At 31.0% G+C, this 60,948-nt stretch overlaps 4 protein-coding genes across 9 annotated transcripts in view; 1 reads left to right on the top strand and 3 right to left on the bottom strand.

The window, feature by feature from the left end:
* Window positions 1–6,392: 6,392 nt before the first annotated feature.
* LOC142638511 (uncharacterized) lies at window positions 6,393–10,563 on the top strand. Of its 2 annotated transcripts, XM_075812540.1 has the most exons (4): window positions 6,398–6,896; window positions 9,315–9,443; window positions 9,644–9,828; window positions 9,906–10,563. In XM_075812540.1, exons 1-4 carry the CDS (start codon window positions 6,582–6,584, stop codon window positions 10,300–10,302), a joined length of 1,026 nt encoding a protein of 341 aa, XP_075668655.1. In that variant the 5' UTR covers window positions 6,398–6,581; the 3' UTR covers window positions 10,303–10,563. The 2 variants fall into 2 exon arrangements, with proteins under 2 accessions (XP_075668656.1, XP_075668655.1); XM_075812541.1 differs by lacking the exon at window positions 9,315–9,443 and having other exon boundaries at window positions 6,393–6,896.
* A 4,581-nt stretch (window positions 10,564–15,144) lies between these two features.
* On the bottom strand, window positions 15,145–18,633 carry LOC142640886 (mitochondrial import inner membrane translocase subunit TIM22-3-like). The gene is made up of 5 exons (XM_075815200.1): window positions 18,392–18,633; window positions 16,421–16,485; window positions 16,223–16,295; window positions 16,091–16,144; window positions 15,145–15,611 (listed from the first exon to the last, which is right to left on the bottom strand). Exons 1-5 carry the CDS (start codon window positions 18,567–18,569, stop codon window positions 15,352–15,354), a joined length of 630 nt encoding a protein of 209 aa, XP_075671315.1. The 5' UTR covers window positions 18,570–18,633; the 3' UTR covers window positions 15,145–15,351.
* Window positions 18,634–26,689: 8,056 nt separating this feature from the next.
* Window positions 26,690–38,693, bottom strand: LOC142640583 (TMV resistance protein N-like). 5 transcript variants are annotated; one of them, XM_075814747.1, is made up of 13 exons: window positions 38,131–38,693; window positions 35,137–36,247; window positions 34,703–34,975; window positions 33,815–34,615; window positions 32,880–33,724; window positions 32,616–32,780; window positions 31,764–32,528; window positions 31,586–31,680; window positions 29,074–29,473; window positions 28,854–28,912; window positions 27,841–27,911; window positions 27,637–27,703; window positions 26,690–27,294 (listed from the first exon to the last, which is right to left on the bottom strand). In XM_075814747.1, exons 1-6 carry the CDS (start codon window positions 38,619–38,621, stop codon window positions 32,648–32,650), a joined length of 3,654 nt encoding a protein of 1,217 aa, XP_075670862.1. In that variant the 5' UTR covers window positions 38,622–38,693; the 3' UTR covers window positions 26,690–27,294; window positions 27,637–27,703; window positions 27,841–27,911; window positions 28,854–28,912; window positions 29,074–29,473; window positions 31,586–31,680; window positions 31,764–32,528; window positions 32,616–32,647. The 5 variants fall into 5 exon arrangements, with proteins under 5 accessions (XP_075670862.1, XP_075670864.1, XP_075670863.1 ...); XM_075814749.1 differs by having other exon boundaries at window positions 29,382–29,473; XM_075814748.1 differs by having other exon boundaries at window positions 27,637–27,726; window positions 28,854–29,473.
* A 20,446-nt stretch (window positions 38,694–59,139) lies between these two features.
* Window positions 59,140–60,948, bottom strand: part of LOC142640584 (TMV resistance protein N-like) — an 18,296-nt gene continuing 16,487 nt past the window's right edge. Inside the window, exon 10 of the mRNA XM_075814750.1 lies at window positions 59,140–59,544. The gene's annotated coding sequence lies outside the window, so the exon portion shown is untranslated. The remainder of the gene's footprint in view (window positions 59,545–60,948) is intronic.

Below are 60,948 nucleotides of genomic sequence, written 5' to 3'. Positions count from 1 at the left end.
ACTGATCCACATGCGGCAATGGTGATGGCAACGGTGATGAAATTGTCTCTCCCTCACCCCCTCCTGGTTGAAACCGGCTCTCTGATCACCAATCCACGATCATCGATCCATGATCCACAAGCATCATTCCAGTCGACCCACAGCCACAAGTTCAAAAAAAATGCTCTCTTTGTCTTTGTTGGTGTGTTTGTGTGTGTGTGTGTATTTGATTTTTGGTTGATTTTGTGGTGTGACTGTGTGTGGGTTTGTTTTATTTTTGGTTGATTTTGTGGTGTGTCTGTGTTGTGGTGGTGCTGGGTTGCAATGGTGGTGGTTGGCAGTGCTGAGTTGCAGTGATGTGGGTGGTGGTGCTGGGTTTGTGTGGTTGGCAGTGGGGGTTATCAATTGCAGAGATTATGGATTGAAGAAAGAGAGAGAGTCAAGGGAAGAGAGAATGTGAGGGAAGAGAAAAGTATTAAAATAATGTATAGAAAAGCTACAGTAATAGTGCATATATGCATGACTACTATAGCAATTTTGTATATTTGCACACTTTTGCAAGCACTGATGTGGGTGTGTTTTTGGTTAAAATATGAAAAATTAAGCATTTTTTGTATTTTGTAAACTTTTGCAATCACTGATGCGGTTGCTCTTATCATCTTTAACCAGAGTCTATATCTTACAGCCTAGATAAGATAGAAGCTTCCTTGGATAGCTTGCTCTTTTCTCTCTTTGACCTTTATTTATTGTCTTTATCTAGGGTCTATATCTTACCATCTAGAACAATAGGCTTCCTTAATAAGACATAAGCTTCTTTGAGAAGCTTTCTTTTTTCTCTTTTTCACCATGTTTGTTTGGTGGAATTTTAAGGAGGATGGAAAACTGAAAAGAGAAAAATGGAGAAATAGCATTTTTAGTATCCGTTTGGTAAAGATTATTTTTGTCAACTTATTTTACTATTCAGCTTATTTTTGTTACTATTCATGAGTTCCACTGCACTTTTGGTACTATTCATGAGTTTCATTGAACTATTTCAGCTAACTTTTACCTTTATCTATAGTACTTTTAACAAAAAAAATTTTAGTTTCAACAAAATAAGCAGATCCTAAATAGACACTTAGTGGTTATTTGGTTGGGAGAGGGAGAAAAAGTGACCCGAGCCCACCAAAATGTTCTCTCCAAAATAGGGAGAAAACTTGGGTGGAGAAAGCTCAAGTTTAAGCTAATCAAAATGCCTATGTGCAGTTGCTTTTTTTTTTCTTTTTTTTTTGTTCCTTTATTCTTGTTTACTTGGGTCTCTTTAGTATGTTATTCTTCTTTACTTAATTTTCCAAGATTCAAGCATTTACAATTTAATCATGTTGGATTTCAAGCTCAAAAGCTTGATAATGAGCTCAAGCGACTAACTAATCAAACCAAGCTTGAACACTTGACATTTACTAATGAGTCGAGCTCAAACATGCACTACTAAGAAAAGTTCGACTCGTTTACAACCTTATGTAAAATGGCATAATGCATAAAATATACCTAATGAAGTCCAAATATCATAAAATATAGTTTAAAAAATGATATTTTAATAATAGAATAGGTCTTTCAAAAAGCGGTTGGGTAAAAAAAATTTATTATAAAAAAGAGTAAGTTTTTATACTAAGATAAACAAGTTAATGTGAATGTGAGGATGGGGTTCTCAATGGTCTATAAAACTGTAAAGTTTTATATCTAAATGTATGAGTTGCCATTTCCCAATAATAAAATAAATAAATGAATTTTCAGATTATCATATTCTTGGGAAAATTATAGTTTACTAGCTTAAATTATAAACCAAATTACACTATATATCAAACTACCCTAAACTTTTCGAATGCGCGTTTTACACCCTAAACTATGACACTTGTTATACTTTTCACTCCGACATTAAGTTTGTTGTTAACTTGGATGTCAATTCAAAGTTTAGGGTGCAAAGTGTAATCAAATGTATGGTTTAAGGTGATAAATTTTAGTTTTTCTTTTGTTTTTAAAACATCAAGAAGATGGGTAATTAGATATTTTCATGTGATTACATGTTTTCCCATCGAAGTTAACAGCAAACTTGATGTTAGGATACAAAGTGTAACAAGGATTAAAGTTTATGGTGTAAAATGTGCATTCCAAAATTTAGGGTGTAAAGTATAATTAAGGGTATAATTTAGGCAGTAAAGTATAATTTCCCAAGTATTTTTAGTGACAATGCGAAACCAATAATAATTGCATAAAAACTAATACCATAAACTATTATTACAAAATTCATTCATAAAATTTTATGATTTTTTTTCTTTTCTCCATCACAATAGTTGCAAAATATTTCTCAGTTAAAAAAAAAAAAAAAAAGTAATAGTTCTCAAGATTATACTGTTGGTTTAAAGATCCTTGATAAGTATTTAGTATCATGATTCCTCAGATTGTTAAGTGCAAGCCAAATTGACTTGGGTTTTCACCTCAAAGAATAATACATTTACCTCATAATACAAAAAACTTGCAAAGCATGGATCCCTAGATTGATGTATAGCCCCCAACCAATACTACAAAAAAGGACCAATACTTTTTGCGAGTTTGACCTAAGTTCTATATTCTCATTATAATTGCCGATTTTCTCTATTACTTTATGTTTTTCTCTTTCTAATGTTTCTCTTTCATTGTCTACTTGTTGTTTTTCTTCCATGAATGATTCCTCCCGGCCCTTATATACTAGTCTTAGAGATTCTCAAAATTGCCGCTTGCCCTTGTGTTGAAGCTTTGGGTGTTTTTTTTTTTTTTTTTTCATTCTCGTTCTTGTTTCTCTTTCTTGGGAACTTGCCCTTGAAGGCTTGAAAGAACCTTTGGTTGTTTTCCTCTTATGGGACTTGGGAGATACATTTTTCTAGCCAATTCAAGCATCGGCTGAGGTCAATGAGGATGGGTCTCTTCTCAAGGCTGGTGAGAAGGACATTTCGAAGATTTCTTCACTTTGATAGGGACTCTATGTATCATGCCTCCTTCCTAAAATAGTATAGATCCTTTATTGATTTGGGTGAACTTCTAAAGTGTGTTGGACATCTTTCTCTATCCATTATTTTTCTTTTTGGTCGAGGTTCCTCGAGTCTCTCCCTCATGGACTAGTTGGTTTTCACCTCTTGGTCTCAAGGTTTTGTGGGATCACTTGTCCCTTTCAATCCTTTCTCTAAGGGAACTTGGCCTTCCATGGCCTTTTCCTTGGTAAACCCTCTTTAGGCTCCCCCATTTGCTGGGCTGGTCTCATTTGAGGACCTCTTCACTTGCACCCTTTTATAGGTTCGTTTGTACCTTGTCTTAAGGCCCTTTTCCTTCTTTCTTTCATTGTTGGGCTTTTGCCCCATTTTACTTAGTTCATTTGCTTCTTTTGCATTAGCATTCCCATGAAGCCATAGGTCCGTCATACCCATGAAAGGACCATGGTCTATTTCCTAGGCTGGATATGTTTCTTTAATTTTTTGGATATCAACAAACATAAAATCCAATATATTGAGAGTATGATTGCTTTTTACGGGTGTAAATTCAAAAGTAAATAAGAACATAATTCCTAAAAATTATATTGAATAACAATACAAAAAGAAAGAAGTTTATGACCAAGAAAAAAAAAAAAAAAAAAAACTTACCCAAATCTCTACATATTAGTGCCTGCTTTCAGTTTTTGTGGGGAAATGAAAATACTAGTCTGTGTTTGATTAAGAATTCAATATCAGCATCACTTACTTTTTCTTTTTTTTCAATACTATACTATTGAGTATTGAGTCATTGACACTAACAAGAAAAAGGGAAAGAAATTATAACATAAAGGCATACCATAAACTCCTCTTAAATGTTATAGTTACCGTTAATTTCTTGAAAGTTAAGCAATCCTAAGATTTTGTGTTGGTAGTACTACATTGATAAGGACACTCCCTTAAACCATTTTTTCATAATAAATTTCACTGGATGTTGGAAATTGTTATTAATGCAAAATTTTTTGCTCTAAGCATGTTTCAAACTTTATTTTTTGCTAATTACTATATGAACCTTGTTATCCACTATTAACAAATGACCAACCACATTGGCAGTTTTTCCATTACTAACAAGTTATCAAACCAAAAATGGGGAAATTTTATTTTTGAGAAAAACAATTCGGAAATTTGTTGCAAAATATGTTACCTATTGATATATGGATTCTATATAGACCTACCTTTAGAGTCCAACTCAAAAGAGTTCTTTTATGAACACTGGCCTCAATACATGTGATTCGCATGTGTGCAACGAGAAATTTTTTTTTTTTTTTTTTTTTGAGCTATTAGAGAAAGAGAGACAAAGAGAAAGACAAAGGGAAAGAAAAAGCAATATAATGAAATGAGTAATACTAGAGATACAAACTATTTTACAAAAAAAAAAAAAAAATTACAAACTACTGATATAGTACGTAATTATTAGTAAATGAAAAAATAATGTTAATGATGGGTCTAGATGAAAACCAATAAGAAGTTGGTCACACCATCAGTTTCTAAAAATGTTGTAAAATAGTTTGTGTCTGTAGCACTACTCTAATAAAAATTATTAAAAACAAACGATATGTTTACTTTATGTCTTCTTAATTGAGTTTTGAGTGATTGTCTTTCTTTGAAATTAATGAGAACTTCAAAACAGATATGTATGATTGGATTTGATTTTTTAGACGGTTAATTGCATTAAACTCACCAGTGCTTTGGCCGGTTTTAACAAAGCCTACCCATAATTTAAAAGTTATCACTTAACCTACTTGAGGTGCCCTCCATTAGATAACTGTAACCCACCTCTCTCATTTCACCATTAAAAGCAGAAAACATATAACAAAAAAAAAAAAAAAAATCTAAAAGTGATATTTGTAAGAACTGTAAGTGTTTTTATACTTTCATTCAAGAACACTAAAAGCAAAACCCAGATCAACCCAGAATTGGATCTAGAACCCAAGTTAAAACAAAAACTTTCTAAGACTCAAGGTCAAGGCCAAAACCTCTGTCAAAACCATGCTCATCTTTTTCTCTTTTTCCTTCTTCCAAAACCAAACCCACCTTGATCTCCCAAGTATATCATTCAAAACCAAAAACCCACATGCTCAAATGCTTTCCCAACCACAATTAATCCTCCTTACACATTTAGATTCAAACCTCTTAACCCCAGTTTCAATTTCACAACAAATGGGTTTAAGTTGTTCTCTGTCAAGACCTTAAAGCTCACCCTTAATGCAAACTTCACTAGAAATTTTTTTGAATGAGCCAACCATAGCTCTGTTTTGACTTTCGCCAAAAGCAAAAGACACGGTGTTGGAAGTCAAGGGTCACCGTCGACCATGGTAGTAGAAAGAGGAGAAATGACGCTCGGAGTTATCAATGAAGAAAAGGGAGAAAGTGAGAGATTGAGAAAATAGATGGAAAATTTAGCAAAATAAAAGAGAGAGAAATTAGACAGAGAATTTTTTTTTTTTTTCACAATTGTAGATTCAACTAAGCATATAGATAGAGATTAGAGAGAGACGAGGGAGATCCTATTAGAGAAAAAATGGGAAAATAGGAGTTAAGAAGATAAAAGAGAAGAGGGACATAGAATATAATTAAAAAGACATATTTACTTAGTCTTTTTTAATGGTGAAAAGGGTGAGATAAGTTAGTGTTGTTTAACAAAGAGCACCTTAGGTAGGTTAAGTGATAACTTTTAAATCACTGGTAGATTTTATTAAAATTAGTCAAATCATAAGTGAGTTTACTGTAATTACCCATTTTTTAGAATTTAAAGAAGAAAGAGAAAAGCTAAAATTTAAGAGTTTTAAAATTAGTAATTTAGGGCCCGTTTGATAGAGGAGTTTGAGTTGAGTTGTTTATAGTTTTTTGAAATATGTGTGGGTGAAAATGTATGTAAAAATGTGTGTAAAGTTGTTTAAAATTTGGTAGAGTAGGTTTGAACCACTCTACTAAACAGACCCTTAAACTTTCTAAACACAATAATTTGAGAATATTTTAGTCATTAAAAGCTAGAAGTCCAGTAAGAATTCAAACTAAGGAAGCCGAATAAATAATAAAATCTCATAATATTTTCCTCAATTCAACCATCATCAGAAATCAAAATGAAATAAAATAATATTTTATTGGACTCATCACAACTTAGAACACAACCCAGAACAAGATATGAAAATGTTTGGGGATGTTTGGTATATATGTTTGAAAACATGTGTTTTATTATTTAAAAATATGTGTGAAAATACGTATAAATGAAAAACGTATGAAAATAAATGAAATATTTTTTGAAAATTGAAAATACTTATTTAAACAAGACCAAACAGGCCGTTGAGAACTTGTGGTGCACTGGACTTTTTCTAGTCCGGTCGTCCCATAAATGTTACACGTGTGACCAAAGCACCCCTAGTTACTTTCAAAATTCCCAACCTGACATGTCTGTCTGTAACTGTAAGAGTAAACATCGATGTACTCACACAATCAGATGCTTTCTTGATTCAGAACAAAGTTGGGACTCTCTATCCCAGAATCCTTATCAGATGTTCTCCTTTTACAAGTTGGGAAAAGTACAACTTGCTGTGCCACCAATCCATGTTGCATAGAAAAATCCCATTATTACAGTTAATGCCCTCATACATACCCACTTTGGAGCAGCCAATACATGCGAAGTACCAATCTTTGACACATTTGGAGGATATGAGAATGGGTTTCTCAATGGTGGGTTCATTCGGTTCTCAGATTTGGGCGAGAAATTCTCATCAAAGGAAGTTAAAGTTTGAATCTTTTAGTCACAGAAGGAAACATATCCTAGATTTCAACTTCTCAAAGCTTCGGTCTCATCCGGCAAAGATTTTGTTGAGCCAGCGTGATGCATTTGAATTTGAGGAGAGAACCAGCCCAAATGAGGTAAACCCACTTTGACTTTTCATTTTTTCTCTGGTTTTTTTTGGAGTACTTGGTATTCTGCAAGTGCGAATTCATTCATTTTTAATAGGACAACAAACCAAATTGAGGTTAACCCACTTAGTAATATCCCCTTTATTTTTTCTCTTTTGGGGGTTTTATCTGAGCTACTAGAATTTTCAATAGGAACTAGGAAGTTGTTTTGGTTCTCTGCTGCAATACCAGAGCACAGCTTCATAGAGTGGTTAGCAATGAAAGACAGACTCTCAACTAAAGCGAGATTGATACAGGGGGGTTTCATTGGGGATAGTCTATGCCCCTACTGCAAAATGATGATTGAAACTAGGAATCACTTGTTCTTTGAGTGCCCTTTTAGCAAAAGAATTTGGCAAGCCATAATGGAGCTTAGTTTAGTTCCTAGTATACCCTATAAATGGGAGGAGGTGGTCAACTGGGGAATAAATCACCTACTGGGCAATAACTTCAAAGTTTCTTTGTGTAAGGTGGCTTGATGGGCCACTGTTTATCATATTTGGATACAAAGAAACAATAGAATTAATGGATGAAGCATCAAAACCAAAGAGCAGCTGATTAAAAGTAAAAGGGATGTCAAGGGAAGAATGGAAGGAATTTTTTTTCAAACTCCTAACAGTAGCACTCTTGCCTTCAATTGGGGGTTTTACTGTGTGTACTTGTTTTAGCTCATTTGTAGTGAGCTATAGTGTTAGGTGTAGCAAAGTGTTTGAGCCTTACAGGGAGTTCTAGTTTTGAGTGTATAATGCAGGTTGTGGGTTGTGCTAGAGCTTATGCTCTGCTTTGTATGTTGTTTGTTCTAGGCAAGGTTTTTGAGTTTCCTTGTGGGACCTTTTTTCCTTGTTTCCTTTGTTTTGTGGTAATAAATTTTCTGGATTGACAAAAAAAAAAAAAAAAATTATACTAGAATTTTGTTGCTATTTGTAGAATTAGTGGAACCCCAAAATTTGTTGTAAAGGAACAGTTTTTTACTGACCGCCTTTTTATGGAGTACCTATACAGGCTATACTGAAGCAGACTGAAAAAGAAGATACAGGTGAAAATGATGATAGTTTTTCCTAAAATCCAATCAATATGAATATTTTACCATATACAACTGAGTTCACAAGTGTATATGAATATTTTACTATCAGGCTGTTGTGAAGATAATTTATTTACACATGGATGCAAAACCAAAATTAGTAAAGTGGATTGTTACCTGGAGTGTGCATTGGGTTTTTTACCAGAATAATAGTCATGCTATGAACAAAGAATTTTTTAAAAGAAAATTGAAGAGAGTTAATAAAAAAGTTTAACAACTCAACAGGAACAAAGATTTTTTGGATTAGATTGGTTTCACTTCACAGGACATGTTTATTGTACAGTGTCAGTGAATCTGGATAACCATGTTGAATATTTTATGCACTAGGAACAAATTTTATTTTTCTCAAACAATAAGATAACAAAGAATTTGAAGCATAATTATTAGTTGCTCTCTGAAGTGAAGGGGATGTCTATGCTTGGTGACTAGGCTATAATTTTAGCATCAATTCTGGTGTTGGATTTATAAATTTAACAACGCAGAAAGTATTCAATCCATTTTATGCATTTTAATTTGTCAAGTATGGGATTTTGAATGCCTGTTCTGCAGCGTGTGCTTTGAGCTTGGACATCTCCTCTGTCAATGCTGCTAAAAAACTATTTGAATAAAAGATTTGTGATGAGAATCATAGGAATGAGTAGGATCTTGTGGGGTGCGGTTTGAATTTAAGCAAGTACAAATCATAAACATGTAGCAACTTTGTTGATGAAACTCTTTTGTATTTTATCAAGAGGGATGCTTCCCATTTTGTTGCTGATCGCCAGTTTCTGGTAGTTAGGCTGGACATACAAGCCTTTTCAACTGATAAGCAAATGCATCGTATTTCCTGCTTGTGATTTCTACCAAACCAATTGGATTTTTAATCTCCTATTGTATAACTTTTATGTTAAGATTGATTATACTTTGGCAGGCAAGTAAGATTACAACTCTAGCAAGGCAAATGAACAACTTACCTAGGTTGAAACAAATAGCATTCTTTTATATATATATATAAAATTAAAAAATTAAAAAAATCTAAATTCATTTTTAAGTACTCTCCAGTTCATGCTTGATTATTTGAGCCCTGTTACTTTCTTGCCTACATGACCAATTTTAATTTTAATATCATTTTGCGGGTGGGGGGTAGAGAATTGAAACTGGACAATGAAATTTAGGGATCGTAACAGGATTTAGGATTTCTTATTGGTTGTTCCACGAGTAGCATGCTTTAAGAAATTTTGTGAATATTGAGAATGTATCAAATGTCTTGAAATTTTAATGAATTTTTGAAAAGGTTTAGTAGGTAATTTGGCTGTATTGTTTGAAAGGTCAGAAAAGAGATACAGCAATGCTATGAACTCATACACAGACTTGGGAGGGGGGTCGTGTATTTGGGTTCTTCAAGGATGGGACCAGCTCATTCTCATTACCTGCAAACACAAGAGTTGGGTAGAGAGGCAAGTGACTTTATATATTGATTACTGCCTGCTTTTCCTGGCATACATGCATGTAAATTTTGGTATCCAAATCACGTATTCACATGCATCAAGAATGGTGACACATGGAAGCACAAAATCACATATTGCATCCTGAAACATACTTTTCCTATTAATTGAGGTTAACTTTTTCTTATGATCTTCCATCATCCATGGGACAGATTGCAAGTCTTTTGGACTGCACTTCATGGAGTGGGGTTGGCCCTGGGTTAATGGATGCTGCTACTAAAGGTGCTTTACAAGCAGGAAAACCAGTGGGTGGATTTAAGATAGGCAAAGAAGCTGGTGAATGGACAGCCTCAAATTTTCATCCATATCTACCTCCAGAAACTTACCTTACTTGCAGGTAATATACTATTGTTGCTACCTTATCATTGGATTTTGATGCTTCTCAGTTGCATTAACTGCCTTTTAATAATGCAGGTTTTTTTCTGCAAGGAAGCATGGGTTGGTGGATGCTATAGTTAGGAGCAGTAGTTCTGATAGAACTGCCGTTGTTGCTCTTCCTGGTGGTATTGGTACACTAGATGAGGTGTTTGAGATATTAGCATTAATTCAACTGGAACGTATAGGATCAAAGCTTCCTGTTCCCTTCCTTTTAATGAATTATGACTCATTCTATTCAAAGTTATTAGACTTTCTTGATGATTGTGAGGGTTGGGGTACAGTTTCCAAAGGAGAGGTTGCATCACTATGGACGGTTTGTGACAATAACTCAGAGGCTTTGACTTATTTAGCAGAATTTTATAATCTCCCTCTTAGTGACAAAGATAAACATGGAACTGAACTGCAAAGTATTCGTGGCACAGTTTCTTCATAATTTTTGCAGTTGACAATGATTTGATTGTTATGAGATTCTTTTCCAATCCATATGATATTACGTGTAATAGATGTAATGGCATCAAGAATGTTGCACACTAACGATCATTCCAAAATTTAGAAATGGATGCTTTAATGTCTCTTTGGAATGGGGAAAACTATTATGAAATCCTGGTTCATTGATCTGTAATATGTCATAATTCAGCTTGGAATTATTTGACTGAATCTGGTTTCAAGTAAAAGAATTGTAGTTTACAGTTAATTTTATGATCAAGTTAAAAATGACTCTCACCTATAGCTTTCAGTGAGCAGCCAGAAATTGCCATTGTTGGTTTTCTAATTCACTTGATGATGTGTATTCATTCTTTGTACCTTAAGCTGATTTTTATTTGGTTTTCTTTTCTGGAAATTTGGAACCATTAACTGATTGACATTCTTTTCAAAACAGACCACGAACAATATGGTTATAGGATAGATCAGATTCATCAGAATATGGCAAAAAGAATAACTGTTTACGCTTGAAGTTAGAAAGTTAGAACTAGCTGTGAGAAATGAGAACAATACTAAAGCAACTAATCATGCCAAGAGGCCCAAGACACGCAAAGAAAGCAAGTACCCAAAATTCTGTAAAAACTTGTGCACTCAAGACTTTGAAGAGAAATGTGGATAGTGTTTACAGCTCTTAAAAATTGTGTACTTTATATATTCCTTTGATGGAGGACCGGGGACACATGCTATTTATAATTATAGGAACTTCATAAAAACATATGAATACTTCATATATTCAAGACTTTGAAGAGAAATTGGGATCCCGTCAACTCAACGTTTTTTTCTTAAGCACTCCTTACGTAAGGAGTTTGATCTATATACTACATAAAAGCTTAAGGGAAGCATTTATAATTTTTATGCTCATGTCGAACCACATCGGTCTACTTATTCTACTTTTGTCCATTTCGGCCTGTTCGGCCCAGTTTGGTTCGGTCCATTTCTGTTCCCTTCGGTGATGCTTTAGGAGAGGCTTATATTGAAAGATGAGTTGTTTTATTGACAATTATGTCAACTTTTCAGAGTAACGATAGTAGGTTATTGATAAAATAACATTTTTCTTATATTATTAAAGTTTTATATTTTTTTTCTAATATAAATGACGAATTTACTTATATTTATTTCCTTTTTAGACCGTTCAAGACGTATAGATAATAAACCGTTTGTAAAAAATGCTAGAAACAAAATAATCACATCAATTTAGGAAGTGTTTTAGACTAGTACTTATAAATTTCATCTATTATTTTCATTTTTTACTTAAGAAAAAACACAAAATGTCTTCCATTTTTCAATGATTTGTGATACCAAAGGGGGTATGGGAAGGGGGGTTATTAAATGTGTTTTAAATAAAGTTAGTCATTAACCCCAGGCAATAACTAAAATCAAAATTAATATATGTCACAAAGGTGATATTAACACCATGTCAACCCATTTGCTTCTCATCATAAAATTTACTGATGGGATTATTTTAATTAATCTGTTTTAAGAGAAAATTCATAATTTCCTTCATTATTGAAATAATACAATTTTGATAAAATTATTATTATTTAGTAAATGTTACATCCTCTAAACTCGGGTCAAAAATGTGAAAAATTAGCGAAAATAATCAAAGTTTACAAAACTAAGAAGTTGATATATGAGAATGAGATTACTAAGAAGTTGATATCATTTGGTATCAACGTTTTTTTTTTTTAACCTCATGTCTTTTTTTTTTCTTTTTTTTCCGAGTGATTCATACATGTTTCACTGAAACAGTAAAAGTGAAAATGTCGTACCATAAAAATATTAGTTTCAGCTTGAAGTTATTGTAAATTAAGCATCCATTATTCAAACTCTAAATATTATTGTTACATAAAGAAATAATATTATTGTGCAAATTGTGTTATAAGACAATAGCTCGTGGTCGATGATGTTGAGAAAGGAGAGTATTTGTTGAGGAATTCCGCATATGCAGTTTTTACCCTTTAGATCATTCGCACTGGCACTGCTATATGCTAAGTGTTGGCAACTTTTACCATTTTCGCACAAAAATCAAGTTTTATTCGGACTTGTAAAAACTAACTATTGCAAAAATTTTGCAATAATGCTACAATGCAATTTCTAAAAAAAAAAAAAATAAAATAATAAAATAATAATAATAATAATAATAATAATAATAATAACTAATATTTTATTTACTTACTTTATCAATTCCTCTCTCTCACCGGGTTTTGGATTTTGTTTTTATTTGGATTTTGGGATATATTATTTTATTGTGTAAAAATTTTATTTTAATGTGTTGTATTGTAAAATAAAAGTTGAAATGCTGAGAGTATTGTAAAATAGTATAATATAATTGATAAAATATCTCTTTGGGATGGTAAAATATGATGGAATAGAATTTTAAGATGTGAATGCTCTTAGAAAGTATAAAGAGAACAAATGAAAGCTGAAAAAACACGCAATGTACAGAATAGACTGAATTCTACTTGATTGAACCGAATTAGATTGAATGAGATCGAGTTAGATCAAACGGACTGAATGGGACTTAAGTGGATCAGATTGGACTACAATGGATGAATTGGACCAAAAGGATTGTACGGACCTAATTGGATTGAAATTAACTGAAGTGGACCAAATGGACTGTAAAAACGTATGTATTCAAAATTTTGAAGAGAAATTTGGATGGCGTTTACAACTAAAAAATGTATATAATTATTGGGTAGCTTATTTTTCCCAACTTATTTGGGTACAATTTTCTAAAATCTCTTTTTTTTTTTTTTCTTAGTTATAATTTATCAAAACCTTACTAAAATGTGTCTCTCTTTTAAATACAAGGTGTCCAAAACAAGTTCTCCAAATGGATATTAAGAATAATCAAAGAGATAATAGGAGAATAAAATAATCACTTCATGTCAAGAAATACACTTTGGCTAATGATCAAAATTCTTATGTTATGTGTGAATGTGAATGACAATTGTGTGCCACACACATTACATGGTTCAAGCAATTAGATGAAAACTATTATACAACCAAATAATTGGTATTGTATACAAAATTTATTTATAATGTCTTTCTCAGTTAACAATAGAAAGGCATACTTTTTTCTCTCTTATTGAATGATGAAGTGAAGTCATCTACAAAGCGACAATAACGAAAGTGCAAGAATCTCAATTTTAACACCAATCAATCGAAACCAAAAAAAAAAGAAAAAAAAGAAGCAATTTCATGACTTCTGTGTACACAACTAGAACATTCAATGAGGAAAATTGGGAAATCCAAAACTCAATATTAACACCAATCAATCGAAGAAAAAAAAAAAGAAAAGCAATTTCATGACTTCTATGTACCCAACTAGAACATGCAATGAGAAAAAATTGGAAAATCCAAAAGTCTTGCACAGTGGAAAAGGAAAAAACAATTATGCAAGATTTTTTGGGAAGTCGACTGCACTTAATTTGCAAACAGCTAAGAAAAATCTTAATCAAATATCAAATACCCCTAAAGAGTATCATATATGTGTGATTTAGATTTAAAAAAAAAAAAAACAACTAACAAAAAAAATAACAAATATTAAAATTGTCCTAAATAGAAGCCATAAATCATATCCGAAGCGACTGCCAACCAGTTTCTTCAAAAATACCCTTGCTTAGAGATCTCTAAAATATTTACAGATGCATCACTAATACCCTTGCTTATATATTGAAGGGTTGCTTAGTTTCAATGAAACTGCTTTTATTCATGGCAGAAATATAGCAAAAATATATTCTTCATGCCCAAGAGAGAGTTATCTTCACGAAATATATGCACAATTAAAGGTTATCTTCACGAAAGCATATCACTCAGTTGAATAGAGTTTCTTACTACATTGCCTCATAACTTATGGGATTCTTGTGAAGGATATAGCTTGGGACTTGGGTCAAAGAGTTTATTGCCACTCATTTTTTTTATTAAATAGATTTTACATTTTTTAAAAAATTAAGGAGGAAAAGATTGGGGCAAGATGACCATTTGTCTCCCAAGGTGATCTATATAAGGTGGTGCTAAAGTGCATGGGGGTATGATCTGTGTTCAAAATAGGGGTAGGTTAATGATCCTAAACAAACCACTCAAAACTTTTCTTGAACAGAGAGTAAGTCAAATTTGGAAAAAGTTTGAAAAGTAAAAAAATATTAATATAGATCTTGAGAACCAGTGACGGAGTCGCATGAAATTTGGTAATCTCAATGAAATTGAAGTGAGGAAAATTCAGAGAGTTGTGATCATTACCTACACTACTTTTCTACCAAGTTCCTTCATTTTTGCTTCTATTGGACAATATTTTATTTACGATTATTTTTATTTTTGTTAAAATTTTTATTTAACAGTCAGAATATGGTCTTATATAATAATGTCTTATTAGTTATGATATGTCTCCTAAAGTTCATAGTATCAATTTATGTAATTTTCCCAAGTTTACCTTTTTGACAATTTTTAGCTTAATTTCATGCCTAACACGAATTAGGGGTTTCTAGACATCCTAGGACTTCTGTAGTACATATTAGTAGTTTTTATTCAAACTAATCAATAATAGAATATCTTTCTCAGTGGATTCCAAAGCAATTTTCCCCATGGCTTCAATGATCTTTTGGGAATATAGAGGTTTATTCTTAAAATGGACATTCTATTTCTTATGGCTATCCCACTGCGTTTGTTACGCCTCAAAAGAATTGAAGACTTGCACAGTATGCACTATGCAGCACCGTACTGGAAAAGAATTAAATCAGCTCTCTCCCCCCATAACTACTGTGTTTGGTTTTTCAAGTGTTAAAACTATGAGTGACTTTTAGTCTTAGAACTATTTAATTGAACCATCAAATCGAGAACTAAGTCACAATTTATAGCTCAATTCACAACGAATATTAGAATCGCAACTATAAATTTACAGTTTACAACATGACCATGTCTTTCCAAAAAGAAGAAGAAGAAGAAGAAAAACGGGGGACCTAGAGATCTGCAGAAGATCAAAAACACATCCCAAAATTTCTCAGTGAGATGTGGGAAAACTGCTCCTATTACGGTTCTTCAAAGACATGCAAAAAGCGGAGAACGCCCCTTTCATTTCATCTGGAAGAGGGAGCTGAAGTTGAAGGGGAAGTGCCAAAGATGGATGTACGTGATAATGCTCATTTTTCTTTCTCAACGAAAATGGTTCCGCAAGTGCTGGCTGCTGCTTGTTAAGCCCTTCAAGGACAAATGAGAATGCACCAAAAGTGAGGCAGCTTTGTAGAAGAGCTTGGGGAGCACCTGCAAAATCATTTCGAGTGGAAATAAGGCTCAATTACTACCATATACATATCTATAGGAACTTCTATAGATTTGCATACGGTAAAGGCAATCAAATGAACACTAATCAATCATCTGTAGCTATGAAATTCCAAATTTTATGTTCAACAACAAAGACAATTCAAAATGGAGAAATTGGCAAGATGAGACATTGAAGGTTCATACAGAAACTGCCCTCCTCTACCCACAAAAACCAAAGGAAAGGTACAATTCCAATCATTTAGAAAAGAGTGAGTTTTTAGCAACATGAATACATAGATACAAGATGGAATATAGCCATATGTGCTTCATATAAGCATGATCCAAGACTCTTTCCAAAACCAAAATATGTTCCACGAAGGATTTTGGTGAGGTGGAAGGAGGCAAGGAAGGACTAGGTACTTGATACTGAATATCCAAGTTTTATAGTTAACTTTATGTATTACTGGGATATTGGATACCTGGGAAACTTAGAGCAAGACCAGTGCAACATCCTGCCACTCCAGCATTAATAACTGCAGACAGAATAAATGATTAAAGAAAATATGAATGTACACAACTTTTGTGCAAGTTCTATGGTTAAGGTAACATACCATCATCTTTTCCCCGGAGCCTCTTCAAAATGCAGACAACCAAACTGTGTACTCCAGACAAAACTGCAAATGTCTGATAAGGACAAAGACAGAAAAAGGAAACCTTAACATACAGCATAAATAACAACAAAAATAGAAAAGGCCTCAAAACATTCTATTCGTCTAATCAAAGTGTGGTAAACTTCTGGGATTTCGCACCTTTGCAGAAGATCCTGCCTCTCCAAAAGATCCTTTAAAGCCTTTCTTCTTAATCAATCCCGCACCTGGTACATATCACATATCCTTCGTATAAGTTAAGATTAGAACTTCTACTTGACATGTTTGGAGAATCACAAATTTCTTACTACATACAAAACCAATCATCAACGGAGCCTTGATCATTACAACAAAATACTGTGAACCAATAAGGTTATCTGAATTCCCCATAACTATTTCTTTTATCCAGCATCTTGCTAGTGGCTAGTGCATGCAAAAGAGTGTAATACTATATACTTAGAAGGGGCATAGCCCCACCAAACTTTCTAAAATTTTAAGTTGTACCCTTATATTAACCCCCCCCCCCCCCCCCCACAACCCCCCCAAAAATACAAAATAAAAATTTTAAAAAATCTTCTTGTTTCCTACATGGCCCCCTTAATTTAGTTTAGTTGTCATAATTGTTAGGAAACTTACAATTTACTCCCTTGTGCTTTGGTCCTATTACCATTTAGTCGCACAAAAATTTTCAATTGCTATAATTTGCTAGGATGCACGGACACGGGTACAGGTACGATACAGCGAAAAGAGCAATTTTTACAATATTATAATATGATACGCCAATTAGAAAACCTTTACGACACTTGTACGACACGTGTATGGCACTCCAAATGAAGTGTCTGTGCATCCTAGATTAATTTGACCCCCTAAATTTTGGATTAAAATGAAATCTTTAACAGGCCTTCCGACGGAATCCTAACAATTTCTTTTTTGTCCTCCAAACCTTAGGGAGGTCCAATCTAGCAATCAGAAGTTTGTGGACTAAACTGTGACAGGGACAAATCAAGGGAGGGTAAATTGTAATTTCCCCTAAAAACTTTTTGACTTTGGCCCCCCCAAACTCTTTAAAGTCTAGTTCTGCCTCAGCCTGGAACCCTGTATTGCTCTAGGAGTCCTGAATTTAGATCTCCATCAGGAACTTAACCATGATTTATGAAGTTGAGGGTGTGACAATATCATAAAAAAATTTTCATTCCCCCCACCAAAAAAGAGTGGCCTCACAATGGATAATCCTGCAAACATCTCTTCACTGATGCAGTCCTAGATTCACAGGTGCAACATAACCTCACAAATAAAAGTACAAAAAAAAAAAAAAAAAAAAAAATTCCCCTGCTAAGTACTAAACTTTCATTCACAATCCTCTCCATTTCTTTCCCCTGCTGACATCAACTGGGTCTTTTTTTTTTTCTTCATAAGTTCAACACAACTAAAACTACTTTCCTTCACAATCCCTCCATTTCTCTCCCCAACTGCCATCAACTAAGTCTATATTTTTTCTTCATAAGTTCAACACAACCACTAAAACTACTTTCCTTCACAATCCTGAATCCCCTCCATTTCTCTCACCCACTGGCATCAACTGGGTCTACTCCTTTTTTTGGATAAGTTCACTGGGTCATCTATAACAATCACTACAGCCTTAGTTTGCATAAAATTACATCACTCCTCAATTTAACTCAAAAGAAACCAAAACCATAATGCAACAATTTTAACATCTCAGGTATGTGTCTTAAGTCTTAACACACACTCAAAATTCACTTGGAAAGTTAAAACAAACCCTCACCACCCTGCTTATGTACACTGCATAATCAAGTACACAGCACTCCTATTTGTCAATCAAGCTCAATCACAGACTAGGAACTACACAAAAATACAAAAAAAAAAAATTTATTAATTAATCAAATTAACCATTTCCAATTCAATCACACCAGAGTAACTTAATTTCCCCCAATACTTAATTAACACATTTAATTGTCAAAAAGGAAAATTTATTTTCAAACATCCCCAACAAAATTCCCAAAACAAAAAACAACAACAACAATAATAATAATTCAATTATATATCAAACAAAAAATCATATATTATATACTTATATGTGTGTGTATGTATTAGAGAGAGAGAGAGAGAGAGGACCGTAGCCGAAGATGGAGCCCATGAAGGCGCCGCCGAGGGAGTCGCCGGCGAACCTCATGAGGCAGACGGCGGAGCCATTGGGAGTAGGGACTAATGCGTTTGAGGGATTAGGGTTCGGGTTTGGATTGGTCTCGATTTCGGACTCGGAGTCGGGTTTTGGAGAATCCGTAGTCGCCATAGCTCTCTCTCTCTCTGTATCGCTATCCAATTCCTCACAGAAGGAGAATATCGAATCTGATATTGTACAAAGTAGTAGTATCTTTTTCATATCTTTATAAACGACGTCGTCGTCTCTAACACTAACACAATAATAATAGTAATAATAATAATAATAATAGTAATAATAATAATAATATATTCCTAAACATACATTAAAGTTTCTTGTTCTCGAATAACAAATTTATGATTAATACCTTGGTTAAATAAAAAATTGAATAATATAAAGTTAGTAAATTTTATTTTTATAAGTTTATAAGCAAAAATCATTCTATATAATTAAATCAAATAATATTATTTCAACTATAAGTTATTTATTAAATTATTGTAAAGTGATTAAAACGTTTTGAGGTACTTTATATTGAAAAAATAATAAATTGATTGAATAGTTCATGAACAAGCTCGACAAGAAAATAAACCAAGCTTGAATATGTAATGTAATTTGTTGATGAGCTCAAGCTCGGCTCGTGTTTGAAATAAATGAATGAACAATTCTAAACTTTTACTACTAAATTCAGCTTGATTTGTTTACAACCTTCCATTGGATTGAGTTACCTTAAACTTTAGAGTAATCATCATGTGAGGCGTGGTTTGGGATTTAGTAGAGTAACTTATTTATAAATATGAAAAGGTGTTACAAAAACAGGGATGGTAAAAATTCTCCATCCCACTTGACCCACTTTTCTTGCCCTAAAGAGGTAATGAGATACAAATGAATTTTGCTAGTCTCTGTGATCTGGTCCCACTCCACCTTGAATGTGTGTATAATTAATATATTTAAACTAGTAATATATATATATATATATATATATATATATATCTTATTTATTTGTAACTTTTTTTTTGGTATATATCCTATTACCGTCCATTAAGACACTTGATTTCTAGCTGGTGGCACTTTCATGACTAACCTTTTCTTTCTTATTTAATTTATATCTCATTAATGTCACCCACTTCATTAATGACGAAATATCTCCAACCCATCTACCACCAACTTACCTTACGTGGGGAACCCGTTATTGACTCTAACCTTGTGATAATTGTGGTACAACGTAGTCCACTCACTCTCAAATTCGGAATTTTTTTCCATAAGATTTGGTTGATGGGGCTTTTAGTTATGTATTGCAATGGATTATTTATTTGATTTTGGGTTTTGTGAAGGCTTGTGGTGGATTTCTGGTGAGTTTTTCAGTGGTGGTGGTGGATTCCAGTGGCGGTGGGTTGTTTTTCTCGTGGGGTGGGGGCTGCTGTGGAGAGAGAGAGAGAGAGAGAGAGAGAGAGAGAGAGAGAGAGAGAGAGAGAGAGAGAGAGAGAGAGAGAGAGAGAGAGAGAATTGCAAAATGGTATGCGGAATTTAATAAAGTAGTTTTATGATGTGCCAAATGCTTAATTTTTTTTTTTTAATTACTCTTTTAAATGACTGATGTGGTTCTTCTAAAAAAATACGAAATATAATTGAAATTCGTAATTTTTTTTTTTAGTAGTACCATGAAGATTGAGGAAGCAAAGAGCACATACTCATAAGAAAAGGTGAGTGAAAATTGTTGGGGATTTTCCCAAATCAAGGAGTAATAGAGAAAGAAGAAGATGAACACATCAAGTAAATGATGATTGACTTGGAGGCACAATTGAATGTTATCCTTAGACAATATTTGTTCCCATACGCAAGTTGCTAAAGGGTTTTTACAAACTTGTTCCCAAGATATAACCAAGTTATTGGGTTCTACAAATAGCAATTTTGGAGAATATCTACAAGATTTTTTCAAGTGAACACAAACTTCTATTTATACCCATAAGGTTATAACCCTTCAAAAGGTACGTATGGAGAGTTAAAATTTTCATTAAAATCGTTCACAAGGTTTGAAACGTTCTCAAACTTTCAGAACAGTAACTTGAAGATTCTGCAGAAAATTTTGTTCTGTAATTTTCAATTGATCGAGAGTTACTTTCGATCGATTGAATGCTCTTTTTCGATCAATCAACCAGGAATCAAATACCGAACGAATCTTGCAGAAACTCTAAGATTATTAATTTTCTTCAACTTTTCGATCGATTGAATAGAAGTCTCGACCAATTGAAATTCCTGGAACTTGAATTTTCACAAAGAAAATTCCAGAATTCAAATTTTCACTTTATTCATTTTACAAATGAATACTCTCCAACTTTATATCATTATTACAACCTATTCATGTATATACTTATATATACAATAAAAATTTTGATCTTGATTTTTTAATTTTTTTTTAGTTTTTCCATGATTGATGTTGCATGTTTATTTCTTGTTTGATAACAAGTTAGCATTTTTTTTTTCTTGTCTTAGATCCATGAAATCCATCCAAGCTTTACTCCATCACTGTACTCTCTGACCCTCTCTCCTAATGTAGTACGTATAGTAGGTGTGGTGGTTTCCTTGGGTCTGTCAATGTCATGCATAGCATGTGCTTGTGTTGATGTGCAAGTGCAAATGTTTTTCTTGAATTAGTAGCCTAATCTATTAAGTTATAAAAGTGGCAGAGATTTTTTAGTAAAAACTTAAGAAGGTTCATATTTTTCGATTTTGGTAAAAGTAGCAGTGGTAGAACTCTGTGTTTTACTGTTTTGTTTTTAATTTGTTTTTAATTTTTTGGTTTTTGCTTTGTTTCCTAGGTTTAGATGGTTTAGATGGTTTATCTTTGTTCACTGTTAAAAGATGTAGTTAAAGCTTGAATGTTGTAATTTAGGCATTTGACTAGTAGAAATTAATCGTTTCTTTTAATTTTGTGGCTTTTAAGTTAAAAGGTGTTAAAGTTTGTTGAAAAAATTTATTATGGTCATTGCAATGGAATAATTTCTTTTTAAATCTAAAGCAAACGACTAAATAGATACTGGAGTTGAAAGTCATTGAAGGTACTCCCTTTCTCTATCTCTCATGTTTTCATTTTTCTTCTAAAAACTGTATGAGGAGGTTGTCGTGGGTGCTTGAATTTATAGATAGTACTTGTGGATGTATGGGTTGTTAACATTTTTCTTAAGCTCTTGATGATAATTGTTTATGTTTCTACTTTGTATTTCTAATTTTCAATAGAGTATCTTAGATTAGCAACCTATATACTTCTTATTGTATTGTTGTTTGTATTGTTAAATGTAATAATTTGTGTAATGTAAAATGTAATAATTTTCCTGGAACTTCTGTGTACTAATACAATAAAAAAATAGTTATTTGAGAGACAAAGTGCTTAAGTATGCTTATTTTGAAGGAGTTTCCTTTTGCAATGGATGATCACGTTTTTATTTATTATGTATTGTAACACAATCTATTTAAGGGGAATCTTCCAATTAAATGCATTACATGGATTGGAGAATAATTGTCAAATTTATAGTATACTTTATACAATGGACTAAATTTTGGAAGCTGACAATTATCTACTTTACCTTTCGATTTCTTAAAGTCAAAGTACAATCAAAATCTAAATTAGCATCTAATTGTAATAGTATAATTTTACACCAAGTGTTCATTTTAATGCTAAATGACCCATTTTATAATATTCAGTGTAAAAATCGAGATGAACACCTTATCCTTTTTATTATTGATTGTTTTCGATGAGTAAGCACGAGTTACATACTAGTTGTATCAATGCTATCCTTATATGTTTGTGTACAACTCCCTCTTCTTCTCTTTCCCTTCCCTTACTTTTTCCTCCCTTCTTTTCTTTTCTTGCATCTCCCTTACAACCAAATAGAATATTAGTTTCCAAATTTGGCTACAACCCTCATTAAAAAATTAGCATAACTACATATTTTGAAAATCTAACTGTCATATTACATGTACTTATATGCTCTTAACATGTATGTCAAATTTTGTACTAATTGGGTGTTATTTACTATTTAATTCATAAACTTCTTTTTTACGCATAATTTTAGAATGTAAGAAGTTAGATATTTAATTGATGATATAACTATTAATATTTGATCTCTAAAATTTTTGCAAGTATAAAGAATATAAGTGTTTTGAGGATATTAATAAAAATAGGTAAAAAATATGTTTATTACCATTTTAGTCCTTAATGCTTGTACTATGTGTCAAAATGGTTTTTAACATCTTAATAGTGTCAATTTAGTTTTTAAACTTTTGGTATTGTGTCAAAATAATCCTTGTTGGTAAGCAATACATGAAATAAATTGACACGGCTAAGATTAATATCAAATTAGTTTTTTTTTTTTTTTTATGCCACGCATCTAAGCTATCCCATGGGTTATCATTTGTCCTTAATTGTAAAATAAATTAAATATTTAGAAATATATTATTTGCAGCTCCCTGAGTAAATGAGATGCCATTTTATTAGCAGAAATTGAAAATTTCTTTTCTTTTCTTTTCTTTTGCATTATGGGGAACAAAACGAGGTTTTAAGTCTTTGCTATTTAGTGAAAGTGCTCATGAATGGCATTTGAAACACATACTATTTGCCTAGTTTTAAAATGGAAACTTTTAAAAAATAAAAAGCCAAATGCCATTTTTTTGCATTGTCGTCTTTTTTTTAAGATGTTAAAGTTATTATCAATTATATTATATTAAAAACCTTATAAACTGATGTGATAATGTAAATAATTGGCGTTATGTCAACAAGGTAATAAGTAAATTTCTTAGTTTTTTTTTTTTTTTTTTTTGGGGTTTAAAAAATGATACATCCATTTAATTAAATGTATAATAACCTACCATCACTCAATTTAAAATTACTTGTTGGATTTCAGTCTCATGTGGCCCTTTTAGCCAACCAATACAAACATATTCTTACTATTTTTTAGTATAAAAATAAACTACAAATTTCTCATGAAGAGGTGAGCCAAAAAAAAAATTCCCATAATAGATAACATAATACATACATAATAAGTTAATAACAGAAAAGTACGAGATGAGAAGTTGAATCTGTGTGAGGAAATCCTCAATTGAATAAGTTTGTTGAAGCCAAATTAGTAGTCTGATAGTGTCTAAAAGTTGTGTTTTCCCTTTTAGTTGGAACTGTGAAAGGATACTTGGTTTTTTTTTTTCTTTTTCTTTTGCTGTATGAAAGGATACTTCTTTGTTAAACTTTGAAGATGAGAGTATTCTGCATGGATGTGTCTTTTTTTTTTTGGAATCCCGTAACAAAACTTATGTCAATTTTTTTTTTTTGCTAACAAGTCTCATCTCAATTTTTTGCATTATCATTTTTTTAAGAAGTTAATTTTATTACTAATTATATTATAAAAATCTTATAAACTGATGTAATAATGATTAATGCGGGGTATGAGAATTCTGAGTAAGGTGATCACACCACGTGTCACGCCTGGCCGAGAAGGACAATTGCTGGGCCAAGGAGGCCACATCCTTAAATTTTATGATCACGTCATCAATGCGCTATTAGAGGAGGCTCTATTGTACAGAAAGGGCTTTGGGAAGGGAGATGGCACTGACGTGATTGAAAAGCTAGAAACTGCCACCACATTTAATGCATCTCATCAAACCTTTGAACAGTATTGCTTTGGGCACCGCATCTCTCAAGAACTTGAAGAAGGTGCTAGATAAGACTGGAATTGGGAGAATGACCTACGTAATCAACATGTGGAAGACCAGGATCATTTGAAAGTGTCTATATAAGATAAAAGATCCCCCATGGGATGGGGATCGGAAAAAAGAAGAGAGAATACACTGTAGACTCAAGAACAATATTTGTAATTTGTCTTTAGAAAAGAGAAATATAAGAATCAATCTCCTCGGCTCGAGTCTGAGGACAAATCTCACTATATAAACTGTTCCATCTTCATCCCAATGTAATTTTAGCCCATTGTTACCATTAACTCAACTCATTAGAACCTAGATTTAGAGTTCACTCTCTATAAATTTATTGCATTGGGCTCTTTGGGCCTATACCCATCTTGTTTTGGGCTTAGGTGCAAATTGTGACCTTACAATTAATGAATATAATTGATGTCATGATAATAAATAAATAAATATGTATATTAATTATATTTCTATTTTGTGTTTGAAAATTGATACACCCATTTATAAAGTTTATATAATAGATAACATAATAAGTGCATTTGCATTAACTCATCCAGAAAATTTTGTTTACTTTAGTATAAGAGCATATTTTTTCTATTTTGCATACTTACTTTTCAAAACACTTCACATCAAATTATTTATTATACACTACATTTCATTGAAATTTTGATATTTTTAATTATTTTTCTATTTTCACATGCAACAACTACCGTTCATTTTTGGGATATGTAAAGAAAAAAAATTAAAAACTAAATGTAAAATGAATAATGTCGGTATAAATTTACATGACTATTTTAGTAACCATATATTTTTACACAACTTTACATAATCTGATGTGAGTGAAGTTTGAACTTAATTTGCTAAAATGTGGTCATTTTTCTATTTTTCAACTTACAAGCACAGATGCAAGTGTTTTAAAAATGCAAAATAACAAATAAAAAAAATAAAATAAAAAAAACGAGATGATGAGAAATCCATGATAGGAATTTCTCAATTGAATAAGTTTGTTGAAGCCAATTTAGTAGTCTGATACTGTTAAAAATTTGTGTTTTCCCTTTTAGTTGAAACTTGGAACAGTGAAAGGATACTTGATTTTTTTTTTTTTTTTAAATTATTACAAACGAATGAAAGGATACTTGTTCTTAAACTTTATAGATGCCAATATTGTGCATGTATTCTTGTCTTTGCCAAAATTTAGTGGACGCACCCCAGAAGATGACAATTTTACACTCTCCTCTTGCAATATCGAAAACATTAAAAAAAGTATGAACAGGACAAAAAAACGTTAAACTTAATACCAGTTTTACTTGGGGGAAAAAAAAAACTTACAAACAAATTTTAACAAAAATATGATTGTTGTCAACCCAGAAAAAGAAGAAAAATATATTGACATCATGTAGGTAGAGCTATAAATGAGCCGAGTCTAGCTAAACTCGAGCTCATCACCACATGTTTAAGCTTGATTCATTTATTTGCCGAGTAAGCTTAGACTTGTTCACGAATTACTTGATTAACTTATTATTTTCTTTTATATATAAAAATTATGACTATTTCTTTTTTTTGAGCTAGACTAAAATATTTTAGTCATTCACAAATATGTGCATTTTTACTACAAATGGATTGTTTATATTTTGAAAACTACAAATAATAATTTTATATCATATGAACCAATAAACAAACTTATATAACCCAATTTCAAGTCTATAAAAATATACTTTTAGACAAGTATACATATAAATATATAGTTAAGTCGAACTTTTATATTCATGAGTTTGTTTAAAAATACATTATTGTGTTTGAGTTGGGCTTATTTAATAATCAAGCCTAAAGCTAAGCTTAAGCTTGGATTGTTTCAGTGAATTACATAAATGATGGAATATTTAATTATTTTCAATTTCTAATTCTTGATCTTGATTACTTAGGGTTTTGTACAATTCTTCCACTGCTACAAAGCAAAGAGAGAAAGAGAGTTCTAAGTGTGTCCAGTTGAATCTTGAAATAAAACAGTTCATGTACCCGACCCTACATTTTTCAACTTGGGTTGAAATGATCACACATACACATAGATTCTTAATTCCTAATTAGGTGTGGGACGTCGAGTTCCTAATTCCTAAAGGGAGGGAAAAAGAAGAACCAAAAGAAATGAACGACGTCATTTTTTATGTAAACTGATCCAAAATGACCAAAGGGTAAGATGGAAGATTTTGGATTTGGGTTTTTGTTAAATTATTATCGTTAAGTCAAATTGGGTTCAAAACTTCAAAGTGTAGAAATCCTGACTCGGTGCAAAATGTGAACTATTAGAAAAAGCAAAGAAACTCAAATCTAAAATAAACAAACAATTTATGTAAGTTATCTAGTATTAGTTGAATAACCTCAGAGATTGAAGTTAAATATATACCACATTTATCTTAAAGCAATGGGCATTTAGACCTTCGCTTAGTGATAGAAAAACTTACATTGAATACTGCCAAAAAATAGAGAGCAAAGAAACTAAAAATCTCTAAGGTTATAACTGATATGTGTTAGTTTATAGGCATAACATGATTGAGGAATATAATACCTAGTATCACAATTGATAAAAATCAATACAAAATAATAATTCATGTTTTTACAGATATTTAAACAATCCCATATATGGTGTGTTGAACATATTCACATTTTCTTCATCTGAACAAACTCCTCAATATAAAAAGAAAATTATTGGTCATTTCCAGCACCAAAGGATCCACTGTACAAGATGAATCAAGTATGGCTCACTATTTTCCTCCCAAAAAAAAAAAAGGAAAAAAAAAAAAGAAAAAAGAAAAAAAAAAAAGAAAAAAAGAAGAGGTATGGCTCTACTTGGGAATTACTGATCAATGTTGACCCCAAGCTCTTAAGTTCAGCATTAGATTCCCTCTCGAATTTGTTACAAAAAGTGTGAATGAGAGAGACAGGAACACACACATATAGAGAAAGAGGTGTGTGTCACTTTACTTATAGAATAGAGTCAGGATCATAGAAATTTTGGTAGCAAATTAATTTCCCTTGATGCACTAGTTGAATTCCCAACTAAATCAATAAGCAATTCTTCAAGCGAGGGAATCACAATGATAAATAATATATTTACCACTGACTTGCTGCTATATACTGTAGCTAGGCACGTCGATTTCAGCTTTTCCACTTTCTGCATTTGAAAATTCTAGCTATTAAGAATAAACCCCAAAGACAACCAATGGAACTGGAAATTATGTTCTTAATATCATCATAAATATTAATTGTCTTCCTCTTTTTCAACAGCATTATTTTTTTTTATAAGTAATTTTTCAACAGCATTATTCACTAGAGGTGCTTAGTAATTATTGGATTACTTCTATTTTCAAATAAAGATATCAAATTTTGGTTCCAACTTCCAAGTAAATTGACATTTAAAGTCACAAATATCATTAGTTTATAACTATATCATGAACAACTTAAGTTCATTAAATAACTTGAATACTAAGAAAATGTACAGTATGATTTCTTTTACCTCTACAACTCTTTTAACTTCGATGTGTGCTCTTCATGGAATGTGTACCAAAGAGGGAGCCTGATTGCTGCAAGTTTTTTGAGACTCATGCTGATTAGGAGTTATAAAGGAATAATATTCATTAATCATCCTACCTGTTAATCCAAATTAAACCAGACCAGCACTCAAGCAGTCAAGTGTTGCTGATAAAAAAGAAGTACCAACCTTCACACAGGCTAAAGAAGCAAATGTTCACCAAGATACTTAACAAGGGGAAAACAATGATGCTAGATAATCTGTTTCAGAAAAAAATATCATTACATATACATCAAAGACTAGTCACTCTCAACGCATGAGCAAACACTGCAATATTTGACAATACACAACTTTACTTCTCTAAAAGAATCATGCATATACAACTTTTTCTTAGAAATTGTAAATTCAATCTAACATAATTCCTCTTTGCTAGAGAAAAAATAACCTATTTTTAAATGAAGGCCATACCTCATCTATGCCTTTTTCCTGTCTAAAGTCTGTTATGCACCATGTGCTAATTATGTTTAAGAACATGAGAATATTCATTAATTTATTAAAGTGTTGGTGCACTCAGCATTTTTGAAATTTTATGACAAATTTCGCACATAAAAATAACATAGAAACCTTAAGGAATTTCATATAGAATTATGATCTTCCTCACCACCCCCCCCCCCCCCCCTCTAAAAAAAAGGATTAAGATTCAACCCTCTTTCCTGACCAGATGTCTTCATTAGCATGATAAGATACTTTTAGCAGGTCAGAAATGATTAAGAGCTCACTGCTCGTGAAGTCATTAGCAACTTTTATATACTCAAGGTAACAACAGCTCAAGCCAAAGCATATTAATTTTAATATTCTGATACAGGGCCAATTACAAGAATTCAATCAAAGACAGAATACTAGAAGACTGCACGGTTCTTTTTTGTTATTGTTAATTAATTATAATTATTAGTCTATATTGTTTGTGCATAATCATAACCAATCCTGACACCGTAACTACATTGTCTCATGTCATCCAGAGTTTGACACAAATTTGTTCAATATTTGTAAGGAAGCTAGAAGTAGCATCCTTAAAGTTGTGCCATTGCCTTCAATACTTAGAATCATAATCCCAAGTGAGGCTCTCCAATAAAAGATAAATAAATTGTAAGCATCTAAAAAAGGATTTGATAAAATCAAAATTATTGTTAATGGAAACATACCTTTTGAAAAGATTTGTTCTCTACAATGAAAAATCCACCATAAGGATTGTTATCCACTCCTTCATAGAACCACCCAAAATTTAGTTTGATTTCCATTTGAGAAAGAAAAGAATTATAGACGAAATCATAAAATTATAATGCAGAAAAAAATAGAATTAAACCAACTTAATCAAAACGCAGAAACCACATTATTTGTTTTTTTAATCTAATATCTCCGAACCTTATTTTTCAACCTTGAAGTTATGCAGCTTGAACAAGAACAAGGGCCATGGATATGACACTGCTGACACGAACTAAATTGGGCAGATCATGGGAAAATAAGACAATAACATTGATCTGCTTCTGTTTCTGTGGTCTAACACTTGTAAGTAATAAAATTAACAAGGTATCTATGTGTCTGCTTATGGCCAATTAAGCTAATAATTAAGTCCATTACATTATTAAAAAAGTGGCTGTCAAATTCATAACCAGGGATGACCCATGATGCGAAAATTCAATGACAAATTCCAACAGCAAATCAAATTATACCTTTCTTAGATGTCAAGATATGCATTGCTTGCACATTGCATCATTTTTTAAAGCAATTACCTCACTGTGCTATCAGCAACCCTGGCCCTAGCCTGGATGTAGGAAAAGTAATTTCAAAAACTAAGAAAACATATACTCCATGCCATGATAAGGGTCAACATTCCCAGTTTTTACCTAATAAATTTATACCTTGTCAAAGTCAAGGAATATTTATTTTCATGTTACAGATAACAGCCTTTTTTTTATCACATCAGTTACAAGAGATATATTGTATTTTATGCTCATTTAAATGTAGAAGTAGGATGAAAATTGGACTTTACTTATGACATAGGAAGTCTGGACACTTCATTTAGGATGCCATACTCATGTTGTATCCGTGTCGTGTCTATGTCATACCAACTGTTTCATATTATAATTTTTCAAAAATTGTTTATGTCACCATGTCGTACCCGTGTCTATGTCTGTACTTCCTAGCTTATGAAAATAATTGTAATAACACCTGATGCAATTTTTTTTAAATTGTATAGAACAAGCTCAAAACTTTAACTGCAAAGAGAAAAAAACTATCTACGAAGAATATTATTTTTAAACAAAATAATAATTCAGATGTATGGTTTTACATAATTCTGCAAGAGGTTAAGAACAGAGGAACATGCAAAATCATTAAGAAGCTCTATATCACATTGAACAATGCTTGCATAGATCCATCATGGGCTATAATACATGGTGAAAATCCCTTCAGTGAACATTCTAGGAATCATTGTGTGGATTCAAGGCACAATCAAACTTGAGAGTGAAACCACAATTCTTGCATCTTCCAACTAGAAACTAGTGCCTAAATTGTGCAGCTGTACCACTGTGCCCTACTAATTCTGATTAAGAATTTTTGACATTTAATAAAATGTGTATTGTGAATGGCATAAAATAAAATCAAAAAATTTTGAAAGGAAATTTAATTGAAAAATCATGGTCCAAATAATATGGAATTGCTTGAACTGATCAAGTAAATGTACAAGTATTTTAAACTGGGAGGGAGCATTAACATGCAAAATTAACATTATATATACGTGAGATTTTCTTTTTGCAAAGTATTTACTTGATATCGTCTGTTTGCTAAGTATGTACGGGATATTTTAACTTAATCATTGGTTACAAGAGGTACAATATTAACAAAAAGGGAAAGGATATATGCAACAAGAAAACTTTTTTTAGAGAAGTGTTGTTGTGGAATCATAGTCTAATAAAAACTTACCACCTATGATTTGTTGTGAAAATATTGTGAACATAGTTTTTCTCTCTTTTTTATTGGTAAGTATGAACCTATTAAGTTTAGCCATGACCTCACCCTCCATGCCATTATAATTGGAGGAGAAAGTACCAAGTGAGCTATAGCTCATAGGTCATAAGTGACCTCTTCTCCACTGTATTTTTTTTTTTATAAGAAAGTTAAAGCCATGTATATTGTTTTTACAGGATATGCAAGCATAACAGTGCAGTGGCAGCAATGAATGGTGATAAATTTTCTAAGAGACAAGCAGCTGTGGTGAATCCTAACCACACTTTCTCATCACTGAAAAGGTTCCAATTTTCTACTATATATGTTCTTATATTTAATAACTCAACTGTTTGTAGATTAGACACTGAATTTGGAGTTGGATTACTGCTCACACACAAGAGCTTAAACTGTGAATTTTAATAATTGGTAGACTGATTGGAGATAGGAACTTGGGATTGCCAGTTTGATACCATGACGTGTTCTGATGTTATGATAAAGTAGAGTCAATTTACTCATTTAACAATTAGTTAAAGTTGATGGGGGATAGAATAGAAATAGAATCTGAATTTGGATCACTGTTTAGATATCATTCTAAATTATCACTTGTTGCAAAAGTTTAGACTCAGAAATTTAATAATATATCAACAATTAGTGTAACTAATTGGAGATAGCAACTTAGTATAACCTGTATCATACAATGACATGTGCTGATATCCTGATTAATAACGGTGGACTTGATCAACTATTACCATACTAGAGAACTTGGATCACTTATAATGATATTGTGGTAATCTATCATTTATTGCAAAAGCTTAAATTGTTAATTTTAATAATCTTTTAACTTTTAGTAGACTGATACTTTGTAGTTATTCTATTTCTGAACATGCATAGAGGGAAACTACAGACTAGCATTTGTCAAAAGGCATACCTGTCTAATAAATTTCAACACAATTCTTCAAACTTGACCCTTAGAGTGGTGTCAATGTGTTTTGGCCATTTGCAGCGGTGGTAATGAAGGGTAAACTGGAAAAACAAAAGTACATTCACAGTAAATATGAAAAAGAGAGATCCAATTATGGAAAGAAGTAATAGAAATAGCCACATACCTAATATTGGTCTGAGTCAGAGATGACAGCTCCATTTTCACTTTCTCACACGCTCTGTGAGACATAGAGCTCGCTTGTCTATCGAGGACAGGTTGAAACTGCCTTGAGTGATGCAAAGCTTTCCTTCAAAGATATAGATGAAGTAATCCTTGTTGGTGGTTCAACTTGCATCCCAGCTGTTCAGGAACTAGTGAGGAAGATGACTGGAAAAATCCCATTGTGATAGTAAATCCTAACGAAGTTGTTGCTCTTGGAGCTGCAGTTCAGGTTCGTCATTTTCTCCTATTGAAACCATGACCTCACCCTCCATTCCATTATTATTGGTAGAGGAAGTGCCTATTGAACTATAGCTCATTGGTAATAAGTGACCTCTTCTCCACAGTATTTTTATTTGTAAGAAAGTTAAAGCCATGTATATTTTTTGTACAGGACATACAAGTGTAACTATTTGCTCATGAATAATGCTTACTTTTTAATAGGAACCTTGTTCATAGCTGCAGATACAGAGATTCATTCTAACGTCTACAAAATAAGGACATCAAAGAAAAGACTTACGTCTGTACCCAGTTCCATCTAGAACGAAGTCATCAAAATATCAGAACAGAGGATCCTAGGGAACAGAATGATCATTTTTGGGCACAAAACTCCAATGTATGAGGAATTGCTTTCATCAACTGCTACAGATATCAACCCAACAATGCTGAAGTTGTGGCTCTGTCATCATTACTGATTCAAGTGTTTGCAATAAATACTTGAGCCACAATCCTATAATTGAGCCTTTAATTAAGAGATCTAGAAAGAGAAGCACCCAAAGATGTGAATCCAAAAATGCAAGTAAAGAAGGAGGTATACCTTGGCATCGAATTCGATCAATATTTTCTTGTCTACTTTGATGGTGGGCACAATTTGGGGTTGGAACAATCATTGACAAAAGTGTGGGCCATTGAAAGCCCTGAATCTTCTTCTCCATTGTTGAAAGACCTGGGATCTATCTCTTCCAATTCCCTTATTAGAGCCCTTGAGTTTCCAAAAAAAAAAAAAACACAGAAAACTTGTTTGATTCAATTTCTTTGGTTTTCCAAACTGAGAGTGAATAAATAAATAAAAAGAAGGTACCTGCACTTGAGCGTTGCAGTTGGAATTCGGGTTGGACGAGAGCTCCGTTTCCAGAGACGGAATCGGATTCGAAGCCATCCGAAGTGGGACAGGTAGTGTTTTTGGGGACGTCTGGCATAGGGTGGTGGTCGATGGTTTCTTCTTGGCCAATGTCTAGAATCTCCTCCATTTTTGAAAGCCCATTGATTCATATCAGTGCCACAACTAGAAGTGGGTAAAAGAGGGACTGAGGAAAACCCACAGCTATGCGTAGCACTTGGACTCGGCAACTGAATCACATCAGATTTTTGGGAACAACAGATGCACTCTACACGGACCCCCCACCTTCTTGGATGGTTTTTAACCCAAACCTTCATTTCACATGTTACCTCAACGTAATTTTGTTCAGATGGGTTTGACTTATTCAACTGGTCCTGCAATCTCTTATTAGATAAAGAAAATATCCACAGATGGTCGGAGAACTCATATGTAGGAGTTGAAAGAAGGCTCTCTTTTTCACGACCATTGATGGAAAGGCAAACATAACAGGAAGATGTCCACGAATATTTCACCAGTCCAAAAGCAAAACAGACCTCAAAAATATTTGGAAATGTGCGACCAACCCAAAATGATATGACATTTCCATCACTTTCATTGTTTAACTTCAACCACTTTGGAATCTCAGTTCCTGGTAGACTAATTATAAAATAATCATCTTCAGGTTTAGAGCCCATGTCAGGCAAAACCGAGCGATAGCTACGAACCTCATCCAATATATCAGTTGATGATGTTTGTGGATCCATTGATATCCTGCTTCTTGTTCCCTTGCAACCTTTATTTGGAAAAATCCCTAAAAATTCTCCAATCTGCATTCAATTAGCAAATTCAACAAATTGAGTTAGGGAAGAAATTAACAAAAATTGTTTCTTTATAACTTAACAAAAGAAGAGAGAAACCTGATTCAATAATCTGCTTGATGATTGTGGATTCAACGAACAGCTATTGCTTACATCCACAATTTGTACAGATTGTGGAAGCCTTGGAATTTCCCGAAGCTGCTTGCAATCTCCTATATCAAGTATCTCTAATGTAGTAAATCTGCTAAGGCTTTCGGGGATGCTAACAATATTAGTTGCACCTAGATATAGAAATTTCAATACGGGGAAGTACTCGGGTTTCATCAAAAAATCTAATTCAATTATATTTTTATTGCCCCCGAAACTCAAGAAATCCAACATCAAAAACCCATAACTAGAAAAGCAATCCAAATAATCGCATGTCTGTCTCAATTTGGCAGTGGGAATATATAGTCCAATAAGAAGTTGCAATTTATAGATGTCATCTGGAAGATACCCAAGGTTTTTGCAATCCTGTAACTGTAAGGTAGAAAGCCGAGTGAGATGCTTGATTGATGAAGGCAACTCTCGTATACCACTCCCACGTAAATTTAATTCCCTTAAACATTTCATTTCTGGATCAATATTAGGAAACTTCTCAAGCCTCAAGCAGTCCATAAGACGAAACTCCTCAAGTGATTTTAACCTGAGGTTGTTTGGAAGAAATTGAAGTTTTCCGCAACCTTGGAGTTCCCATATGCAAAGCTTATCAAGAAATCCAACAAACTCATGAACCTTAACTAAATTTTGACAATAGGAAAGATCCATTTTTTCTAAGTTTGGAGCACACAATTCAGGTAATTCTGTAATGAACTCACACCTGTTGAAATCGATATATTTTAAATATTTTAGCTGGATTCCCTGTAGTACAAAGAAACAAAATTAATTTTTGACCAACATTCATATAAATTTTAAAGAAATTATAATTTATAATACTAATACTCGTACCAATTTGAATGTTGTCTCCAATCTAATAAGACTTCTTGGCATCTCAAGTGCAACAAGTTGTTGAGGATAATAATTGGATGGCAAGAAAAATGAAAATTCAGGCCATTGAAGCAAAGTTAACCCGTTAGGGAGATATGTGAGTTCTTCACAAATGCGTACGTTACGAACCATAAGAAATTTGAGATATTTCATCTTTTCAAAAGCTTTAGCCTCTATTGGCATCGTTATCAGGTGAGGTGAGTAGCACCTAATGCCCCGAATTTTACTTGATCCCTAGTTGAACAAAGCATTAGTTACACTAAATAATAGAACTATACAAATTTTTAAAAATCAAACAAACTTATACAAATTAAATTAAATTTTCTTCCACATTAAAAAGAAAAAAAGATCAATGAAAAAAAAAAAAAAAAAGAGAGATACAAAAGAGCTTATACCATATTTGTAGTCAGTATTTCATAAGCATCCTCAAAACACCATATCCTACTACGTTTTCCAAGCTTTTCTGATTCTTGTTGAACAATTTCTCTCCCCATTTGTTGAAGCAAGTCATGCATCCACAAATTTCCAAATTGACCAACAGTTATGAGACACTTATCAATAAGTTTTCCAATTCCATAACTCGGATATAATTTGCAAGCTTCTAATATACTCTCTACATAACTCCTATTGAATCCCTTAAAGAAACATGCAATATCTAGAAAAATATCCTTTTCAGTCTTTCCAAGTCCGTCATAACTTATTTTGAGCTTTTCTTGAATTTTTTCGTGAGGGATGTTTTTATACTTTTCTAATGCACTTTTCCATTCACATACACTTTTTCCACACAAATCAGAACCTATTATTTTAAGAGCTAATGGAAGGCCATTGGCATAATGTATGATTTGCTTTGCAACTTCTGAATAATCTTTCTCAGGTTCAATTTTTTGGAAGGCATACAGGTTGAAGAGTTCATGAGATTCAGATTGATTCAACTCCTTAAGCCCATAAATTTGATGATCTTTTCCAAGAGTGGTTAGCACTTGTTTGTCTCTTGTTGTTATAATGACTCTACTGCCTAAAGCAAACCAATTACATTCTCCAAGCAAATTTACCATCATTTCTGACTCATCCATATTGTCAAGAATTAAAAGAAGTCTTGTACGACAAAGCCTTTCCTTTATCATAATAGTTCCTTTGGGTACACTGTCTACCTTTACATATGTGCCTTGTGAGATGTTAGAAAGAAGCATCTCTTGTAGTTTGATTATGCCATTATTTGTTCCAGACTTTTCTCTGACATCCTCTAGAAAGCAACTCAATTCAAAACAATTAGCGATTCTGTTATAAATAGCCTTTGCAATTGTAGTCTTACCTACTCCTCCAAGACCATGAATCCCTACCATGCGAACATCATTTGACTTCATATCTAGAAGCAATTCTATAGCATCCACATGAGAATCTATTCCAACTGGATGTTTAGTAACAAATAACTGAGTGCGTTTCAATTTAGCAGCTAATATCTCTTTAATAATTCTTTGGATAAATTGAGTTTCAGATTCAGTATAGCTGTCACACACAAAGCATAAGAAATATATAATAAGTTAGACAATTTGAAAATATACATTCATGGGTTGTTCATGTACGAAGTGCTCAAAAGTTCAAAAGTTTTTGTGGGTTGGAATAGTAAGCTCATCTAATCAGTAGTGCCTAGGGGCAAGGGTCTTGTACTGGATTTGTAACTTTTCTTCATATAGTGAATTCTCTTACTTGGGTTGTGTTGCTCTTGTAATCTTTTTTTTTTATTATTCAATTGGAGATGTTCTATATCAATTTTTTTCACTTCCTCACCATAACATTGTGTTATTTGTCTATTGCTTTTATTGCATGCTTTATGGTTTGTGACTCTTGTTTATTAGATACAAGATAGAAATTCTACTGAAACCTAATTTAAGATATATGTGTGTGAAGCTTCCTTCTAAAGACTTGAACTTTGGCCCTTACCCTTCACACTTCACAAGCACTTATACTTGTAGAGTGACCACTACACCATGGGTCGTGGTTGACCTGTGATTTATTGATTTGTGACTTAATGGTTTCATTGATTAAATCATTAAAATTGGATTGGTATAATTGGGAATTAATTCACAAATGTGTTGCATTTTAACTTTGGTAATACCACCACACACCCTTGGTGCAATGGTCACTATAAATGCTTGTGGGGTGTGGGAGGGGCAAGGGTCGGGGTTCAAGTCTCCAGGAGGGAGCTTCACACACATATACACTTAGATTAAGCTAGAGTAGAAATTCTATCTTGTATCAAATAAAAATTAAAAAAAACTTTGGTAATTAATTCATCTCTAAGACTACTTTACAATTGGATTTCATGAGTGAGTTGATTTTTTTTTTTTGTGAGCTACAATAGACTCTCAATTAAAAGAGTTAAATAATAATTTTAGTGAGCATGCAATGAAGTTTCTTTGTATGTCATTATTGAATAGATTATCAAATAAAAGAATTAATTTATGGTTTTACTGAGCATACAATGAAGTTGACTGTTCTTAAGTTAGCATTACTTCTTCAAGAGATCAATGATTTTTTTTAGAATCGATGATATTTGTTTGTTGAGAGAAAAATTACTTACAAGATTTTACATATCATGAAAAACTGTTATTATAAAAAAAAAAGTTTATCATTATGGGCATAATGTAGTTTAACACTCAAACTTTAAAAAAATTTTTAAAAAAAATTCAATAATTGTACAAATAGATGGTAGGGACTGAAAATTCAATAGCTTATCAACTTGTTTTTAGAGTGGTTTGTGACCGTACTTACTTATCTAAGATTTGTTGTAACTACAAAATGAGGACTTTTGGTCATAAATATTATAGTGAAGATTAAGCTCATACCAAAATGAAAAAAAAAAAAAAAAATTATCTAACACTCTATGATATGAATATTGAAAGAGAAATTGCTATTAGATTTTAAACAAAATTAATTATAGATTATTTTATAGAGTAAAAAGAAGATCGAATGTCATTTTGTCATTTTGATAGATCATATATAATTGAGTTGAAATATATTAAAAACAGTTTTTTTTTTTGTTCTTATTTTTTTTTACTAAAGTTTATATTTTATTAATACTGAATAAAAACTAGTATATTTTTTACATATTAATGTAGTTTTGAGCTTTTGTATATTCTTACGTGAAGATGATTTAAAGTTTGTAACTCATTAAAGCACACAAGAATTAATAGTCATAATTGGTAAAATTATATGGCGTTAATTTTTTTTTCTACCATCGACTTTTATAACTTAACTACCTTCGTAGTAGAAGATTCTATGAAAAATAGTTTTTTTTTTTTTGTAATTCCTATAACAAAACTATTAAACTCTATAACTTATAGAAAACTATTAAATAACTTATAGAAGAGCAGTGAATAGTTACATACCCCTCCTTGTAATGCAACCCAGACAAGTCAGTTGCTTTAGTCAAAGCTGTCCTCCACCTTTGAACCTTCTCCATGCTATCCTTTAAATTCTCTTCATGTTGAGTTAGCGCTACTCCGAACTTTCCCTTTTGTTTACGTATTTCTGATGGATTTACTTTGTAAAATATAGGTAGAACTAACTGTCCGTTATTCCTACACTCAAGAATCTTTACTAGCTCATCTAAGCACCAACTAGAAGATGCATAATTTTCAGAAAACACAACAATTGAAATCATTGACAATTCAATAGCTTTAAGAAGTTTCGTTGAAATTTCTTCTCCTCTCTGAAGGTCGTTATCGATAAAAGTGTTAAAACCCTTATCACATAAAGCTTGATATAAATGACCTGTAAAATTATAGCGAGTATCTTCGCCTCTGAAACTTAAGAAAATTTCGTAGATGAATCGAGGAGGGGAAGAAGAAGAGGCTCCATCGTTGATTTGGAGAGCCATCGGAATCTATGATAAAAAGGTTGAGAAAATATAAAGAGAAGAAAGATATAATGAAATGTGAAACAAAATGAATTTAATGACAAAACAATATGTGATCCATAGGTTATATATGAGTTGCGACGGTCCCACACGTTTTTAGTTTTCCATTAAAAAGTGTGAATGCACAATTTGACCAATTCACCAATATTTCATACTTTTCTTCTTCTTCTTCTTCTTCTTTTTTTAATGAAGTTTTACTTTTCTCACAGCCACCAATTTTGACTAAACGTTGTATTATAGAGACTTTCTTAATTTGTAGTACTACGTCTAAAACATTTTCACAACTTTTTTACAAAAAATTATAGGTGGTATGTTATTATTGGTTCTAACAAGAATGTATTGCCAAAAATTCAAACAACCCATCAATTCACATAGTGATGGGCACTCAATCAGCAGCTGGTGCATGTTCCATTTTGATATTAAAAAATAAAAAATAAAAAATTATGTTCCCACCCTTCAACAAATAATTGGCAATTTTTTTTTCTTCGTAATTAATAGCAATTTTTTATTAATTAGAGAAGTGTTATATTCATAACATTTTTACAAGATTTTCATAACAAATCTCAAGTGGCAGGTTGTTATGTTAATGATTGTTATGTAAAACAGTTTTGGATAATGTTGTCCATATACTATAAAGAAAAAGTAAACTAAATTATAGTAAAGAAACATATACATTTTGAGATATTAAGAATTTGTTTAATAGCTTCACTACATATTTGTAGTATTCTTAAGGTAAGATCATTATTTTTTAAATCATGAAACCAAAAATAAATGCAAAAGAGTAATGGGACCATAAAAATCAACTAATTTGTGTTGTGTTCACATATTTCATACTGTGAAATAAAAGTATGTCCAACTCTCTGACTGTCTTTCACTCATCAATAGTGTGACATTAAGACATGGTTTGAGCAAGTGTGTATGCACATGTCTTATAGATGATTTAAAATTAAACTATAGTAAAATATGACTTTACATTGCCCATCAAATATTCTCTCCACTTATATACCCAAAACAAAAACTAACTAACCAAATTACATAAACCTAAATCATATTTTAATTTTAATGAGTATATGCATTTTGTTTAGGGACAGAAACAGGATTCGAACCTAGGGGCAAAATTCTTTGTTTGAAAATTTTTAAAAATTGGTATGTCAACACTAAAGGTTGGCAATGTCACATCAATAGTATTATTTTAATTTTTTCTCTAAAAAATATTAAACATTGTAGTTGACTTTCTCATAATCTACGAATCAAATAAAAATCATATTAATTATATGGATTTATAATCAATAGTTTTGTAATTCAACTAAAGCTTCCTAGTGTGTCCAATAAAAGCTTAAATTCCCACTCATTTTTGCTATAACTATCTTAAAAAATGAGTGGTTCAAAACTTCAGGATTCTTTGGTTGGATTGAAGTTGGACTTATTCTTTAATCTTTTCACATTAATTTTAAAGAAAATCGAATTACCTGTTATTTTCACATTATTATATACCTGATAATAATATCATTATAATGATATATTGACAACTAAAGATTATAGTTTGCCTTATTTTATTTTATTTTTTTAGAAAAATAGTTTGCCTTATTTAAATACTAATAATAGCAACGTTTTTCATTAATTTAGCAAGAGCCATAAATGATATTTAAATAATAATTTTTTTTAGAGAAGATATTTTAATAATTTAGGTCTGTCATGAAGTAGCCAGAACCCACAAAACATCAATCTATACTGGTAAGTTGCCTGTGAGATGCACAGATAATTTTGTGATATTTAATTTTATGTAAAACAGTTTTGGATAATGTTGTACATATATTATAAAGAAAAAGTAAACTAAATTATAGTAAAGAAATATATACATTTTGAGATATAAGAATTGGTTTAGTAGCTCCACCACATATTTGTAGTATTCTTAAGGTAAAATCATTATTTTTTTAAATCATGAAACCAAAAATAAATGCAAAAGAGTAATGGGACCATGAAAATCAACTAATTTGTGTTGTTTTCACATATTTCATACTGTGAAATAAAAGTATATCCAACTCTCTGACTCTCTTTCACTCATCAATAGAGCGACATTGAGACATGGTATGAGCAAGGGTATACGCATGTGTCCTACAGATGATTTAAAATTAAACTATAGTAAAATATGACTTTACATTGCACACCAAATATTCTCTCTGCCTATATACCCAAAACAAAAAGTAACTAACCAAATTACCTAAACCTAAATCATATTTTAATTTTAATGAGTATATGCATCTTGTTCAGGGACAGAATCAAGATTCGAATCTAGGGGCAAAATTCTTTGTTTGAAAATTTTTTAAAATTGGTATGTCAACACTAAAGTTGGCAATGTCACATCAATAGTATTATTTTAAATTTTTTCTCTAAAAATATTAAACATTGTAGTTAACTATCCCATAATCTACGAATCAAATAAAAACCATATTAATTATATGGATTTATAATCAATAGTTTTGTAATTCAACTAAAGCTTCCTACTGTGTCCAATAAAAGTTTAAATTCCCACTCATTTTTGCTGTAACTATCTTAAAAAATGAGTGGATCTAAACTTCAGGATTCTTTGGTTGGATTGGGGTTGGACTTATTCTTTAATCTTTTCACATTAATTTTAAAGAAAATCAATTTAGCTATTATTTTCACATTATAATATTATTATAATGATATATTGACAACTAAAGATTATAGTTTGCCTTATTTTATTTTATTTTTTGGAAAAATAGTTTGCCTTATTTAAATATTAATAATAGCAACATTTTACATTAATTTAGCAAGAGCCATAAATGATATTTAAATAATAATTTTTTTAGAGAAGATATTTTAATAATTTAGGTCTGTCATGAAGTAGCCAGAAGCCCACAACACGTTAATCTATACTGGTAAGTTGCCCGTGCGATGCTCAGATAATTTTGTGATATTTCATTTTATGTAAAATAGTTTTGGATAATGTTGTACAAATATTATAAAGAAAAAGTAAACGAAATTATAGTGAAGAAACATATACATTTTGAGATATTAATAATTGGTTTACTAGCTTCACTACATATTTGTAGTATTCTTAAGGTAAGATCATTATTTTTAAAATCATAAAACCAAAAATATATGCAAAAGAGTAATGGGACCATGAAAATCAACTAATTTGTGTTGTGTTCACATATTTCATACTGTGAAATAAAAGTATGTCCAACTCTCTGACTGTCTTCCACTAATCAATAGTGCGACATTAAGACATGGTATGAGCAAGGGTGTATGCATGTGTCTTATAGATGATTTAAAATTAAACTATAGTAAAATATGACTTTACGTTGCGCACCAAATATTCTCTCTACTTATATACCAAAAACGAAAACTAACTAACCAAATTACATAAACCTAAATCATATTTTAATTTTAATGAGTATACGCATTTTGTTCAGGGACAGAATCAGGATTTGAACCTAGGGGCAAAATTCTTTGTTTGAAAATTTTTAAAAATTGGTATGTCAACACTAAAGGTTGGCAATGTCACATCAATAGTATTTTTAATTTTTTCTCTAAAAAATATTAAACATTGTAGTTGACTTTCCCATAATCTATGAATCAATATCACATCAATAGTATTTTTAATTTTTTCTCTAAAAAATATTAAACATTGTAGTTGACTTTCCCATAATCTATGAATCAAATAAAAATCATATCAATTATATGGATTTATAATCAATAGTTTTGTAATTCAACTAAAGCTTCCTAGTGTGTCCAATAAAAGCTTAAATTCCCACTCATTTTTGCTGTAACTATCTTAAAAAATGAGTGGTTCTAAACTTCAGGATTCTTTGGTTGGATTGGGGTTGGACATATTCTTTAATCTTTTCACATTAATTTTAAAGAAAATCAATTTAGCTGTTATTTTCACATTATTATATACCTGATGATAATATTATTATAATGATATATTGACAACTAAAGATTATAGTTCGCCTTATTTTATTTTTATTTTTTAGAAAAAATAGTTTGCCTTATTTAAATACTAATAATAGCAACATTTTTCATTAATTTAGCAAGAGCCATAAATGATATTTAACTAGTAATTTTTTTTATAGAAGATATTTTAATAATTTAGGTCTGTCATGAAGTAGCCAGAAGCCCACAACACATTAATTTATACTGGTAAGTTGCCCGTGCGATGCTCAGATAATTTTGTGATATTTCATTTTATGTAAAACAGTTTTGGATAATGTTGTACAAATATTATAAAGAAAAAGTAAACTAAATTATAGTAAAGAAACATATACATTTTTAGCTTCACTACATATTTGTAGTATTCTTAAGGTAAGATCATTATTTTTTAAAATCATAAAACCAAAAATAAATGCAAAAGAGTAATGGGACCATGAAAATCAACTAATTTGTGTTGTGTTCACATATTTCATACTGTGAAATAAAAGTACGTCCAACTCTTTGACTATCTTTCACTCATCAATAGTGCGACATTAAAACATGGTTTGAGCAAGTGTGTTTGCATGTGTCTTATAGATGATTTAAAATTAAACTGTAGTAAAATATGACTTTACATTACACACCAAATATTCTCACTATTTATATACCCAAAACAAAAACTAACTAACCAAATTACCTAAACCTAAATCATATTTTAATTTTAATGAGTATATGCATTTTGCTCAGAGACAGAATCAGGATTTGAACCTAGGGGCAAAATTCTTTGTTTGAAAATTTTTAAAAATTGGTACGTCAACACTAAAGGTTGGCAATGTCACATCAATAGTATATTTAATTTTTTCTCTAAAAAATATTAAACATTGTAGTTGACTTTCCCATAATCTACGAATCAAATAAAAATCATATCAAATATAAGGATTTATAATCAATAGTTTTGTAATTCAACTAAAGCTTCCTAGTGTGTCCAACAAAAGTTTAAATTCCCACTCATTTTTGCTGTAACTATCTTAAAAAATGAGTGGTTCTGAACTTCAGGATTCTTTGGTTGGATTGGGGTTGGACTTATTCTTTAATCTTTTCACATTAATTATAAAGAAAATCAATTTAGCTGTTATTTTCACATTATTATATACCTGATAATAATATTATTATAATGATATATTGACAACTAAAGATTATACTTTGCCTTATTTTATTTTAATTTTTTAGAAAAATAGTTTGCCTTATTTAAATACTAATAATAGCAACGTTTTTCATTAATTTAGCAAGAGCCATAAATGATATTTAAATAATAATTTTTTTTAGAGAAGATATTTTAATAATTTAGGGCTGTCATGAAGCAGCCAGAAGCCCACAACTCATTACTCTATACTGGTAAGTTGCCCGTGGGATGCTCAGATAATTTTGTGATATTTCATTTTATGTAAAACAGTTTTGGATAATGTTGTACAAATATTATAAAGAAAAAGTAAACTAAATTATAGTAAAGAAACATATACATTTTGAGATATTAAGAATTGGTTTAGTAGCTTCACTACATATTTGTAGTATTCTTAAGGTGAGATCATTATTTTTTAAAATCATGAAACCAAAAATAAATGCAAAAGAGTAATGGGACCATGAAAATCAACTAATTTGTGTTGTGTTCACATATTTCATACTGTGAAATAAAAGTATGCCCAACTCTCTGACTGTCTTCCACTTATCAATAGTGCGACATTAAGACATGGTATGGGCAAGAGTGTATGCATGTGTCTTATAGATGATTTAAAATTAAACTATAGTAAAATATGACTTTACATTGCCCACCAAATATTCTCTCTACTTATATACCCAAAACAAAAACTAACTAACCAAATTACCTAAACCTAAATCATATTATAAGTTTAATGAGTATATGCATTTTGTTCAAGGACAGAATCAAGATTCGAACCTAGGGGCAAAATTCTTTGTTTGAAAATTTTTTAAAATTGGTATGTCAACACTAAAGGTTGGCAATGTCACATCAATAGTATTTTTAATTTTTTCTCTAAAAAATATTAAACATAGTAGTTGACTTTCCCTAATCTACGAATCAAATAAAAATCATATCAGTTATATGGATTTATAATCAATAGTTTTGTAATTCAACTAAAGCTTCCTAGTGTGTCCAATAAAAGTTTAAATTCCCACTCATTTTTGCTGTGACTATCTTAAAAATTGAGTGGTTCTAAACTTCAAGATTCTTTGGTTGGATTGAGGTTGAACTTATTCTTTAATCTTTTCACATTAATTTTAAAGAAAATCAATTTAGCTGTTATTTTCACATTATTATATACCTAATAAAAATATTAATATAATGATATATTGACAACTAAAGATTATAGCTTGCCTTATTTTATTTTATTTTTTTAGAAAAATAGTTTGGCTTATTTAAATACTAATAATACCAACGTTTTTTATTAATTTAGTAAGAGCCATAAATGATGTTTAAATAATAATTTTTTTTAGAGAAGATATTTTAATAGTTTAGGTGAGGCATAAAGTAGCCAGAAGCCCATAACACAGTAATCTATACTAGTAAGTTGCCCGTGCGATGCAAGGATAATATTGTGATATTTAATTTTATGTAAAACAGTTTTGGATAATGTTGTACATATATTATAAAGAAAAAGTAAACTAAATTATAGTAGAGAAACATATACATTTTGAGATATTAAGAATTGGTTTAGTAGCTTCACTACATATTTGTAGTATTTTTAAGGTAAGATCATTATTTTTTTGAATCATGAAACCAAAAATAAATGCAAAAGAGTAATGGGACCTTGAAAATAAACAAATTTGTGTTGTGTTCACATATTTCATACAATGAAATAAAAGTATGTCCAAATGTCTGACAGTCTTGCACTCATCAATTGTCTGACATTAAGACATAGTTTGAGCAAGTGTGTATGCATTTGTCTTATAGATGATTTAAAATTAAACTATAGTAAAATATGACTTTATATTGCGCACCAAATATTCTCCCTACTTATATACCCAAAACAAAAACTAACTAACCAAATTACCTGAACGTAAATCATATTTTAATTTTAATGAGTATATGCATTTTGTTCAGGGACAGAATCAAGATTCGAACCTAGGGGAAATATTCATTATTTGAAAATTTTTAAAAATTGGTATGTCAACACTAAAGGTTGGCAACGTCACATCAATAGTATTATTTTAATTTTTTCGCTAAAAAATATTAAACATTGTAGTTGACTTTTCCATAATCTACAAATCAAATAAAAATCATATTAATTATATGGATTTATAATCAATAGTTTCAGGATTCTTTGGTTGGATTGGGGTTGGACTTATTCTTTAATCTTTTCAAATTTATTTTAAAGAAAATCAATTTAGCTATTATTTTCACATTATTATATACCTGATAATAATATCATTATAATTATATATTGACAACTAAAGATTATAGCTTGCCTTATGTTTTTTTATTTTTTTAGAAACATAGTTTGCCTTATTTAAATACTAATAATAGCAACGTTTTACATTAATTTAACGAGAGCCATAAATGATATTTAAATAATAATTTTTTTATAGAGAAGATATTTTAATAATTTAGGTACGTCATAAAGTGGCCAGAAGCCCACAACACATTAATCTATATTGGTAAATTGCCCGTGCGATGCATGGATAATTTTGTGATATTTAATTTTAAATAAAACAGTTTTGGATAATGTTGTACATATATTATAAAGAAAAAGTAAATTAAATTAGAATAAGGAAACATATACATTTTAAGATATTAAGAATTGATTTAGTAGCTCCACTACATATTTGTAGTATTCTTAAGGTAAGATCATTATTTTTTTAAATCATGAAACCAAAAATAAATGCAAAAGAGTAATGGGACCTTGAAAATCAACTAATTTGTGTTATGTTGTGTTCCCATATTTCATACTGTGAAATGAAAGTATGCCCAACTCTCTGACTGTCTTTCACTCATCAATAGTTCGACATTAAGACATGGTTTGAGTAAGTTTGTATGCACGTGTCATATAGTAAAATATGACTTTACATTGCGCACCAAATATTCTCTCTACTTATATACCCAAAACAAAAACTAACTAACCAAATTACCTAAACCTAAATCATATTTTAATTTTAATGAGTATATGCATTTTGTTCCGGGATGGAATCAGGATTCGAACCTAGGGGCAGAATTCGTTGGTTGAAAATTTTTAAAAATTGGTATTTCAACACTAAAGGTTGGCAATGTCACATCAATAGTATTATTTTAATTTTTTCTCTAAAAAATATTAAACATTGTAGTTGACTTTCCCATAATCTACGAATCAAATAAAAATCATATTAATTATATGGATTTATAGTCAATAGTTTTGTAATTCAATTATAGATTCCTAGTGTGTCCAATAAAGTTTGAATTCCCACTCTTTTTTGCTGTAACTATCTTAAAAAATGAGTGGTTCTAAACTTCAGGATTCTTTGGTTGGATTGGGGTTGGACTTATTCATTTATCTTTTCACATTAATTTTAAATAAAATCAATTTACCTGTTATTTTCACATTATTATATACCTGATAATAATATCATTATAATGATATATTGACAACTAAAGATTATAGTTTGCCTTATTTTATTTTATTTTTTTAGGAAAATAGTTTGCCTTATTTAAATACTAATAATAGCAACGTTTTTCATTAATTTAGCTAGAGCCATAAATGATATTTAAATAATAATATTTTTTTAGAGAAGATATTTTAATAATTTAGGTACGTCATGAAGTGGCCAGAAGCCCACAACACATTAATCTATATTGGTAAATTGCCCGTGCGATGCACGGATAATTTTGTGATATTTAATTTTAAGTAAAACAGTTTTGGATAATGTTGTACATATATTATAAAGAAAAAGTAAATTAAATTAGAGTAAGGAAACATATACATTTTAAGATATTAAGAATTGATTTAGTAGCTCCACTACATATTTGTAGTATTCTTAAGGTAAGATCATTATTCTTTTAAATCATGAAACCAAAAATAAATGCAAAAGAGTAATGGGACCTTGAAAATCAACTAATTTGTGTTATGTTGTGTTCCCATATTTCATACTGTGAAATAAAAGTATGTCCAACTCTCTGACTGTCTTTCACTCATCAATAGTTCGACATAAAGACATGGTTTGAGCAAGTTTGTATGCACGTGTCTTATAGTAAAATATGACTTTACATTGCGCACCAAATATTCTCTCTACTTATATACCCAAAACAAAAACTAACTAACCAAATTACCTAAACCTAAATCATATTTTAATTTTAATGAGTATATGCATTTTGTTCCGAGATGGAATCAGGATTCAAACCTAGGGGCAGAATTCGTTGGTTGAAAATTTTTAAAAATTGGTATTTCAACACTAAAGGTTGGCAATCTCACATCAATAGTATTACTCTAATTTTTTCTCTAAAAAATATTAAACATTGTATTTGACTTTCCCATAATCTACAAATCAAATAAAAATCATATTACTTATATGGATTTATAGTCAATAGTTTTGTAATTCAATTATAGCTTCCTAGTGTGTCCAATAAAATTTGAATTCCCACTATTTTTTGCTGTAACTATCTTTAAAAATGTGTGGTTCTAAACTTCAGGATTCTTTGGTTGGATTGGGGTTGGACTTATTCTTTTATCTTTTCTCATTAATTTTAAATAAAATCAATTTACCTGTTATTTTCACATTGTTATATACGTGATAATAATATCATTATAATGATATATTGACAACTAAAGATTATAGTTTGCCTTATTTTATTTTATTTTTTTAGGAAAATAGTTTGCCTTATTTAAATACTAATAATAGCAACGTTATTCATTAATATAGCAAGAGCCATAAATGATATTTAAATAATAATATTTTTTTAGAGAAGATATTTTAAAAATTTAGGTGTGTCATGAAGTAGCCAGAAGCCCACAACACATTAATCTATACAGGTAAGTTGCTCGTGCGATGCACGGATAATTTTGTGATATTTAATTTTATGTAAAACAGTTTTGGATAATGTTGTACATATATTATAAAGAAAAAGTAAACAAAATTAGAGTAAAGAAACATATACATTTTAAGATATTAAGAATTGGTTTAGTAGCTCCACTACATATTTGTAGTATTCTTAAGGTAAGATCATTATTTTTTTAAATCATGAAACCAAAAATAAATGCAAAAGAGTAATGGGACCTTGAAAATCAACTAATTTGTGTTGTGTTGTGTTCCTATATTTCATACTGTGAAATGAAAGTATACCCAACCCTCTGACTGTCTTTCACTCATCAATAGTGCGACATTAAGACATGGTTTGAGTAAGTGTGTATGCATGTGTCTTATAGACGATTTAAAATTAAACTATAGTAAAATATGACTTTACATTGCACACGAAATAGTCTCTTTACTTATATACCCAAAACAAAAACTAACTAACCAAATTACCTAAACCTAAATCATATTTTAATTTTAATGAATATATGCATTTTTTTCAAGGACAGAATCAGGATTCGAACCTAGGGGCAAAATTCTTTGTTTGAAAATTTTTAAAAATTGGTATGTCAACACTAAAGGTTGGCAACGTCACATCAATAGTACTATTTTAATTTTTTCTCTAAAAAATATTAAACATTGTAGTTGACTTTCCCATAATCTACGAATCAAATAAAAATCATATTAATAATATGGATTTATAGTCAATAGTTTTGTAATTCAATTATAGCTTCCTAGTGTGTCCAATAAAGTTTGAATTCCCACTATTTTTTGCTGTAACTATCTTAAAAAATGAGTGGTTCTAAACTTCAGGATTTTTTGGTTGGATTGGGGTTGGACTTATTCTTTTAACTTTTCACATTAATTTTAAATAAAATCAATTTACCTGTTATTTTCACATTATTATATACCTGATAATAATATCATTATAATGATATATTGACAACTAAAGATTATTGTTTGCCTTATTTTATTTTATTTTTTTAGGACAATAGTTTGCCTTATTTAAATACTAATAATAGCAACGTTTTTCATTAATTTAGCTAGAGCCATAAATGATATTTAAATAATAATATTTTTTTAGAGAAGATATTTTAATAATTTAGGTGTGTCATGAAGTAGCCAGAAGCCCACAACACATTAATCTATACTGGTAAGTTGCCCGTGCGATGCACGGATAATTTTGTGATATTTAATTTTATGTAAAACAGTTTTGGATAATGTTGTACATATATTAAAAAAAACAGTAAACTAAATTAGAGTGAAGAAACATATACATTTTAAGATATTAAGAATTAGTTTAGTAGATCCACTACGTATTTGTAGTATTCTTAAGGTAAGATCATTATTTTTTTAAATCATGAAACCAAAAATAAATGCAAAAGAATAATGGGACCTTGAAAATCAACTAATTTGTGTTGTGTTCACATATTTCATACTGTGAAGTAAAAGTATGTCCAAATTTCTAACTGTCTTTCACTCATCAATTGTGCGACATTAAGACATGGTTTGAGCAAGTGTGTATGCATTTGTCTTATAGATGATTTAAAATTAAACTATAGTAAAATATGACTTTACATTGCGCACCAAATATTCTCTCTACTTATATACCCAAAACAAAAACTAACTAACCAAATTACCTAAACCTAAATCATATTTTAATTTTAATGAGTATATGCATTTTGTTGAGGGACAGAATCAGGATTCGAACCTATGGGCGAAATTCTTTGTTTGAAAATTTTTAAAAATTGATATGTCAACACTAAAGGTTGGCAACATCACATCAATAGTATTATTTTAATTTTTTCTCTAAAAAATATTAGACGTTGTAGTTGAGTTTCCGATAATCTATGAACCAAATAAAAATCATATTAATTATATGGATTTATAATCAATAGTTTCAGGATTCTTTGGTTGGATTCGGGTTGGACTTATTCTTTAATCTTTTCACATTCATTTTAAAGAAAATAAATTTAGCTATTATTTTCACATTATTATATACCTAATAATAATATCATTATAATGATATATTGACAACTAAAGATTATAGCTTGCCTTATTTTATTTTATTTTTTTAGAAAAATAGTTTGCCTTATTTAAATACTAATAATAGCAACGTTTTTTATTAATTTAGCAAGAGCCATAAATGATATTTAAATAATATTTTTTTAGAGAAGATATTTTAATAATTTAAGCGTGTCATGAAGTAGCCAGAAGCCCACAACACATTAATCTATACTGGTAAGTTGCCCGTGCGATGCACGGATAATTTTGTGATATTTAATTTTATGTAAAACAGTTTTGGATAATGTTGTACATATATTATAAAGAAAATGTAAACGAAATTATAGTAAAGAAACATATACATTTTGAGATATTAAGAATTGGTTTAGTAGCTTCACTACATATTTGTAGTATTCTTAAGGTAAGATCATTATTTTTTTAAATCATGAAACCAAAAATAAATGCAAAAGAGTAATAGGACCTTGAAAATTAACTAATTTTTGTTGTGTTCACATATTTCTTACTGTGAAATAAAAGTATGCCCAACTCTCTGACTGTCTTTCACTCATCAATAGTGCAACATTAGTACATGGTTTGAGCAAGTGTGTATGCATTTGTCTTATGGATGATTTAAAATTAAACTATAGTAAAATATGACTTTACATTGCACACTAAATATTCTCTCTACTTATATACCCAAAACAAAAACTAACTTACCAAATTACCTAAACCTAAATCATATTTTAATTTTAATGAGTATATGCATTTTGTTCCGGGACAGAATCAGCATTCGAACTTAGGGGCAAAATTCTTTGGTTGAAAATTTTTAAAAATTGGTATGTCAACCCTAAAGGTTGGCAATGTCACATCAATAGTATTATTTTAATTTTTTCTCTAAAAAATATTAAACATTGTAGTTGACTTTCCCATAATGTACGAATCAAATAAAAATCATATTAATTATATGGATTTATAATCAATAGTTTGTGGATTCTTTGGTCGGATTGGGGTTGGACTTATTCTTTAATCTTTTCACATTAATTTTTAAGAAAATCAATTTAGCTATTATTTTCACATTATTATATACCTGATAATAATATCATTATAATGATATATTGACAACTAAAGATTATAGCTTGCCTTATTTTATTTTATTTTTTTAGAAAAATAGTTTGCCTTATTTAAATACTAATAATAGCAACGTTTTTTATTAATTTAGCAAGAGCCATAAATGATATTTAAATAATAACTTTTTTTGGAGAAGATATTTTAATAATTTAGTTGTGTCATGAAGTAGCCAGAAGCCCACAACACACTAATTTATACTGGTAAGTTGCTCGTGCGATGCACGGATAATTTTGTGATATTTAATTTTATGTAAAACTTTTTTGGATAATGTTGTACATATATTATAAAGAAAAAGTAAACTAAATTATAGTAAAGAAACATATACATTTTGAGATATTAAGAATTGGTTTTGTAGCTTCACTACATATTTGTAGTATTCTTAAGGTAAGATCATTTTTTTTTTAAAATCATGAAACCAAAAATAAATGCAAAAGAGTAATGGGACCATGAAAATCAACTAATTTGTGCTGTGTTCACATATTTCATACTGTGAAATAAAAGTTTGCCCAACTCTCTGACTGTTTTTCACTCATCAATAATGCGACATTAAGACATGGTTTGAGCAAGTGTGTATGCATGTGTCTTATAGATGATTTAAAATTAAACTATAGTAAAATATGACTTTACATTGCGCACCAAATATTCTCTCTAGTTATATACCCAAAACAAAAACTAACTAACCAAATTACCTAAACCTAAATCATATTTAAGCCCCTAATTTAAAAAAAAAAAATTACCCGTAGGGGTTTCAGTATCTTGATGGTGGTGGGAGACCAGTATAACAGAGGTGGTAACCCCTCAGATTCCTCTTTCTCTCTCTTTCAAATGTTTTGTTCGACTCAAGTCTTTTTTTTTTTTTTGTAATATATAGTGAAATAGTGCCTTTTATTTAAAAATCCACAACATTTTTGTGTCTCTCTAGAGCCTTATCTCTTTAGTTATTACTATTAGTTCTTACTTTTTTTTTTTTTCTTAATACTAAAACAATGGGTATGCTAAAAGACATGAAGAATAGTGGAAGGTGTGGTGTAAGCTTAGGCAATTAATGAGATAACAGTAAAATAAGTTAATGTAAACTTTTTGGTAACAATAAAAAGATAAAATAAAAAAAAACTTAATGAAAGAGGTAAAAAAAGGTTAAATGCAAAATTATAGTGTTACTTAGTAGAACCTCATGCACTCTCGCATGAGGTCTCTGTGAGAGACATTTTGTAATAACTTTTATTCAACAATATTCCTTCAATTTTTTTTTTACTCATTCCTTAAACTGAATAATTATAATGGTTATGTGTGTTAAATTTATAATTGTTGTTTCACAACATATATATTGCCTTCTCAAGGTAAGATTTTAAAAAAAAAAAAATCATAAAACCAAAAATAAATGCAAAAGAGTAGCGGACCATGAAAATCAATAAATTTGTGTTGTGTTCACATATTTACTTCTATGAAATAAAAGTATGTCCAACTCTCTCACTGTCTTCCACTCATCGATAATGCGACATTAAATCATGGTATGGGCAAGTGTGTATGCACATGTCTTATAGATGATTTAAAACTATGGTAGAATATAGCTTTACATTGTGTACCAAATATTCTCTCTACTTATATACCCAAAACAAAAACTATCAAATCAAATTACCCAAACCTAAATCATATATTATCCCCTAATTTAAAAAGAAAAAAAAATACCCATAGGGGTTTCGATGTCTTGATGGTGGTGGGAGGCCAATATGATGGAGGTGGCGGTCCCTCAAATTTCTCTTTCTCTCTCTTTCAAATGTTTTGTCAGTGTCAAGTCTTTTATAGTGAAACAATGCGTTTTGATTTTGTAGTGAAACAATGTGTTTTATTTAACAATCCACAACATTTTTGTGCATCTCTATCTCTCTCCAAGGCTTTATCTGGTTAGTTATTACTATTGGTCCTTAATTGTTATTATTTTGCTTTTTTAAAAATATTAAAATGGTGGGTATGCTAAAAGACATGAAAAAGAGAGAAATGTGTGATGTAAGCTTTGGCAATTACTGAGAGACTAATGAGATAACAGTAAAATAAGTTAATGTAAAATTTTGGGTAATAGTAAAAAAAAAAAACTTAATGAAAGAGGTAAAAAAATATTAAATGCAAAATTAGAACGTCACTTGGCAAAACCTCATGCACTCTCGCATAAGATCTCTACTTATATATATTGATGATTATTCCTTTATAACTCCCAATTACTAATCAGCATAAGTCTCAAAAAACTTTGTGATAGGACTTTATCATACGTGCAAAATAAGCATAGATTTTTTTTAAAAGGATATTGCTATTGTGTTCGTCCTTATAATAATTTAAGCATAGATTAAATTTTCATTATTTTTGACAATTTTTCTTTGATTCCTTTATAATTTATATATTGTGTTGGTTGAAATGAAATTTTTCTCAAGCTTTCAGAGGATGGACTTTAGATAAGATATTCAACTTTTGTACGCCAAGCATTGACTGTAAGTTTTGTACATGGAACAAATAGAGATAAGAAATTAAGAATATGGTCTATTTTGGTCGGCCTTAGCTTGATTTGTCTAGTCATCAATTTTCTATATTGCCAAAAGTTTGACTTATTTTAGGCGGAAGTTTCCTTGATTATTACTTGTCTACAAAATTTTAGGATCATCAAATTGGAATAGGTCCTTTACTGACCTAACCGATTGAAATATGATGAAATTTCTTCCCATCCACACTAAACGTTATGTACACTCCAAATTTTTTCTGTATCTCATAATGATACATTGTTGATAGGTGTCATCCAAGTCCAACATGATTGAGAGCTGTAGTTGAGACTATGGCCCAGAAACTTTACTATTCAATACTTTGCGAGAAAAATTAAACACTCATTTGATGTAACAAGAGGCTGGGGTTTGTTCTTGATGTTGTGAAATCGTTGTAGGTACAAAAAACTCTAGTTTGATAAGTTGGTAAGTCATGTTCTTTAAGCGTGAAAAATCTAAAATGAAAAACTTTTATATTTCTACAATAAATGTTTTTGAGAGAAAATTGTTAGCCCCCTCATCCCATTGGGATCCCCCTATTTATACAAAGGAAAAAGAGTCCAATATTCCTGAATGTGACTTAGTTACATTGAATTTTTGTGCAATTGTGCCTAAATTTCTTTTAAAAATTTTATTATAATTTTAAACTCTAATTTGGTGATTTTTATATGATTTTTATGGTTTGATTTTGATTTAGTAAAGACATATTAGTCAAAAGAAACGAAGGTAGAGCTATTAAATAAATCTTTACTTTCAGATTAGCAATTACAGATGGCTAATGCTGCATTGTCATTTGTGGTTGTGGAATGAATAAGCGGTATGTTGTTTGGGCGACTGATTGAGGCAAAAAAATTAACCATATTAAAAGGGATTAGTAACTTTTTCTTTCTCCTTTACCATTTGTGGTATGTATATGCATTTTTCACATATGCTCAAGTGAAGTTCCCATTAGGATTTCCCTTAATTATAATAAACATATTAGTTTTTTTAAAGGAATTTCTATATTTATTAAATGAGATATGTGTGTGTGTGTGTGTGTGTGTGTGTCAAGGGCCATGTAGCTAAATTAGCACATCCCCATACACAAAGTGTCTGGAGTTTAAGGGAGAAAATGTTCAAATTGCGAGAGTTAGGGAAAAAAAGGTTCAAGTTGCAGGTTAACAGTATATTGTAATTATTAAAAAAAAAAAAAAAGATATAAAGATATATATTGTTTTCCTTGAGCTAAAGCAATTGCAATGGAAGTGTGGAATGGATGGTTTTTTTTTTAGTCCTTGAGTATTTTGGATTGTTTCAAATGAGTAATGGCTCCTCTTAGGCTCCTAAAATTTTTGATTTTGATTTTGTTATCTAAACTTGATTCTTCTTTACCTAATAAAGTTTGGAATTTTCTATAAGTACATTTTTTTCGAGAAAATGAATAGAAATCTCCCTTCATGTTCATGCTCATGTTAATGTTCATATTTGTATCTTTTGCAATACTCAATAAGTTGTTTACTCATTTTGTGAATTATCAATTGTAGTTTAAAAAAAAAAAGTATAAACACAATACTATTCAATTAAACTAACGTAAAAAAATTAAATCTATTAGATTAAAAAAATGGACATGAAAATGAAAATTTCACAAAAAATTTCTTAAATAGAATTAAAATGATTTTTACTCAATATTGTTTATCAAGCAATCATGTACTAACTAACAACATTCCAATCATTACGTGCATAACCGGGTGATGAAATGGTTGTTCAGTTTATTTAAGAAATGTGATCTAGCAAAAAGAAATTAAAAAAAATACAATAACTTTCATGCGTAGTCATGAATTATACCTTTATGTATATTGTGGGGGATAAGAATGTTCGAACAAACGTTTGGGCTTTGGGCCTAATTGGTTAATACAAGTCTGTTTGATCAGAGTCCATAGGCCCACAGGTCATTCCGTACTATAGTGGTCCGAGAAGTTGTCCGAGGAGGAGTATGTCCTCGGACAGGCCCAGCAATGGCCCTAGGACTTGCTAAACGGGTTAGAGACAGAATTCCGGAAGAACTGGTGGGTAAAAGTGTGATCTAAGCACCATTTAGAAGCAGGAATGTGTGAGAAATATCTGAGGAAAAAGCTGTTACCACCACATTAAAGGCCCTACATCTACCTCCCTGGCCGCATTAATGGAGAAATGACCTCTGAACAGTAGAATTTAGCCTTCCTGCTATTATTTTAAAACTTCAAGAAGGTGGTGGATGGGACAAGTATCTGAGAGGAAGATTTGTGTGCCACGTGGATGAAACAGAGAAGAGGAAGTATATAAGAAGACGATAGAGGAAAGAAGAGGGGGACGGGTTTTCTTGGTGAAAAAAGCTAAACCTTGTAATCTTTAGCACAGAAAGAGAAATATTATATAAGTTGTCCTCGGCTTACGTTCGAGGAGGTGACTTTGTCATATATATATATATTTATCACTTGCATAGATTGTGGCAATTTAGCCTGTTAACCAACTTCCAACGTCCCAGACCTAGGTTTCAAACCCATACTCTACAAATTTCATTGTATAAGACTCATTGGGCCTGAGCCCATCACTTGTTTTTGGGTCAGGGTACAATTTGTGCACTTACATACGATCTAGCAAATAGAAATTAAAAAAATACAATAACTTTCATGTGTAGTCATGAATTATACCTTTATGTATATCTTATGCATTTTATGAGTTTTATTTTATATAAATTTATTTCATAAAATTACCAAAATTTATCATAAAACCCTTCATTGTATTTTTTAAAATCACTACATAAAAATGAAAGAAGTTTTTTTCCCAAAAAAATGTTCTTCAGTCATAATATTTACCAAAAAATATCATACCAAAAAAAATCGTGCAACGCACAAGCCAATAACCAGTCTATATATATAATTAAAACCAAAATTGAGAGAAAATCCAATTAGATTCTAAATTAGATTCCAATTGTTGTCTAATTTTGCGCCACGTGTCCAATTTAAAGTTTTTTTTTTTAAAAAAAACATTGATTCCAATACCGATGGACTCACCATTCTAAATACATAGCAATATACTAACCTTTTTTTTTTTTAATGAGATAGTGGCTCCTAAAAAAAGGCCATATATGAGACTGTGATTTCATGAACAACATGTAATTTTAAGTAGAGTGATGGTATGTTGCTATACATATGTGTGTGTGAGTGTGTGTGTGTGTGTGTGTATAGATATAGTCAAAACTGAGAGAAAATTTAATTAAATTCTAAATTGGAGTCTAATTTTGCGCCACATATCTCATTTAATTCTTAAAATTGTGTGTCAAGTAAATTATTAGGTGTAAAATTCAAAGAGTCTAAATTCAATTAGATTCTAAATTGAATTTTAATTGGAGTTCAATTTTGCGTCATGTGTTTCATCTAATTTTTTTAATTTTGGTAGCAAGTGAATTATTTAGTACAAAAACCAAAAAGTCTAAATCTAATTAAATTATAAATCATATATATATATATATATATATATATATATAATAGGGTAAAAAAAATAATCAACTGAAGTCCAAGTTGATTATTTTTTATCCAAGTAGGGTAAAAAAATATATCCTCTAAAGAGATCAAGGACCACCCACTTTGATCACTTTTGTGTGCCATTGTCTTTTGACCGGCCCACTTTTGGAAAACTTATTGTGGGAGACAGCCAAATAAACATAAGGGTAAAAGGGGAAATTCATCCGAGACAAGGCGGCTCAGGCTCTATGCATTAAGTGAAATTTTAAGTGAAATTTTGGGAAGCTAAAATGAAAACAGAAGTAAGACATGAATTGCCAACCTAGACGGGTGAGGTGTCAAAGTTTTGAGTCATTAAATTAAATAAAGGATTGAAATTTATGCTATTGCACACAGTACAATATTCTAGGTATTGCACGGGAAGATATTACACGGGATCTTAATCCAGCTTAAGATAATGTGTATCAGAATAGTCGAAGACAGTCACAGGCTGCACTAGCTATGGCCAGCCTACCTCATCCCATCAAATTGTCCCATCAGGAGGCTATCTCATTAGCCAAAAGTAGCCTTGTAGAGCAATAATGCTCCCTACCATGTCACACGTGGTGTTAAAGATATAAATACCTCTCTCTCTCTCTCTCTCAGGTGGTAGACCATAACTCTCAATTTCCTCTCTTCATTTTTTCTTTCCAAAATTAGCTGCTACCTTGAGTTTTGGATTGCTCATTGCCGCCTAGCGTGGCATTATGCCCTTCTTGGCTGGACCTAGCTATGTTGGGCTTCAGTAGAGCTTCTTCCCCATAGAGCCATGTCCCTTGAATTCCCAGGCCCAGCCCCCAGTTGCCTGGGCCAGAGAGCATTGGCCCAGTTGCTTGGGCCAGAAAGCATTGGTGATTGGTTCATCAATAAAGAAATTTATTGTAATGAGTTAATTAATGGACCGACTACACTAACAGACACATTATTTCTTTTTTCTTTTTTTACTGTGACCCATTATTTCTACTAGTGCATATTATTGTAGGAAAAGAGAACAAAAACTACCTTGGTGGGCTTTGATATCCTGAATTTTTTTTTTTAATTTCTTTTTTTAATTGGACTACAATGTTTCTTGGTGGCATTTGACCCTTGGAAACCATTTCCAACTCCTCCATTTCAAAACTTATGTATGTCAAAGTGATTAGTAAAATAAAAAAGGAGGAAAAATGAAGGCCAAACTACACTTTTTGGTCCTCCAATAAAGGGGTATTTTCAATTTTGTTTCTCAGTCTTGTAATAGATAAAATTCTCTCAGCTACCTGTAGCTTTCTATTGTAGAAGATGTTAGGCAGTTAGTTGTTAGAGTCGTTTGGAAGAATTTGATTGATCTGTTGCAATTACATCAATTTTGTTAGTATATGTTTCTGTAATTAACCCTACTCCTCTGGTGTATAAGGAGTTCTCTGTACAGAATAATAATTAATGAGAATTCAGCATTACATTCTCTCTCTCTCTCTCTCTCTCTCTCTCTCTCTCTCTCTCAACCTCCTGCTCTATTCTTCATCCTATCACCTTCTTTCTTGTTTAGTGTTAGAAACTGTCAGGTCTCTGATGCATTTTCTTCAAAACCAGCATAAATTTCGACTTCACCAATGAATCACAATGTAGTCATCATCATCTTTGAAAATTTGGAAATTACTAATATGTGAACCAAGCTTCAGTAACTTGTCATCACATTCAAAACCTACGCTGTCCCGGACATCCAGTTTTTACCTAATAAATTTATACCTTGTCAAAGTCAAGGAATATTTATTTTCATGTTACAGATAACAGCCTTTTTTTTATCACATCAGTTACAAGAGATATATTGTATTTTATGCTCATTTAAATGTAGAAGTAGGGTGAAGATTGGACTTTACTTATGACATAGGAAGTATGGACACTTCATTTAGGATGCCATACCCATGTTGTATCCGTGTCGTGCCTATGTCATACCAACTGTTTCATATTATAATTTTTCAAAAATTGTTCATGTCACCATGTCGTACCCGTGTCCATGTCTGTACTTCCTAGCTTATGAAAATAATTGTAATAACACCTGATGCAATTTTTTTTGTAAATTGTATAGAACAAGCTCAAAACTTTAACTGCAAAGAGAAAAAAACTATCTACGAAGAATATTATTTTTAAACAAAATAATAATTCAGATGTATGGTTTTACATGATTCTGCAAGAGGTTAAGAACAGAGGAACATGCAAAATCATTAAGAAGCTCTATATCACATTGAACAATGCTTGCATAGATCCATCATGGGCTATAATACATGGTGAAAATCCCTTCAGTGAACATTCTAGGAATGATTGTGTGGATTCAAGGCACAATCAAACTTGAGAGTGAAACCACAATTCTTGCATCTTCCAACTAGAAATTAGTGCCTAAATTGTGCAGCTGTACCACTGTGCCCTACTAATTCTGATTAAGAATTTTTGACATTTAATAAAATGTGTATTGTGAATGGCATAAAATAAAATCAAAAAATTTTTAAAAGAAATTTAACTGAAAAATCATGGTCCAAATAATATGGAATTGTTTGAACTGATCAAGTAAATGTACAAATATTTTAAACTGGGAGGGAGCATTAACATGCAAAATTAACATTATATATACGTGAGATTTTCTTTTTGCAAAGTATTTACTTGATATTGTTTGTTTGCTAAGTATGTACGGGATATTTTAACTTAATCATTGGTTACAAGAGGTACAATATTAACAAAAAGGGAAAGGATAAATGCAACAAGAAAACTTTTTTTAGAGAAGTGTTGTTGTGGAATCATAGTCCAATAAAAACTTACCACCTATGATTTGTTGTGAAAATGTTATGAACATAGCTTTTCTCTTTTTTTTATTGGTAAGTATGAACCTATTGAGTTTAGCCATGACCTCACCCTCCATTCCATTATAATTGGAGGAGAAAGTACCAAGTGAGCTATAGCTCATAGGTCATAAGTGACCTCTTCTCCACTGTATTTTTTTTTTATAAGAAAGTTAAAGCCATGTATATTGTTTTTACAGGATATGCAAGCATAACAGTGCAGTGGCAGCAATGGAAGGTGATAAATTTTCTAAGAGACAAGCAGCTGTGGTGAATCCTAACCACACTTTCTTATCACTGAAAA

Source organism: Castanea sativa, chromosome 6 (genome assembly GCF_040712315.1).
Source record: "Castanea sativa cultivar Marrone di Chiusa Pesio chromosome 6, ASM4071231v1".
NCBI lineage: Eukaryota > Viridiplantae > Streptophyta > Magnoliopsida > Fagales > Fagaceae > Castanea > Castanea sativa.
The sequence above is the reverse complement of the archived record's forward strand: the minus strand, read 5'-3'. Positions and strand labels throughout refer to the sequence as shown.

Coding starts and splice junctions, on each gene's coding strand:
- LOC142638511 (XM_075812540.1), top strand. CDS start 6,582: ATGTTGCATAGAAAAATCCCATTATTACAGTTAATGCCCTCATACATA. Junction 6,897..9,314: donor AGAGAACCAGCCCAAATGAG/GTAAACCCACTT, acceptor ATTGTTTGAAAG/GTCAGAAAAGAGATACAGCA. Junction 9,444..9,643: donor CACAAGAGTTGGGTAGAGAG/GCAAGTGACTTT, acceptor TCCATGGGACAG/ATTGCAAGTCTTTTGGACTG.
- LOC142640583 (XM_075814748.1), bottom strand. CDS start 38,621: ATGGCTCTCCAAATCAACGATGGAGCCTCTTCTTCTTCCCCTCCTCGA. Junction 34,616..34,702: donor TGGAGACAACATTCAAATTG/GTACGAGTATTA, acceptor TTTGTACTACAG/GGAATCCAGCTAAAATATTT. Junction 32,781..32,879: donor ACTGCAACGCTCAAGTGCAG/GTACCTTCTTTT, acceptor TGGAAACTCAAG/GGCTCTAATAAGGGAATTGG.
- LOC142640886 (XM_075815200.1), bottom strand. CDS start 18,569: ATGGCGACTACGGATTCTCCAAAACCCGACTCCGAGTCCGAAATCGAG. Junction 16,486..18,391: donor GGGCTCCATCTTCGGCTACG/GTCCTCTCTCTC, acceptor GATATGTACCAG/GTGCGGGATTGATTAAGAAG. Junction 16,296..16,420: donor AGGCAGGATCTTCTGCAAAG/GTGCGAAATCCC, acceptor TGTCCTTATCAG/ACATTTGCAGTTTTGTCTGG.